The 72,089-nt window shown below is 40.4% G+C and overlaps 3 protein-coding genes across 3 annotated transcripts in view; 1 reads left to right on the top strand and 2 right to left on the bottom strand.

Moving 5' to 3' along the window:
- Window positions 1-3,128, top strand: part of LOC144704402 (putative serine/threonine protein kinase IRE) — a 7,123-nt gene extending 3,995 nt beyond the window's left edge. The window contains exons 7-16 of the mRNA XM_078576820.1: window positions 58-198; window positions 276-368; window positions 473-683; window positions 779-864; window positions 932-1,020; window positions 1,112-1,163; window positions 1,229-1,285; window positions 2,421-2,588; window positions 2,721-2,807; window positions 2,884-3,128. Of these exons, the coding sequence (XP_078432946.1) occupies window positions 58-198; window positions 276-368; window positions 473-683; window positions 779-864; window positions 932-1,020; window positions 1,112-1,163; window positions 1,229-1,285; window positions 2,421-2,588; window positions 2,721-2,807; window positions 2,884-2,973 (1,074 nt within the window). The 3' untranslated portion in view covers window positions 2,974-3,128. The remainder of the gene's footprint in view (window positions 1-57; window positions 199-275; window positions 369-472; window positions 684-778; window positions 865-931; window positions 1,021-1,111; window positions 1,164-1,228; window positions 1,286-2,420; window positions 2,589-2,720; window positions 2,808-2,883) is intronic.
- Window positions 3,129-34,566: 31,438 nt separating this feature from the next.
- On the bottom strand, window positions 34,567-39,352 carry LOC144704442 (glutamate decarboxylase-like). The gene is made up of 7 exons (XM_078576863.1): window positions 39,267-39,352; window positions 38,461-38,665; window positions 37,444-37,644; window positions 36,403-36,617; window positions 35,667-35,920; window positions 35,525-35,577; window positions 34,567-35,019 (listed from the first exon to the last, which is right to left on the bottom strand). The coding sequence occupies exons 1-7, from the start codon at window positions 39,350-39,352 to the stop codon at window positions 34,567-34,569; spliced, it is 1,467 nt and encodes a 488-aa protein (XP_078432989.1).
- A 28,957-nt stretch (window positions 39,353-68,309) lies between these two features.
- On the bottom strand, window positions 68,310-68,865 carry LOC144704531 (uncharacterized). The gene has a single exon (XM_078576977.1). The coding sequence runs from the start codon at window positions 68,821-68,823 to the stop codon at window positions 68,458-68,460; it is 366 nt and encodes a 121-aa protein (XP_078433103.1). The 5' UTR covers window positions 68,824-68,865; the 3' UTR covers window positions 68,310-68,457.
- Between the last annotated feature and the right edge of the window lie 3,224 nt (window positions 68,866-72,089).

Raw genomic sequence — 72,089 nt, 5'->3', positions numbered from 1 at the left:
TTAAATTGTCAATAAACACTTTAACTCACATTCTTTTCTTAATTTATCATCAAACAGGTACGTTTTTTCTACTCCTTTACATGTAGGGAAAACCTCTATCTAGTCATGGAGTACCTGAATGGAGGGGACCTTTACTCTCTGCTGAGAAGTTTAGGGTGCCTGGATGAGGACATGGCCCGAACTTACATTGCTGAAGTTGTACGGACATCTCTCTTTCTCAAACGTAGATATAATTGTCTGTCAAAATCCTATCATTTTTGCCTTTTAATGTCAAGGTTCTTGCACTGGAGTATTTGCACTCTCTAAACGTGATCCACCGAGACTTGAAGCCAGACAATCTACTGATCGCACATAATGGTCACATCAAGGTCGATGCCGCCTCCTTTCTTTTTTTGATTTCTGGATTTATTTTGTAAATCTCAAATTAAAGTAATTTCAAGCATTTATTCATTTTCTACCATACTTGATGCAGCTGACAGATTTTGGCTTGTCAAAGGTTGGCTTAATCAACAGCACTGACGGCTTATCAGGTCCAGATGTGAGCAACTCTTCTATGCTCTTGGAACCTGACTCAGAAACTCATTACCCAGAAAGGAACCCCAAGGGAGAACAGAGGGAGAAGCAATCAGTCGTTGGAACTCCAGATTACTTAGCCCCAGAGATTCTCCTGGGGATGCCACATGGTCCTTAAAAACTTAAAATTAGGAAAATGTTACCATTCCTTACCCAATAATTCCCTTCATTATCCTAATCATTCACCATCTTCCCATAATCTCAGGTCCAACTGCAGATTGGTGGTCTGTTGGGATCATTTTGTATGAGCTGCTTGTTGGAATTCCGCCGTTTAATGCAGACCATCCTCAGGTGATGTATGTTATGATTAAATGTCTTTCAAATCTATCAAACTTAATGACTGATGGTCTTCTTGCAGAAAATATTTGACAATATCATGAACCGGAAAATAGTTTGGCCTTCTATACCGGATGAAATGAGCCATGAGGCTTATGATCTCATTAACAAGTTAGTTATGAAGCCCTACGCAACTAGTAGAAGAAAGTTATGTTTTATTTCTTAAAAGAATTTTCTATTTATCTTTCCACAATGGCATCAGGTTCTTGATCGAGAACCCGCATCAGAGACTTGGGGCAACAGGGTCCCTTGAGGTATTGTCAAGAATCCAGGATAACCTTCACGAAGAACTCCACATGAAAAACTTTTATGCTGGCAGGTGAAACGCCATCCTTTCTTCAAGTCCATTAACTGGGCAATGCTGGCTGAGCAGAAGGTCAATTCATCTTCCTTCTCCTCCTTTTCTCTCTCTCTCTCTCTGTGTCTCTGTGTGCCTCCCTTTGTCTTTCTTCCTCTTATTCTCTCCGTTTGTCTGACTGTCTCTCTTTTCTCTCCGTTTGTCTGTCTGTCTCTATTTTTCTCTCTGTGCCTCCTGTTTGTATCTTTCTCTCTCGGGGTCTGTATCGCTCTCTTTCTCTGTGCCTCTGTCTGTCTGTATCTCTCTGTTTCTCTGTGCTTGTGTCTGTATCACTCTCTTTTTCTGCGTCTTTCACTCTGTATCTCTCTCTTTCTGTGCCTCTGTGTATATATTGCTCTCTTTCTCTGTGTCTGTCACTCAGTATCTATCTTTCTCTCTGTGCATCTGTGTATGTCGCTCTCTTTCTCTGTGTATGTCACTCTGTATCTCTCTTTCTGTGTGCCTCTGTCTGTCTGTATCTTTCTCTCTCTGTACCTCTGTTTGTTTTTCTGTCTTTTGTCAGTCACTCAGTCTCTCTCTCCTGGTTGCACTCTCTCTTCTCTATGTTTCCATATATCCCTACCCTGTCCTCTCTCTTTGGATGCCGCAATGAATTACATGTCTCAGCCACCCAATTCCTTTCTCTCTCTTCTCTTGCCACTCTGCCCCATTTTATTAATCTCTCTCTTTATTCTATTATTTATTTCTTCCACCCACATCATGTATATCTTTGTCTTTCTTTATATCTCCACCCTTCTCTCTCTGACTCGCATCCTTCATCCCTCCGTCTTGTCACTATCATTATTTATCTTCCTATCTATCATAATTATATCCTTCATCCTTCTCTCCTACTTCTATTCTATGAATCTACCATTGTGATGCTGTCCAACTGTATCTTTCCGTCTCTATTAATCAACTCCCTGCTTGTCTCACCTCAATATTCCATATCTCTTGCTCCTTCTATCAGGCTCTTTTTTCTCTTTGTATCCATCAATCTCTCTAGATCACATACACAATCTCTCAACCATCATGTCTTCATCTTACTCATCCCCCTTATAGTCCATTCTGTTATGTGTCTTTCTGTAAATCTCTCTATTTAAAACACACTCTCTCACCTATCATTTATCTTTATCTCAATCTTGCCCTCTTATAGTTCCTTCTCTTCATTGGGCAGGCCGCTTTCATTCCATCCACCGAGGGGGAAGATGATACCAGCTACTTCACCAGTCGTCATGCTTGGAACTCCACCCCTCGCTCTCTGTCAGAAGACTGTGATAATGGCTGTGACTCCTGCAGCATGAGCTGTGACAGCAGCCCTGGCAGCTTAGACCCTGATGAAGAGGTAAGTAGGAATGCATTTATAGGACTTATTAATGATTATAAAATTAAACAATGGAACTATACAAAATTTTCAATGGCTAGGTCACACTTTCTACCCGATATTATACTCCACTAAAATTGGACCTTTTTTCAGGAGGACGAGTGCCGCAGTATGGCAGACTTTGGCAATGGCGGTGCGAAGCTCTCCGTCAAGTACTCATTCAGCAACTTCTCATTCAAAGTAGGGTCTCAAGAAACTGGTTTTGTTTTTTTAACAAACTATTGCAGACTGAAAAGCTTTCATTTTTTTCAAGCAGAATCTGTCTCAGCTGGCTACGATGAACTACGATGTGATCATGAAAAGCAACAACAGCTCTACACCCATATCCAATTCTCCAAATTCATAATGTCATTATCCTATTGGAACCAGATCCGTCCACAAATTACCATGTCTATTTTTTCTGTTACAAATTTATTTAGCAGAATCTGTAAAAAAAAGGCGATTGGAATGTACACAATTTTTTGTGTTCCCTTATGAGTGCAAAAAAAGCTATTTCAGATTTGATTAGGAGTAAATATTATCATACTTTAGCTGAGCGTATTCAGAATTAGGAAGTTTATTAAAAGTTAACTTGTGGATTGATTATGTGATGGGCATGAGGGTAGATGGGTCAATGGGAAGAGAGGGAGACCCCAAGTGAAGAACAGAAGACTAAGAAAAGGTAAGGAGAAGATTCCTTGTGTACTTGCAAAAAACTTGGTTTCTCCTGAGGTCCTCCAGCCTCGATAGGGTGAAGTGCATAAGATTGGGCTTATTACATGGGCCTATTGAGCTATCTTAGCATTAGGATTCTTCCATACTCATATCATTAGTTCACACTTCCAAAATGGAAAGATAACAGTGTCAAATCAAGTTTGATAATAAAGTTATTTTATCATTATGGTTTAATCATATAACTTTTATGGTACTTTTCTGCTCTATGATAAACTCAAACTTAGGTTAAAGTTATGTTGTTGTTGATTTCAGTTTAATTAATAAAATTTATAAACCAATACTCACATAAATGTACTAAATAGCGGATGAGTACAGGCTGTCTCTATAGGGAATGCATCTTAAGGATTCAGATATGATGATAAGGGTTACATATATCGCAAGAGGTAGTGTTGTGATGGAAACTGTACTGTACGGATGGATCAAAGAGAGAAAGACAACGGTATCCTCAAAATTTTAGCTCAATCGACCATCTGGATAGTTGGATAACAAGACCTAAAGTATGATGATTTCTAATCATCGTTTTAATCCAAAGATTTATCTCTCCTTGTCCTCACCAGCACTGTCATGTCCTTTTTTGGGCTTTGTCTTTATTATTTTATAAATGCAATGATTGGGTCAGATTTTTTTTGGGTTTTATCAATGGCTCAAGTCACACCAAGTGTCCGCGCAATGAAAGATAAATGGGAATCACATTATACATTTATAATAATAGTTTTAATATAATAAATTTGAATACACGTCTGACATGGCGGGGCATCAATACATACCGGGTGAATGGTATTTTCAGTAAAGGCCAATAAAAGATGGACAAGTGCGTGCCATGTGTCTCGTGACACGTTAGTCAGCACCATATTTTGGACTATTCAAAACATTAGAAAAATTGATTCTATGAAACTTGCCTGTCTCAGTCCACACACGCATTTATTGCATGAAAAATGCTTCTTTTTTTTTGATTGGACCACATCATCGCTGTGATTAAAATGACAAGAAAGATAGTTCTTAGTCATTTATCCCAATGGTGATGTCATAATGGTATCGCTTTAATGATTGGTTGATGATAATCATTATTGCGAGAAATGTGTTCGTTGCCGTTCGACGAATCAAATGGTAACACATGGTACGACATAAATGAAACCTGAAAATATCTTATAAATCTATAAATTATACATAATATGAATGCAACAATCATATATTTATGAATATAATGTCGAAAAATTCAGGAAAAACCACATTCCGACTCAAAATTTTATTTTCTTTCAGACTATGCTGTCATAAAAATCATTAAAAATAATTTTAAATTCAAAAAATTAAAAACATCATTCGAAAAATAGATATAATAACTTTAGTCTTGATAACATGCATATATAACCAAGTAGAATGTGCAGGACATGTAAACATCATCATATTAACCTACTAGTAATGCGTGTTATCAGTAACTAGGAAGCTGGATTTGGTGAATGTTTAGAAGGGTGAGAGGCTCCTGAAGTTTGATTGACTTGCTTAACTCGCCTCAATAGGTCTAAAATAAAAACCCACTTTTTAGACTTATTGATGCCTTAACAAGTAGATATAAAGGGGTAGTTCTACGATATTAAATGAAGAAGAATATAAGAGAAGATGTCATTTTTTTTTCAAATCTAACAGGGTAATATCTGAATACATGATTTGAAGGTCAAGTCAATTTGGCTTTGGACTATGGCGCAGCTTAGCTGATATGCCTATGACGGCTGACTAGGGGGTATGTTGTTTGGTTCAGCCACTTGATAGCCTATTTAATTTTTTTTATTATAGCTATTTTTAAATTAGATAAAATATACAACATAATGTAAGCCCGAATTAAATTTCAATATATGAAGTTCAAAATAAATGTCCATAAATTATAATAGAATATGATATAGTATAAAATAATTGCGAGTGAATAATGTACCGTATTAGGGCACTTTAAATATTGATTGAATGAGAGAGAGAGAGTTACCTTGTAGCAAATCCACTTGGGGTTGTCATTCACTACAACAAAGGGCTACGGTGCATTGGTCAAAGAGAATTTTTTGGGGATCCTTAAAACCTCAATAATTTATTTTACATCCCATTGGGCTAGACCAAGCTCATCATACCCGCTTGATATGATCCTATTTTAAAGTTGGGTTTGATACAATTTGGGTTAGGTCAACCCAAATGTATGTTTACCGACTCAAAGTTGACACATGACTGAACCTGTAATTTTGGTCAAGTAGGCTTCATTGACCAAAACCTAAGTTGGTCAACCCAACCTTAGGTTGGGCTGACCTAACCAGGCTCCAAGAAGAGCCAACCAATACCTGACCTGACCCCAATGATAAGAAATTCCTTTGAAGAACCATAATGAGTTTCGGGTAGTTTTTTCTTCATCGCATCTGTTTGTCAAATATCCTATTATGAAGTCAGATCATTTTGAGATTCTGATTTTCCTCTATCCTCATGGATCGATGGGTCGGATACCCATTGTTTTCCCCAAATTTTCTATGCTAATGCAAAAAAGTTATACATTAACTACCAATCTGATGTGTGCCCCTTATCCATGAAAAGTGGGTTTTTTGGATCTCTCAATTGTGCTGCTAGTCTTTCATGTGAATTCCATTTTTTTTGAATGAAAAAATTCAATGGATCTCACATGATTGATGCTTTGATCATAACTTTATTATAAATTTAATAGGGATTTTTATCCTGCTGATATGTTTTCTTACTTTCTAGCCACATTACTAGAAATTGTAAGAAGTTGTTTTTGTAGTGACCACATTACAAGAAGTTTTTACTAGCCTTGATTTTTTATTTAATTTTATAAAGTTCCATAAAACTATACTCTACCTTAAAACTTATTTTCTTTAAAAAATATATCTCAGAAATTCCACAAAATGATTAAAAGTTCATAAATTTGGGAACAGTCTAATAACTAGCGCGTTATCATGTTGGTATGATTAAAAGTATGTAATTTTAATAAAATTTTAAGTTTTTTAATAATATTTTTTTATTATTTTACTCAGTTTATGATTTGTATACCTATCTAATACTTAATTAGTGAGTTTGAACTTAAAATGTTTCTTAAATTTCACATAATAGATTAATTTAAATTTCCTCCAAAAAATTTCACTGCTAATTATTATATATCATAACTGAAAATATAGTAAATGCAATTAATATTGGTTACACAGAATAAATTTTATATTAACGGCCATGATGGCTTCATGAAGAGGTGACTTAACATGATTATAAGGTAATAAGTCAAAACTGAGATGTTTTTTAAAATTTTAATTCAGAACGAGTCAATAATCTTTACTCTGTCAGATAATGGCAGGGGTCGATCAATATGGAGGCAAAAATTACTTTCCTAACTTTTAGCGTCATCAAGTCATATAAGTATGTTTTGAGATGAAAAATATATTTGAAGGACTTTTAGAATTTAAATACAAGGATAGAGGAAATAAATAGGACTAAATATATTTTAAATTATTTTCACTTATCTGATTTAAAATATTTAAAAATAAAATCAACCTTGAAATGTATTATTACATATTTTACATATGTGTATTTATATTTTCATTTTATTTTTTATGATTTTTAAGAGTCAATTTCGTGATATGTATAATTTGTTTTTTATTTTAATTAATAAATAAAATTACATGACTGACAGTTAGCTGAGGTAACATGCACAGAGTTAATGCAGTCATGGCTGGCAAGATCTGGGGGCATATATAGTGTCTTAAACTTCATTGACCTACTCTGACAATCTGGAGATATAATACTTTTGTCCATGTCCTAGAAAGATAAGCAAGTTCCCATAATTAAGGTCTCAGGGTTGGGGCTGTGAGCTGTGGCAACCAGGTTGACCCTCTTGGCCAACAGTAGAAATAAGATTTTGAGGGGAAAATCATAAAAAGTTAGGGGAACAGTGTGGGGTTTAGTGAAGTTTTTAGAAATACAAGGACCCAAGTGGTGGAAGAGGCATTGGTGGGACAATACACGATCATTAGCATTTTTAGTTACTTTTTCCCTCCTTTTCCCATCATCTTCATCCATTTCCTCCAATTTTTCTTGTGCTTTCTTTCACTTTATCTTTATCAAACGCTTCCTACAATTTTGTCTCTGAAGAATATGCCATTTTTATCTCTCTTAATGCCTCATATCTATATTTTATCTGTCTAAAACACCAGATAAAAACAAGGACCAAAGTTAATGAAGGGACATTGGGGGCTCGAGGAATGATAATCTGAAATTTTGTAAATTTGCTCCACATTTACTCTTTCATCTCTCTATCTGCCTTTTGCTAAAAATCTACTCAATATGCCAATTTCGCGTTAAAAATTAACCATACTAGAGATAAGTAAGACAATCATAAGGTGTCTTAGTTCTTTTTAGTGGGGTGGACCTTACTTCTCTTTTATCAAATACACTCTCTGATGGGTAATGGCTATCTAGTGTTTAATGCCTCTCACTAACCTTTATCCCACCTAAAATTGAGAGACACTTACCTCCTCCTAGTTAACACATAATATTAAAGTTTGATGAATAAAGGTAGCACAAAACCACTAAAGGCAAACCTGGGAAGAAATTTAATAAAGTCAAAAACTACATCATGCTTTTTATAAGTGTCTAAAAAATAATGCGCGTGATGCAGATAATGAAATAAACTAGTAAATGATCCATACACTAATGCTTTGAATTTGGGTTCACTCAGTTATGGTTTCTTCAACCTGGCTCCGTCCACCATTAGTTGGCCTGATTTTCCAGCCAGCTTGTCATAGATCTTCCAGACATATAAAATCAAATTCATGACCCACATACCTGATCTATGATATGTCAAGACACAATTTGTTCCTGAAGAATGAAGGTCATTGACCTCATGTCAATGTATGGATTTTGATGAATTTACCTTATGTAGCTTATTTTGCATTGGCTCAACCCCTTTAGCCTGGTCAAGAAGTGACCATTCTATTGTCAAATCCAGTTGAAATCATGTCCGGAGAGTTTTTGGACGAACTAGAAATTGAAAGCCATCTCATTTATGAACACATCACCTATGCTCTTGGAATACCTTGCCATAGTAAACTTGTTGGGTAAGGTTAAGGGGACAGATCATTAAACGTTGACACCACATTTGGATGGTCATTTTTTTCCTTCATGTATGACTCTATACCAATATTTTAGATGAATTGGAATTCATTTGGTCAGTCAAAAACATCATCCAAGATATGTCTTCAGTTTACCTGTAAGCTTGAGTGATTTAATTAAATATTTTCCACAAGAAACTGTACATTGAGCCAATGTTTCATTTTGAATAGAAGTTTATCTAATATAGATGAATAATAAAGACAGTTTAATTTACAAAATTATAGGGATCAAGGTGTAGCAGGCTAAGGCAGATCAAAGATCAATTAATTTATAGATATTGTTTTTCAGTCAACCATACATGAATTATTTGTGCTTTCTTATTCTTTAATAAAATAAAAATTTTAAAATGGAACTTGTGACAATTTAAATAGTATTTGTATAATTAGCTTTTTCATAATTTTAAGACAAGTATTTGATAATGTAGGTTGTGCACATGAGATGAAAGTCTACAAGTTGATGGTTAACAGTGCTACCTTGTCATTATTTTATAATATTTATTTTCTTGCTTACTTGGACCATGTGATGTCATTTTATAGACACCATAGGTTCTCTAGAAGTCTCCAAAATTTCCTTCCATGAGGTTGAACCTCGTTAGAGAAAGAAAACAGCACGAAAATTAAGTGATGGCGCGTCACCACCGGACGTCATCGAGCCAGCAGCAGAGGAGCAGCAGGACTTCCCCGACCCAACACCCGAGGAGCCGGCACTACCCAGCTCGCCACCGAGACGAGTCCAGCCACCACGGCGAGCCGCCGCAGCAACACGGGATTCCGCATTCCGTTACTCGGCATGACGCGGACGCCGACCACCGGAGCACACCGACACCTTCGGTTACCTTATTCTATAGCTTTTCGGTTTTATCGTGTTGTCGTGTAGCGGGGAAGGCTCCACATGAGGAACTCTTTCACCCCCCCCTCGTTATGTTGGGCCTGACAAGCCCATTTTCATTATTTCCTTTCCTTACCTTGTTTGTTTTGCTGTTTTTGGACTTAAGGAAGGGCCTATCTTCACCCATATATAAGGGAAGAGGTGGGCACTTCCTTACTTTGACCTAAATTTGAAGATTGGTATTTTGAGAAGAAGGGTCAGGTCGTGGAGAAGAATAGAAGAAAGAAGAAGAAGAGGAGGAGGAAGAAGAAGAGGGAAGGAAGAGGAGAAGGGGAGAGGAAGGAGGAAGGGCAGCCGCCGCCACCGCCGCCGCCGCGCACTCCACGCCGCGCCAAGACGCCTCGCGCCTGGCCGCCACGCGCCGCCGCCGCCGCTGCCGCCGCCGCCAGCCGCGCGCCAGCCGCTGCCGCTGGCCGCGCCCGCGCCGCCGCGCCGCCAGCGCCGCCGCGCTGCCGCCGCCGCGCCGTCGCGCCGCTGCGCTCGCGCGCGCCAAGGCTGCTGCCGCTGCCGCGCCCGCCACAAGCCGCGCGCCAGCGCCGCGCCGCCCGCGCTCGTCGCGCGCCGCCACCGCTGCGCCTACGCGGCGCGCCGCCGCTGCGCGCTACGCCGCCAAGCGCTACTGCCCGCTGCGCCGCCACCGCGCCACCGCGCTGCCAAGGCGCTGGCCGCTGCGCCACGCTGCGCTGCCGCTGCGCGCCCGCCGCGCGCCGCCACCGCCGCGCCGCTTACCGCCGCGCGCGCTGCCGCCGCTGCCAGCGCCGCGCTGCGCGCTACGCTGCCGCGCGCTGCCGCTGCCTCAGCGCTGCCGGCCGCCGGCCAGCAAGGCTGCTGCCGCGCTGGGCACCGCGCGCCCGCTGCGCCATCGCGCGCTGCCCGTTGCGCGCCATCGCCACGCGCTGCCGCCGCGCCACCGCCATGCCGCCGCCAGCGCGCCGCCGCTGCGCCACCGCCGCCCATCGCCGCGCCATCGCCGCGCGCGCCACCGCCAAGGCCGCCGCCACTGCGCGCTTACCGCTGCCGCGCTGCCCGCGCGCCACGCCGCGCCGCTGCCGCGCCGCCGCGCTGGCGCCGCCGCGCGCCGCTGCACCGACTGCGCGCCGCTGCCACGCCGCCTGCGCCCACCACCGTCGACCACATCTCCCGCATCGCTCCGCGCTGACTGCGCACGCCCCTCCGCACCAGTCAACCTCCGCGCACGACTACTCCTCCTCCGGAATCAGTTGGTGCGAAAATCCGCCGCCAGCGCGAAGGTACTCTGCTTTCCCTAGCCTCTTTACGTCATTTATTTCCGTCAGTATTCTTTCGTATTGCCTCCACCGCGCTCGGGTTAGATAGGTGAGTGGGACAGATTGAGAGAACGACGAAACAAAGACGAGCGTCTTACCTGTCCGGTACGAGTCGGGACGCCCCGACGCGTGTGAGCATTCCAGTGGGAGTTGCCCCATTCGACGGCGTGCGCGCCCTCGACCCACCTCGGACGACTTGGAGGGCTGGACCGACCCAGCTTGGCGACCCCGTCCCCGCTCCGGGTTGGCTCTCGTAGCTTGTCGGCGCATTGCACGTACCGTTGTAGAATCATCGTCCTCGTCATCGTCATACATATATTTCTGTTCTCCGCATATCCATCGGTTGACGTCGTGGACGTAATCCGATCAGTTAGCGATACGACACCGAGTTCCTTCCTTCGGTGGCGGTCGGACGCCGTTGAGACGACGTCCGGCATCAAATTGGTATCAGAGCCAGGCTGTGGTCGCCCACAGCACGTCTCCGACTTCGCATCGCATCGCATCGCATCGCATCTAGTGCATCGCATCCATCGATTTTACGTGCATCCATATCGGTACCCAGGGAATGGCCGTAGAGACGCGATCCGCACGGATGGCGCAACGCGGAGGTTCTACCTCCCCGCGACGAGTCGAACCGTCGCGAGACGAGAGAGGCAACGAGATTGACCTCTCGGGACCTCAACCGGCCTCGCCGGTTGCGGAACCTACCTTACCCCATATCGAGGACACGCCGGTCCCACCCGACGTCACGGGTGCTCCAGGCACATCGAAATCACCGGCATCGCCCGGTGGTTCACGCCGATCCCAGCACTCCCCACGCGGCACACCGCGCGTCCTCGACGACTCCCGGTCGAGTGACTACGAAGACCGGGATACTACGAGGCGACGACCACGCGGGAAATCTCCCGTCGTCGAGTACTCCCCTAGAGCGGCCCCTGCACGGGGTAGAGGACGAGGACGACGAAGCGCCACTCGCCAGTACCCGCCAAGAGAAGAACCTCCGGAAGACCAAGGAGCTCAACGTCGCGCATCGGCAGCCAGGACGGAGCGCTTGGAGCGGATGCTCGCCGACACCCGAGTGTCCGAGCACGGAGTTGAGGCGGGACCGGTTGCACGAGGCCCCTCGCCTCCTTACGGGCTGGTAGACCGAATACCGTGGTCACCCCGACCCGGACCTTGCTGATGATTACGAGGCCCCTGATCGCCCGTTTACGGCGCATCACCACCGTACGCCTAGCCAGGAGCCCATACGCCGACCCACAGGATGTCGCGCTTGGGACATGCATCGCCCGCGGATGACTACACCCGTGGCCACGACGGGTCCCTTATGCTCGACCTGATCTCCCTATACGCCAGCACGAGCGCGACCGAGCCGTGACTATCCGGCCCGTCGGTTCGACCCCGTTCCTCCCCGTGGTCCGCGGTTCGACGAGCCACCGGCACGACGCGAGGACTACCCACGGCCGCCACCCCCGCCATATTACGGGGTTGACGGTGCATGCCCACCACCACATCACCCGGTGCCTTGGGACCGAGCACCGCGGGATGGTTTTCCCTTCCACGGGGACGACCGCGGACACGACCCATTCCCGCCCCGTCGCCCCATGGACCCGCGACGAGGAAACTACCCCGTACCCGAGCGGCACTATGATGACGACGAGCGTCGGCGTGAGGAGCATCGTGCACGCATCCAGAGGAGCGTGCGCGCCGACGTACCCGTCTACGAGGGCTCGAGGAAGCCCAAGGAGTTCATTGACTGGGAATCAAAAATGAACTCGTATTTCAGGTGGTACAGGATGGATGACGACCTTTGCGTCGAGTACGCAGAGACACGGCTTGACGGACAAGCCAAGATCTTCTGGGAGAATGAGCAATTCTCGGCCGAACGACGAGGACAGCCCATTATGTCATGGGCAGAAATGGCGCGGAAGCTAAGGAACAAGTACGTTCCTCGTCAGTACCAGATGACACTCTTCCTCTCGTGGCTCGACCTTAAGCAAGGTCGACTCCCGGTGTCGGAGTACATCGAGGCTTTCGAGGAATGCCGGATGCGTTGCCGTTTCGTGGAGGACCCCCGCGTCATCATCGGCCTCTTTGCCCACGGCCTTCGGCCCGCCTTGCGCAGCAAGGTCCTTGACTGCCAACCGGCAGAGGTCGATGAGGCATACCACCTAGTGGAGCACATGGATCCACCTGTCGAAGACACCCGCGCCAACGCGCACACCACGCCACGAGTTCCTACGGTTCGGCTTGCACCCGCTCGTTCCACCCTACCCGCGACCACTCGGGTCGCACCGGTCACCGGGGGCCAAGGAACGACCCCAACCACCTCAATGGGGTCTACCCCGAAAGCCCGGGCCTCGACCGGCGATGCCCCGGCCCGTAGCGCTGCACCAAGTCAAGCACACATCACGTGCTACAAATGCCAAGGACGAGGGCACCGGGCACACCAATGCCCATCTACACTTTTGATTGATGTCGGGGAAACCGAACAGGATTATTGCGATGGAGCCGACGTACCCGGAGGACCACTATCACGGAACGAGGAATGCGCCTTGAGTACGAGGAGCCCGATGGACAGATAGGGTTCATCCAGATCATCGAGGCGCGAGGAGCCCCACCGTGACAGGCCGCGGCGTCCGTCCGGCCGTTAGCCAACATCGCCGTCGACACCCCGCAGCAGTAGAGATAGGATATCACCGCGGGTTGACAACTCCGCTAGACTGCCACGGCCGCTCAACAGCCGACACCGTTCGATGATGCGGCCATCCGTGCGTCGATCTTCTACACGCATATCAAGATCAACGGCAAGGCATGTAAGGTGATCGTGGATAGCGTAGTTGCATCAACGCGATCTCAGATACTATGGTCAGCGGCTTAGGTTGACTTCGATAGAGCACCCCACGCCGCATTTATCGTTTCATGGATCGACGCTTCATCACTATCTGTGAAGCGCCGCCGCGCCCCCTGAAGGTGAACACATACGCCGAGGACGCATTGTGATGTACTACCCATGAAGGTGGGTAGCATCATCCTCGGTCGGCCGTGGTTATATGATCACGACGTCACCTTAGCAGGGCGCGTGAACACCTGCTCCTTTATGCACCAGGGGCGACGAGTTACGTGGCACCAGACACCACGGCCGCCAGCAAGCCGGCCGCGACCCGACCAGTAGGGTTAGTGATAGTCCGAGGACCCTTATTCACTCGCGACCTTGGCCGCGAGGGTGACGATACACCTATGTGTCTGGCCGTCACCCTTGACGTCCCTGCTGACAGTGCAGTGACCCCTCGCACCCCAGAGGTTGAGGCTCTCATATCGGAGTTCGGAGATATCTTCCCGGAAGAGCTACCAAGCGGATTACCCCGATGAGGAACATACAGCATGCCATCGACTTGGTGCCCGCGCCGCCCGAACCTACCGCATTACCGCATGGAGCCGCCGGCACGAGGAGTTGCTACGGCAAGTGAGGAGCTTTTGGGGAAGGGCCTCATCCAGGAGAGCATGAGCCCTGCGCTGCACTCCGCACTCCTAGCGCCGAAGAAGGATGGCACGTGGCGCATGTGTTGCGATAGCCGTGCCATCAACAAGATAACGGTCAAGTACCGTTTTCCCATTCCGCGTGTGCAGGATCTATTCGACATGATGGCGGGATCCACTATCTTCTCCAAGATAGAGTTGAGGAGTGGGTACCATCAGTGCGGATCCGCCCCGGGGCGAATGGAAGACCGCCTTAAGATAAAGGACGGTTTATATGAGTGGAGGGTTATGCCTTTCGGCCTCTCCAATGCGCCCAGTACCTTCCAACGCCTCATGAACGAGGTACTGCGCGCCTTCATAGGAAGTTCGTGGTCGTCTACTTCGACGACATCCTCGTCTATAGCAGATCCAGAGACGAGCATGCAGACCACCTTCGGCAGGTCTGCACCATCCTACGGCAGGAGCAGCTCTACGCCCACCCCAAGAAGTGTAGCTTCCTAGCGTCCGAGGTTGCCTTCTTAGGGTTCATCGTGTCCGCCCAGGGCGTAGCCACCCGGAGAAGGTCCGCCATCACGCCGTGGCCGACCCGCAAACATGCACGACGTTAGGAGTTTCATAGGACTGGCGACTTTCTATAGATTTATCTATACGGAACTTCAGTTCCATAGCCCATCACCGACTGCCTCAAGGAGGAGTCGTTCGCCTGGACACCGGCAGCAGAGAGAGCTTTCCAGCAGATAAAGCTCATGATGACACAGGCGCCGGTACTACGGCTTCCCGACTTTGGGAAAGTGTTCGAGGTTACATGCGATGCCTCAGGTATCGGCATCGGAGGCGTCCTCGGCCAGAGGGCCACCCCGTGGAGTTCTTCAGCGAGAAGCTGAACGATGCCAGGCTTCGATACTCCACGTACGACAAGGAGTTCTACGCGGTCATCCAAGCCTTACGGCATTGGAGACACTACCTCCTATCATCGGAGTTCGTGCTCTTCTCGGATCACGAGGCGCTCAAGTACCTGCACTCGCAGCAGAAACTGAGCGATCGGCACGCCAGGTGGGTCGAGTACCTACAGGACTACACCTTCGTCATCAAGCACAAGAAGGGCAAGGACAACGTCGTAGCCGACGCCCTCAGCCGGAGAACTCACGTGCTCAACGTCATGAAGGTGACAGTCTTGGGGTTCGAGACCATCCGAGATGGGTACGATAACTGCCCTGATTTCGGCCCCATCAACGCGGAAGTCCGACGAGGACCATCCCACGATTACAAGGACTATGTCCTTACTGACGGATACCTGTTCTTTAAGAACAGATTGTGCGTACCTCGCACATCACTACGTGACTTCCTCACTTGGGAATGTCACGCCGGAGGCCTTAGCGGTCATTTTGGCCGCGACAAGACGATCGCCGCCATGGAAGGCCAATTCTACTGGCCTTCCCTAAAGCGCGATGTTGGCAACATAGTTGCCCAGTGCCGTGTATGTGCCTTGGCCAAGCAAGTCAAGAAGAGCGCCGGACTTTATACCCCATTGCCGACGCCGAGGCGTCCCTGGGACGACGTGAGCATGGACTTCGTCTTGGGACTGCCCCGCATCGCGAGGCACTCACGACTCCGTCATGGTAGTCGTGGATAGGTTTTCAAGATGGCCCACTTCGCCCTGCGAAGACGCTCGACGCCGTGAAGGTCGCCAGATCTTCTTCCGAGAGATCGTGCGCCTCCATGGCTGCCATCCTCGATCGTGTCCGATCGTGACGCGGCGCTTCACGAGTTACTTCGAGGACCCTATGGAGCCTCTTGGGCACGGCTCAAGTTCTCGACTGCCTACCATCCGCAGACCGACGGTCGACGGAGGTGGTCAATCGTAGCTTGGGCAACCTACTACGCTCCCTCGTAGGCGAACACCTCGCGTCTTGGGATCTTGTCATACCACGCGCTGAGTTCGCATACAACTCCTCGGTGAACAGAACCACCGGGTTGAGCCCCTTTGAGATCGCCTACGGCCAGGCACCCCGTCGACCCCTAGACCTAGCTCCCATAGATCCTCATGTTAGGGTTTCCGAGGACGCACTTGCATTTGCCCAGCATGTCTCTGCATTACATCATCGCATTCATGATAGGATCACGCAGCAAAATGCATTGTACAAGCAAGCCGCCGACTTGCATCGCCGACCCAGAGCATTTGACGTGGGAGACCTAGTGATGGTCAGACTCAGGCCGGAGAGATACTCTCCCGGGACGGCAACGAAGCTGCATGCTCGCAGCGCCGCCCGCTCCAGATCCTCCGTAGAGTGGGCGACAACGCGCACGCCGTCGTCGAAATTCCTCCTACGTGGGAATAGGCTCTACATTCAATGTGGCGGACCTAGCTCAGCATCGGGCCCCTTCTTCCCCACCCCAACCTCTCTAGACCCCTTCAACGTGAGTGAGTTTGCCGACACCACTCCCCCAATTGTTTCACCCGATAGGCACGAGGCAATCGATTGTGTACTGCAGGAGGTAATTGACCATGCAGGTGGGGAAGCATCGAGGAGATTCCTAGTACGTTGGGCGGGCCACACCTGCGCGGACGACACGTGGGTTACAGAACAGGAGCTCCGACGCCTCCGTCCCGACCTACTTCCACCGTCGCCGATCCTCCACCCTGACTCGCCGGAGTCGAGTCCTTCCCACCCCGGGAGGGTTGATGGCGCGTCACCACCGGACGTCATCGAGCCAGCAGCAGAGGAGCAGCAGGACTTCCCCGACCCAACACCCGAGGAGCCGGCACTACCCAGCTCGCCACCGAGACGAGTCCAGCCACCACGGCGAGCCGCCGCAGCAACACGGGATTCCGCATTCCGTTACTCGGCATGACGCGGACGCCGACCACCGGAGCACACCGACACCTTCGGTTACCTTATTCTATAGCTTTTCGGTTTTATCGTGTTGTCGTGTAGCGGGGAAGGCTCCACATGAGGAACTCTTTCACCCCCCCCTCGTTATGTTGGGCCTGACAAGCCCATTTTCATTATTTCCTTTCCTTACCTTGTTTGTTTTGCTGTTTTTGGACTTAAGGAAGGGCCTATCTTCACCCATATATAAGGGGAAGAGGTGGGCACTTCCCCTTACTTTGACCTAAATTTGAAGATTGGTATTTTGAGAAGAAGGGTCAGGTCGTGGAGAAGAATAGAAGAAAGAAGAAGAAGAGGAGGAGGAAGAAGAAGAGGGGAGGAAGAGGAGAAGGGGGAGAGGAAGGAGGAAGGGCAGCCGCCGCCACCGCCGCCGCCGCGCACCCGCCGCCGCACGCCCCGCCGCCTTGCCGCCGCCAAGGCGCGCCGCCGCCGCGCTGCTGCCAAGCGCCGCCGCGCTGCCGCCGCGCCACTCGCCGCCGCCAAGCGCCGCCGCTGCTGGCCGCTGCCGCGCGCCGCTACGCGCTGCCGCGCGCCACCGCCGCGCCGCCCGCGCGCCCGTCGCGCTGCCGCGCCGCGCCGCCATCGCCATGCGCTGCCGCCAAGCGCCACCGCTGCGCCGCTGCCGCGCCGCCGCCATCAAGCGCCACCGCTGCGCCGCTGCCGCCAAGGCGCCGCTGCGCGCGCCCGCCAAGCGCTGCCGCCGCTGCCGCCGCGCGCCGCGCCGCGCCAAGGCCGCGCTGCCGCGCCGCCGCCACGCCGCCGCGCGCCCACCACCGTCGACCACATCTCTCGCACGCCCGCGCTGACTGCGCACGACCGCCCTCCGCACCAGTCAACCTCCGGCGCACCCGACTACCCTCCTCCGGAATCAGTTGGTGCGAAAATCCCGCCGCCAGCGCCGAAGGTACTCTGCTTTCCTAGCCTCTTTACGCCATTTATTTCCGCCAGTATTCTTTCGTATTGCCTCCACCGCGCTCGGGTTAGATAGGTGAGTGGGACAGATTGAGAGAACTACGAAACAAAGACGAGCGTCGTTCCTGTCCGGTACGAGGCGGGACGCCCCGACGCGGGTGAGCAGTCCAGTGGGAGTTGCCCCATTCGACGGCGGGCGCGCCCTCGACCCACCTCGGACGACTTGGAGGGCTGGACCGACCCAGCTTGGCGACCCCGTCCCCGCTCCGGGTTGGCTCTCGTAGCTTGTCGGCGCATTGCACGTACCGTTGTAGAATCATCGTCCTCGTCATCGTCATACATATATTTCTGTTCTCCGCATATCCATCGGTTGACGTCGTGGACGTAATCCGATCAGTTAGCGATACGACACCGAGTTCCTTCCTTCGGTGGCGGTCGGACGCCGTTGAGACGACGTCCGGCATCATTAAGTCTTCTCACTTTAATTCAAATTTTGTGTGCATTTAATGCCACCACCTGCTATCTCTTAAAGTGAAATAACACCCCATGTTTTGCCCTAATTTTTAAAGTTGAAAGTTCTGTCCTCAAGGATTTATATTTTTCAAGCACTCTGTCTACAAGCAAGATCTCCCAAGAAAGAAACACAAGGTATTTAGGCAGTCGCACACATCATGATCATCTCTCACAAGGCGAACAAGGGAAGAGGAAGAATTGAAGATTCATTCTCCATTCCTGGTAAGTCTAGGTTTATTTTCTCATTTTTTATTTCATGTTGATCAAAGGAAGCTGGACGTGAAAAGAAGAAGAGAAAGAAATAACATTGAAGGAAAAAGGCAGAAGCAAATATCTGATGTTTGAATCATCAACAGATGTAGATTTCCATTCTTATGTGTGGTAAGTCGTAACGGAAAGAGAAATTTCGTGGAGATATATTGAGATATAGGAAGGAGTAAATTCAGAAATGGTAGAAGATATTGATAAACAAAAAGGTGAAAAAAATTTAAAGAAAAAGAAGAGGAACTTGAACGACAAAGGAGAGAATCGTTAGTGAATAAGAGAGAGAGATATAAACATGAAATACAGTGAGATATATTTAATATCCTTTTGAGTAAATATCTTATTGACTGTACAGTTTCCTGAAAATATATTATCTTGCATACGTATTATCTTGAATACAGACTATCAATCAAGTACTTGTGCTTAACACTGTAAATCATGTAAATCTGTTTGTGACTTTGCTTGATTATGACTTGAATTCTAAAGAATATTTAGAGGATTTTGGATATCATCTATTCTAGGAAAGTATGAAAAGGAAAGTGCAACCTGTGTGGTTTGTGAGAAGATGGATGACACACGCATCCAGCAAAGCTAAGGGAGCTAAGGACATCAAACTCTTCACTGAATTTTTTATTTTTGATATCCAATGTATTACTTTTCACCAAGTGTTATTGCTTGGGAGCCTTATGCTTGGTTTAGGGATTTCAAAAACTCCAGGTCTGATATCCTTGGAATAGGATTAAGGGACTAGCCCTAACCTGCATAAAAATATTTTTGTTGATCTATTTCGACCATTCTACACTAGGCATGTTTGAAATAAAATATTTAGAAGTAAATTAAACTAGAAAATATTTTAAAATTTTAATTCACCCTCCCTCTTAGGCGTAACCTTGCCATTATAGCCTAACAGCTCCCATTAACCCATGATGGGACCTGCTAACCCTTAAAGGAATCATATATAATGATCCATTAAGCTCTAGATTCATGGAATAAAATAGAATAATAATTTAAATGCGATAAAAATAAGGAAAATTTTATATAAATATAAAAAACATGTTAGCTCATGCAAAGTTCCATCAGAATTTTGGATTCGTCTTTATCAAAAATAATTTATATTATATTATATAAAAATAATTTGATTATGAAACAAGTTGAAACCTGAATGTGTGTGTGTGTGTGTGTATATATATATATATATATATATATATATATATCAACTAAAAAATATCATGCACTGTTTCACTAAATTCACATTCATAAAAGGATGGCGAATGACATGAAAATGCGTGGTAGCCTTGTTTTGTTCTAGTTTTGAAAATCTGAAACAATTCACACAATATAAATTGAAGCAAATCAAAACATAAATTAAACCTCAATGACATTAAAACCAAAAAAAATTGGATTATCTGATCACCTTGAGTGTGGGGGGCTTGTCATACAAAATTTCATGTCTGAGTCTCATTGAGTTGTTCAAATTTATTGCCTCTAGACATATCCACATGGTACTAAATACGTCAGATATTGTCCTTTGTTTCTTTAAGGGGGTTTTTATAGATATGTAAATATATTTTCATGATAATACCCTCATGATACTAAGAAGAGTACTCTAGAAGATAGGGAATAAGAATGGGCTCCCAAAAACTTCTATCTGAGGTGGATTTTTTTGGGGCTTTCTCATACTTATACTTGGTAATACGTTTTTCCTAAAAATTTCCTAAATTTTAATTATATCTTTTGAAATTCAAATGTTTTTAGGTATCCCTCTTGGCCCCTGTACTAGTAGTCTAGTAAATAAATCTAGAATACCAGTAATATTTTATTGGGCAACCGTAATTACTCAGTTATATCAAACATATAGCTTAATTATTCATGGATCAATTTAATCCAATAGAAAGGTTTAATTACAACCCCATGGGTTTCCAAGATCTACCTAGTGCTCTTGAGGTATAGAATAGTAGCTACTCCTTTGTAGATCTCTAATATCTTTTAGTTATTGTGTATATACAATCCTTTATCTATGCAAGGCCCCTGGAATAAATTATGGTATGGATATGCATCAAACCCTAATATGTCATTATAGTTAGTACATTTCCTTAAGAATTGACCAGATAACACATTCTATGATATCTTAACTACCCTGTTCAGGGCGTAACTGCATTATCTTCCTTGAGTGACTGTAATATTTTACTGTGGGTAGAGGATCACATATTGACCATACAACCAACTATTTGGAATCATGTGATAAGGAACTGATACGTGATCAGTTTATTTTTAGGGGTTTCAGTTCTATGTTTTGGAAAATTAAACTCATGCAATAAATTCAAAAAAATTTGTTCTGTAGCATACAATAACCCTGTATAGAGGGAGAAAGGGATCCAACCATAGAGAGAAATGCTAAGTAAACCTGGATTAGGTTTTTTAATGATTGGAATTGGAGATATGAGAAGATGGAATGAAGGATGTGATCCATCCAATGAACAACTTCATGCTTAATTCACGATGTTGACTGCATGTTACACAATCAGAGGCAGAGAATGAAGGCACATAGTGCACCATAAGCGCTCGATGGCATAGTCCTCCCCCCACACATCAGTTGGCCACTGTTCATGCTTCAGATCCTCATTTTGTCTCAATGACACGTGATCTAAAGTAAAATCTCACGTGGAAAAAATATAAAACAATGCGACTATAAATTAAGTGGTGCTTCTAAGATTTCAAAATTGGGCGATTAATGGTATGCTTAATGATTTTAAATGCTCCTACGATTTCCTTTGGTGATTTTAAATGAAACATCTCATTAACGATTTTAAATGAAACCATTTTTGTGCAACATGACTTCCAGCCATGCGCCATGTGCCATGTGTGTGTGCCCGCTGCCATGACCGCTGGGCTCGTCACCCAATAGTAAGGGACCTTTATGCCAATTTTACTCCTGAAAAATACTTAAAAACACTATTTTAAATCCATACAATTCATAAAATTCAAACATGAGTATATTTCAAAATAGAACTCTTTTTTGCATGAAATTTTCACTAAATTAACCAATATCAAGTCTAATTTCTGCTCAAATATAATTAAGCTCAAAATACTGTTTAACTCTGTACAAACTAAGTGTGCGAGTGAAATCATACAATATTTGAAACAAATCATAAAAACATGATAAAATGTAACAAAATGGTGTAAATTATGCATTGAAAACACTGAATATTAGTAGATTGATAGGTACAGAATTCTTCTTATGAGTAGGTTACAGTAAAAGACATACTTAAAGGGCATCACAAACACATGTTTAAGGAATTCATGTTTTATAGTATCATTTAAATAAGAATATTAAAAACACATGTCTAAAGACTAGTGATCATTATATAATTATCTACTCATAATTCACTTAGTCGTTGCAGATATTCAAATGACCTCTTTATTAACCTGACATGAGAATAATAATGAATAAACTTATTCCAATAAATATAAATGAGAGAGAGGACTGTTATTGGATTTTAGGGGACATTAATTCATCAAGACCCTTAGCGGTGGAAATATATAAAGAAGATATAAGATACACGTGCGACTCTAGGATGTTCATGAATTAACAATCTAATTGTGATTACATGTTTATCCCACAATGTTATCTTTCAGGCTATGTGGTAATCAACCTAACATCACATATTCTAACCTAAGGCAATCCTATAAGCATATACTTTTTTCGTTTTGTTATCCTTATCAGGCATCTCTGTGATTCTTTATGCAGTAAATTTACTAGATAAATGTAATAACAACTCCCCTTAACACACACGGAAATCTAAAACCACCTTCTGCTACAAAGAATGATCCCAATTGGGATGATTACCAAGTTGGGACTGAGTGGGCATGAATCTTGGCTCATTAGGGGCTAACATGTTAAGTAATAACCAAATTTGGGCTAGTCATTTGGTGGTCAAACAATATTATCCTAATTGTGGGCCCTCTAATCACAGCCCGCTATTTAATCCAATTTTACGTATGCATTCATGCACCTTTTGGGTTATTTTTGACATCATTATGTCCATACTATTGTCATTTATTTGGAATTTAACTTTTGTGGATTAATAGGGCCGTTGGGTTGTATTACCCTTTTTATTATGACTTTTCTATGGTTTAGAAGCCCAACAATTTGACGCAAAAAAATGGGATGGTCAACCATCAAACTTCAGTGTTGAGGTCAAGCTTGCTAGGCATATCAGTGTCAATTGATCCACATACCAGTATTTAAGGCCTCCAATGGCCAGTTCGCACTAGCACAAAAGTGTTTGTTATGACTTTTCTATGATTTAGGCAAGGCAGTAGGACAACAAGCCTAGCAATGACCCAAGTACAATGAGCCTAGGTGATCTAACTAGGCCCAAGAGAACCCAATGATGAGTTGTGTAGAGTCCATGCATGCGAGCACTGATTAAGAGATGACTATTGGGATGAATATAAGGAGGATTCTAGAGGGCTGATTGAAGGATTTATTTGGGTTTCAAATCAAATTTTTGTGGACCTCCATCAAAATTATATTGGGCCCCTTTTGGAGAATATTTTAAATTGATCTTAGGAATTATATTCGGTCTATTTGGATGAGAATTTTAAGTATCTTATGGGAATCATTTTTAACTGAACTTTATTGGTCAGAATTCAAAGTTTTGTAGATTCAAGTTGCAGAATCTTAGTATGCATCAAATAATTTCTCATTGGGTCAGTATTTGAATCCCAGTAATTCTTGATGTGTGATTAAATTTGGAAAATTAAGAAGTTATTTAATAGTGGATTGTGATTCAGTGATTCTACAACTGAGTTGCAAATTAAGAGAGTTGACTAGGCAATCAAAGTTAGTCAAAAGTCAAATGTTTCCCATTTAGGAGAAAAAAGTAAATATAAATATCGTATAATCTGATTTTATCATTTTAGCATTGTTCTTTTACTTGAAATAATTAAAGGAGTTTAGAGAATTGTGAGCATTCTTAAGAGTAAGCTAAGGGGGCCAACCAAGTGACGTGTGTAGTAGAATGTAAGGTTGTGGTAACCTCTCACGATGGCTACGGGGGCAAAGTGATGTCTCAATCACCTGTTAGGGCGAAGGGCGATAAGGATATCAAAGTGTCGCCGGCTTTTCTTTTTCTTTGATATCTGTGTTTACTCGATTTTGCGTATTTGATTTGAGTTTGTGAACTAGGTCAGGTATTCATTGAACATCGGGTCAGGATATACGTAGGACTAGAGTACAGTAATATCCCTAACCTGTATAAAAATCATTGTGCCAAATCTCTTAACCCTAAAATCCATAGATAGGCACACCATCACAAAGATAAGTTAAATTGACAGAAGAAAATTTAAAAGCCTACTTTATCATTTGCCCCTCTTTTGGCATAACCTAGCCAGATAATCAATTAAAATTTACCTATTTTCTATGTAGCCGACATCTAGGCAAAATGAGAGAAGAAGATAGGACGATGGCCCACTGCGTTGCTATATTTAAGAATGGAGAGACAAAGGATGACAGGGCTTTGATGAGCCAACTTATCCAAAAGCCCAAATCATAAATGCACCATTTCTAAGTGACTGTCAAATCTAACTGATTTACATCTAACATCTTTTTTTTCCCTCTCTCTTTTGCTGGCTTCTGATTGGTTCGGGTTATTGATGAGGACAGTAAGATCTACACGAGCACTAATATGATTGGTTAAAAGGTATTTGATGAGGATAATGGTTGCTGATGAGGTAGCTCTAACGTGGACTGCAATCCATTGCTCGGTAAAATAGGGTCTACCTCTGCAGCTTAGTCGCAACCGTTCAACTTTGTCTCTCTAATATTGAATGACGGGTAGAGAAGAAAATCACCAACCATTGTCATTCCTATTTTCTGGACGGTGGCAATGGGTAACTACGATCTGATTGCACTGCTCGCAAGAGAGCACTGGAAGGGGAGATACAGCATCGAGAGAGCACAAGCTATCACCTAACCCCTCAAATGTTTATCTTTTATCATACTTTCAGTATCTTTTGACTGAGAATGAGCACAAGTAATAATCGTGCTTTGATTCAAAATTTGTTAACTATCTTCATTGATGAATTTAGTCAAACACCTTAACCACATCTGAATTTCTGTTGATTTCTTCATTTTATCTTTGATTTTATAATATAAAAATACCATAAATACTTCTTAAATATGTTAATAAATCTGCATCTTATTTTACAAGAAACCAAAACTCCCTAATCTCACATTAATAGATATAATTAAACCTTGCTGCTCTTATTATTCTCTATTACCATCTACTTCCCTGTTTTTCTATTTAATGTCTTGAATTCTTCTAAATTTTTTTATATATTTTATCCGTATAAAATGTAGGCCTTAAAAATACTTATACATCATAATCAAAGTCTAAAAATATATTTGCTACTATCTATTTTAATCTCGCTCTTATTACAATACTATAAATAAATATTCTCCCCACATTTATCCACTACCTCTCATCCCATGAAAAGAACAATAAAATAAACATAATATACCTTATGTCATATAAATATTATTCCTATTATTCTCTACTATTTATCCTAGTTTATTATAAAAATAATCTCTGGTTACCCATATTATCATCTTGTACTCCCTAATTCTCACTCCTGTATTATATAAATTTCTAAGTACCAGTCCATGCGGAGATGACTTCACTCAGAACTAGAGATGCCCGAGTGAGTGAAGATAATTATAATTTTATTTAATCAAGAGAAGTTAAATTTACATCAAAAGAAGTGTAAATCAACTTCTGCTATGAAGAATGGTGCCAATTGTAGAACCAATGTAAATCATTTTGCACCAAATTGGATGATTACCAGTAGTGGGCCTCCAAGAGTTGGCACACAATTTGGCACATAATGGGCTAGAATTTTAAGAAAATGGGATTTTGGGCTTGTCATTGAGCAATCAAACTGTAGTATTCTGATTTTGGTCACTCCAAGCATATTCCGCAATAGCCAAGAGTCGGTTGCCTACAAGTGAATCACATGTTTTTTTGGGAAAAATTGGTAACTGGGTTCTAGAGGCCCTGATGTGGATGAACATAATAATTCCATGCAGCAGAAAACTTATAATGGAATCATAATGGCATAAAAAAAAAACATGAAAAAAAGGTCTTTTACATGGATCACATCCGTGATTTTTGGATTCTAAAGCGGGCTAAGTTGAGCTGCTCATGTGTGCAGCCTCTAGGCGTATCCATGTGATCTTTGGCACATCAAATATCCTCCTGCGCCTTGACGAGCTCCGTTCGACCTCCGTTGCTGTCATTATCTCATCTCAATTGCATCGAGAGTTATGTGGAGGTGTGTAGAGAAGAGAGAAGAAGGAGAAGGCCCATGAACAATTTTAGCTTGGTCGAATTTTTTTCAGGGCCTTCCCCTATTTATACTTGGTGGGTATTCTTCATAATATTCCCCAAACTTAAGTACATCTTCTGACTTCCAAAAGACCATTTGCATGTGACCCTGTAGGCCCATGTGTCAGTGTAGTTTTTTTCTAATGACTCTAGTGCCTCAATAACATTTATTTGCCTTCTAGATTAATTAACTATATCATCATATAGATTAATTACTATCAGATTGATTTAACCCAATTAATAGGTTGGGTGTCCAATCTATCGGGTGCCAAGCTACACCTCGTGCTCTAGAAATACAAAGGAGTGTGTATCGACACACTCATGGAACTTGTTCATCATCGGTTACCGTGTACGTATAGTCCCTCATCCACTTGAAGCTCCTAGGATGACTTAGGGTATGGTGAACTATCAAACCCTAATCGGTCATCCAAGTTAGTATTGATGTTATCAGAAATCATCAGAGAACTCTTCTCCGATAGTTCACTACCTTGGCCAAGGACTTCATCGCATCGCCTTCTTTGAGCTGTCACCTCTTATATACCAAGGGTGGACGATCCCATCTTGACCACTCAATCATCTTCGTGAACTTTCAATGCACCGGAACTAAGACTATTTAGAATCTCATGATTAGGGGCATGTAGGTCATAGTCAAAGTACAACCGTCCATCCACAAGATGTCTTTGGTGTCTCAGCTCTAAGGACCAATTACACAAGTGTGACGTGAATCAACCTCATTGACAATTCAGTATAATACCATTCAGGGATTCGTATGGATCAATTCAGTGAACGCTTTCTACTAAAGAGCACCCATTATCTGTCCTTAGTGTCTCCACACTAATGGCTATGGGACTGACCATACTCATAATATGAGTGAGGCTAGATAATGCTATTCTATCCGTATACTTTGACTCTCCTTCTCGCACATCCTTCGAATAGGAATATTTAGAACACATGCTAAAAGACTAGTGATCTCCGTATTACAATCTCATCATAGTTTACTAAGTTTGATCTTGTATTCATGGACTTCATTATAAGCATCACACGTGAACTATAATGAATATGTTCTATCAATGAACATGGAGCGAGATATGGAATGTGCGATTGGCTTGCCCGCCACATATTTCCATCATTGGTTTCATAAATTATAAGCTGACCTTGGGTACCCATCCTCCATTAGCTAATTTCAATCACTTTGGGTGTGACTGGGAAGGCTTTGGGCTAAATGGGCCTTGATGCGTTAGCTTTGGACCATGTTACTTGTTTCTAAATGGGCCTTAATGATGACAAGATGCCTGTTTTATCATCATTATCCTCTTTACATCTGTTGCTTAACCACTGTATTTTTTTTCAGCAGTCCCTCCCAACAGTGGATGTAGAAATTCGGAGTTTTTCTAGAAAATAATCTGGAACATCCCTAAGCAATTGATCCCCTTCAAATTCATTTTTTTTGTATCTATATCTCTAGTGTCACAAGTTTTGGCATGATTTTGCAGGAAGCAAAAAGGATATATCCTTTTCTAAGTCTTAAATCATTCAAAATTAATGTCAGATATGGGTTTGATAGTTTTTCTTCTAAAAATCGAAAGCTTACTATGAAATTAATTCATTCCCCGATAAGAGTCTCATTGCTTGAATAATCTTATTATAATAGGTATGAATAACCAGACAATATTAAAGGTGACTGATTAATTTTTTTTAATATTATTCTGAATGTATTAGGATGTATGACACATTCATTTTTTTAATATGAATTTTATTCATAAAAAAACATTCATTTGTCGTGAGAGCCATGTGGCTAGGGTTCGCCCAACCGATATCCATCCATCATCCTGTATCGGACAACCGATATCTGATATCTGGGAAAAAATGAGACGGTGTTGGATATCGGATATCGGATATCAGTCGATATCTGTCTAGAAGGGGTTAGACGGATATCCCTATCGGATATCGGGGGGTGAGGACGGATATCGGTATCGGATAACGGATATCGGTTTTTCTATATCCGGATTTCGGAGATGGATACCGGATGCCGGATATCGGTTTTTTGATATCCGGATATCGGTTTTCGATATCCGGATATTGGTTCCGATATCTGGAATCGACCGATAAAATAATCGACCTTTACACATTATACTTGTTAATTTAAATTGCATTATTCAACTCTGATATATGTTCAACCCCTGTTATTATATAGTGTACAATTTTTACTTTTTCTTCCATATGGGATAACAGGATTCAAAGTTAACGTAAACTCTGAATCCAGTTATCCCACATGGGAGATTTTAGAAACTTTTGTTAGTATATATTAAATGAGGTCGATATATTATTAAATATCAATTTAATAGCTAGAGAGAGAGAAATGTGGTTTTAATGTGCTTCTCATATTTTTAGAGAGAGAGAGGCATGAACAGCTAGAGCGAGAGGGAGAGAGGGAGGGAGAGGGGGAGAGAAGAGAGAGAGAGAACAAGTGCGAAAGAGAGAGAAAGAACGAGAGTGAGAGAGATAAAGCGAGAGGAAGATAGAGCGAACAGTGTGAATGAATGAGAGAGAGAGAGAGAGTGATAAATAATTCAATGCAGATATCGTAAACCGATATCCGCATCCGATATCCGGTACCGTCATCTGTCCCCCTGAGACGGAGACAGATGCCGGTGTCGGGACAAATACCAGTATTGGATATCGGCACTGTAGCAACCGATATCCGATACCGATATCCGATATCCAATATCCGGATATCAAAAAAATAGGATACCGGAAAATTCATTTCCGGTATCCAGTTCAGCATCCGTCCCGATACCGGCATCGGGACGGGCGAACCCTACATGTGACTAATGCATAAGAACTTGACCTTGGAAGGGAAAAAATAACTTGAAATGGTTACTAATATCTTATAGGATGAGAACAAAAATGAAGGATCAGCCCATTGAGGAGCTTAGATCTTACCAGGACTGTGAACACTAGCTTGTTTGAAATGATGTCAGCCATACTAGTGCAAAGACAAAACCAAAACTTCTTAAACAGGCGTTAGTGGGGAATTCTAAGACAAGTTCAGATACTGATAAAGAGAAGTTCAAAGAAGAAAAAAAAGGAGAATCCAAAAAAAGGCCAGCCACGTGAAATAAATAGAAGCCAAAAAAAGACAGGGCTGAAATAAATAAATGAACTACAAACCTTTTAGATAAGTTAAAAGAAGAGCTTACTGTGAGTTCATCCCCTGATATTTCCAGATCCTAATTTAACTAGTGCCAAATTTTTGTAAATTGAGAAACACAAGCTGAAAAAGATAATATGTGTACTTGCCACACCTTCATAACTCTTAAAACCCATATTTTTTGTAAATCTCTAATATTTGAATAACCATATGGATCAAAATGATTGACAATTAAGTATAAAACCATTCAGTGAATTCTTTCTCAAAAGAGAACCCACCGTCTGTCTTTAGTGTCTCCTCACTAACTGGTTATTCCTTACCAAGTTGAGGATGTATATTAGAGATAACTTTGTCTCCACATTGGATCAAGTGCAGCTAATTCACATGGAGCCATTTAACTGCCCCAAGAAGAAACTAAAGATGTGTGCTAGATATAAACAGAAAACAAACACTTTATTACGGATTAAATGACAACTTATATTTTGAATTCTAGATATTGTAGGATTTTGATCTTGCTTCAAGAGACTCAAGAAGAAGAAGAAGAAGAAGAAGAAGAAGAAGAAGAAGAAGAAGAATAAGAAGAATAAGAAGAAGAATAAGAAGAAGAAGAAGAAGAAGAAGAAGAAGAAGAAGAAGGAAGAAGAAGAAGAAGAAGAAGAAGAAGAAGAAGAAGAAGAAGAAGAAGAGGGAAGAGAACACGAAGACACGATTTTAAGATCGTTGTATTCCCATTGATTGAAAATTTAACAAGGTTGGTATTTCATACTCTAAAGTAGTAACGTAGATAGTCCTTTATAATCGTAGCCATTATAATTGTTTATAATAGCTACTCTGGATTTAATCTTAGCCGTCCACTCCTGCCTGTTATTTAAATGTTCTGTTATAATTGTAGCCGTTATAATTGTTTATAATGGCTACTCTGGACCTAATCCTGACCGTCCATTCCTATGTATGTTTAACTCTCTATGTTTGAACTTATATGAAATCCTAACAATTTAATCTCGAACGAGTATAATTATAAAAACCCATTTATTACTAATCTAATCTTGTTTTGGTCCAAATTTGGCTGCTTCCATATTGCGAGTCTTTGACTCCTCTTTACCCTCCGTCAAGTGCATCAGTCAATCTCGGACGTTGAGCTTGAGCCGCAAAGGTAGAAATCGTCCTCTTGGGAAAGACTTTGTCAGGGCATTAACAAGTTGAGGTTCTCCACTGATGAATTTTACAGAGATGCTCTTGGAGGAGACCTGCTCACGAACAAAGTGAAAATCTATCTCTATATGTTTAGTGCAAGCATGAAAAATTAGATTGGCCGCAAGATAAGTTGCCCCCGATGTTGTCACACCAGAGAATTGGGGCATGATTTTGTTCAATGTTAATTTCTTTAAGAAGAGATTGAATCCAAAGAATTTCTGAGGCACAATTAGCGAGAGCTTTGTACTCAGCTTCTGTGCTTGATCTAGCAACAGTTGGTTGCTTTTTAGAACTCCAGGAGATGAGATTTTTACCTACATAAACAAGAAATGCTCTTGTGGATCGACGATCAGTTTTATCATTGGCCAGTCCACATCACTAAATGCATTTAAAGTAAAAAAGGAATCTTTGTAAATAAACAATCCATGTAAAATTGTGCCTTTTAAGTATCTTAACAGGTGTTTAAGAGATTTCCAATCACTAGAATTTGGAGAACGCATTTTTTGATAAGCAGGATTAACAGCAAAATCAATGTCAGGTTGTGTTAATGTTGTCTACATGACATTAACACATTAGATATTGAAGTGTTCCTGCAGTTTGTCTATAAATTGTGCCTTAAGGAAGTAAATCGTTTGAGTCAAGTGGTTCAGAAGAGAGACAAGGAGTGGATGAAGGTTTACAATTTTCCATATTAGCCTTTTCAAGAAGCGAAACAGTGAAATTTTTCTGAGTTAAAAAATATCCATCACGATGCTTAATAAATTCAATTCCTAAAAAATAATGTGCAGGTCCAAGATCTTTAATGGAAAAATCAGAATGTAAATTTTTGACGACATTAAAGATATTAACTTCATTAGGCCCCATAATAAGAATATCGTCAACATATATTAAAATAAAGAGAGGTTACGGTTTTAGATTAAAAAATAAGGAGGTGTCTGTCTTGGACCCTGCAAAACCAAGTTTCTGCAATTTATAAACCCACTTCCAACCAACTACATGAAGATTAGGATCTCTTGAACTAGATCCCAAGTATTGTTTTGAATAAGAGCATTGTATTCAGATTGCATTGCCTGCATCCAATTCACATTTTTGGATGCAATTGTAAAGGAAGTCGGCTCAGAAATATTGTTTCTGGAAATACTCAAACACTGAGGAATTGGATATCGATTTGAGCAAGAAAATAGTTCTTTAGGAGCAATGAAATCAGGTTGTCAACCATTACTTGTTTCATGCTGATAAATGTCTTGGAGAGATTTAATCTTTAATCGAACATTGGGATCAGGTGTTTGATCAAAGGTGGACATAATTTCAGGAAATTTATTAACAAGAATATCAGGATAATCACAAGAGACATTGTTGACTGGAGATGATGATAGGTTGGTTGATTCAGAACAATCTTGATCATTAATATGATCAATTTTTGATTGTGAATCAGGAGTAACCTTAACATCATATTGAACAGTTTCCAAAATGCAAAATGAGGAGACATCTGATACTGTGTCAGTTTTTGGGTAGGGCACCAAAACGCCTTTTGTGGAATTTTGTTTATCAGCCAAAAAAGGAAAAGAATTTTCATAAAATACAACATGTCGTGAAATTAAAGTTTACTGTTTGGAGAAAAAAACATCTATAGCCAACATGCATTGAGCTGTATCCCACAAAGATGCAAGGTTTTGATCTATCTTCAAGCTTGTTGTGAGCATAAGATCTCAAATATGGATAGCAAAGACATCCAAAAGTTCTCAAAAAATTATAGTCAGGCTTAGTTTTAAAAATAACTTTGTATTGGGATTTATTATGTAGGACTGGCATAATCATTCTGTTAATAAGAAACCCAGATGTAGTTACTGCTTCATCCTAAATATATTTAAGCATGTGAGCATGTTTTAACAATGCAAGAGAAGTTTCTATTATATGATGATGTTTTCTTTCTGCTGTACCATTCTGTTCAGGGGTATAAGGACAAGAAATCTGATGAATAATTCCATGTTGCTTGAGAAACAAATTGAGGGATTGCAATTCACCTCCCCAATCTGACTGTAGATACTTAATTTTATAGTGAAATTGTTTTTCTACTCAAGTGGAAAATTCCACAAACGTGGAGAGTAAATCTCTCTTCTTTTTATGAGGATAAATCTATGTGTACTTACTAAAATTGTCTGTAGAAACAGCATAATAAGAGTAACCAGATTTTGAGAAAACTGGTGAAGGCCCCCATAAGTCAGAATGAATCACTTCTAAGTACTGAGTAGATGTATGTTAAGTGGGACTAAAGGGCAATATATGTGATTTGGCTAAATTGCAAGGCTCACATATAATTTTTTTTTTTAAATTGAGAAACAGGTAGTCCTAATTTATTTATTATAGAAACTAAAATTCAAAGTTGAGGATATCCAAGTCTGGCATGCCAGCTGTCTGATAACGCCTTTTCCCCAAGAAAAACAGCTTTTGAAGTTTTGGGAGAGTCTAGATAGTAAAGACCATCTTTAACTCTCCCTTAAAGCAGTACTTGATGGGTTGATTTGTCCTTCACAAGGCAATATAAATCATAAAATTCAATAAAAACGTTGTAGAATATCTTTGCAGTGACATGATGCATTGCACCACTTTTAGGGTACCATCCTGATGCTCTGAGGTAGTAGCAATGTAAGCTTGATTGTGTCTCTGAGATCAGGATGCGTGGACTTGGAGCTTTTGAAATTCTGGACAGTCTCCGGCCCGGTGCCGGAATTGTGAACGAATTTGACATTTGGGTTGAAATCTCTGTTTTCTTCCTCTTCCTCGTCCTCTGCCTTGAAAGTAATTCTTGTTTTGGTTTTAGTCCTTTTTCAGATAATTGTATCCTTGCTGATTCTTTTTACTTGCAGATTATTTTCCATTGGAGGAAAACAGTTCTTCTCATCCTCTTGTTCAAAGCTTAGGAATGCTTCATGAGCCTTCAGGTTAGTAACAATTTCATCTAATTTCAAATGTTGAAGATTCTCATTGACACTAACAAACTGGGTCTAGGCTGATCCTAATCCTCTTAGAAACGTGTAAGTGGCAGATGACTCAGGACTTTGATGACCCCATTTGTTCAAGAGACTTTGTAACAGTTTAAAAATGCTGAATATATTGTTCATGTGACCATGTACCTTTCTTCATATTGTGTAGTTGACGTTGAAGCTCCATAATCCTCACTTGATTCCAACCAACAAATATATTCTCCAGTTTTTCCCAAGCTTCTCATGAGGACCTTGCTTTATTTATGTAGGGTAACACGAATTCGGAGATAGTTTGATGAAGAAAACCCAAGACCTGCTGGTCTATTCTCCACCACTTCTTGAACTCGGGATTCTCAATTATGTTCCCATGTGCATCTGCAATGGAAATCGGAGGCAAAACTCCTTCAATAAACTTCATTAAATCATACCCGTGTAGAATTGTGATAATGGATCCCTTCCGCATCTGATAGTTGTCGCTGCTCAATCTCGGATGAGTTGTAATTCCTGGTGGAATTGCAACTGGGACTTGTCCTGCAGTTGTGGCAGTGATTCCGACGGTGGATCCTGCGGGCGTGACGGTAGAACTCTCCCCGGCCATCTTGATCCCCAATTCATGCTCTGATACCATGTAAGACTTTGATCTTGCTTCAAAAGACTCAAGATTTTAAGATTGTTGTATTCCCATTGATTGAAAATTTAACAAGGTTGGTATTTTATACTGTAAAGTAGTAACGCAGATAGTCCTTTATAATCGTAGCCATTATAATTGTTTATAATAGCTACTCTGGATTTAATCTCCGTTATAATCGTAGCCGTTATAATTGATTATAAACTCTACTCTGGATCTAATCCTGACCGTCCATTCCTATCTATGTTTAACTCTATCTATGCTGAATCCTCCCTATGTTTGAACTTAAACGAAATCCTAACAATCTAATCTCGATCGAGTATAATTATAAAAGCCCATTTATTACTAATCTAATCTTGTTTAGGTCCCTATTCGGCCGCTTCCATATTGCGAGTCTTCGACTCCTCTTTAGATTCTATTGTCCAGCTAAGAAACGACAACTCGATCTACACCTACGTTACAGCCGAAGTACGAAGACTATGAACAAGGAGGCTACCCATTTTAGCAGACCCCGCTAGTCTTCCTGCGATGGGCCAGCCTGCGCCAGAAGGTGGCGATCTCCTCCGCCGCAGCTTCGCCGCCCTCCTCGCCGGCGGCGAGATGCGCTGCCGTCGCCGTGCGCCCCGGCGCCGCGCCGAGCTCCGCCACCACTGCACTCAAGTGAGAAACGAGACGCTCGGCGAGTCCACGGCTGAAGTCTTCTCTAATGACGACGCGGAGAAGGGCCACGTCGCTAGCATCCGCCGGCATGGTGTAGGCCGGGACGATCCACCCGTATCTGCGCAGGCCCTCGGAAATGTCGAACACTGTGTACTTGCTGGAATCGATGAGAGAGAAAGCCACCACAGGAGCTCCTCTTTCTTTGGAGAGAATCTTGAACTTCCCTGTATCTGCTATGCCCTCTCTCAGCGCGCGAGCGTTCGCCATACAGTTCTCTAAGATATTCTTGTAACCCTGGAAATGAATAAACCACACAAGAAACGTTTAGAATCGGAGTATCAGATGGCGTAACGTTGATGGGTGGAAGGTATCTTTGTGAACAGTAAGATTATGCAACTGGAAAACCTAGGGTAAATAGAATAGATGATGAAATATACTGATCATTTCGGGAGAGTCAGTATTTATAGCTAGCATAGATAGATAACTTAATTGATAAATGATAGCCACGGTAAGTGGGTGGCACAGATCGATAGACGAAATAATGAATAGAAAAAATAGCGTAAAAGGTCACAAATTTGGATAGATATCATCGGGAGAAAGGTGCAGAAGACCATATGGTCGTTGGATAGGAAGGGTGTATGAGAAAAATAAACGCCTTTTTCATGCTGAAAAAATATAGAATTACGTGGGAATAATAGGAAAAAACAGAGAAATGAAGGCGGAGACACAGTGTCTAGAAGACAACCACCATCTTGTTTAACTGGTGGATAGAGAAAGAAAGAGGACAAAAAAAGGTCACCTCAAAACCAAGCCTTATGAACTGATAGTACTGGGCAATAATCTGGCTCGAACCTGCATACAAATCATAGCTGGATGATCGATAGTCCTGACCCAGATAAAACCGTTTTGAATTTTTGCGTGTCTGCGTTAGAAACCATTACCTCGGGAGAAATTAAGAGTGAAAGAGGGCTGGTCTGAGCCGAGATAATTGATATGGAAGATGAGTTCTTCGGGAAGGTCCTCCTTGCATCGCCATAGAGCCCAACCGACGCCGGGGTAGACAAGGCCGTACTTGTGGCCGCTGACGTTGATGCTCTTCACCAATGGCAGACGAAAGTCCCACTCCAGCTCGGGATAAATGAACGGGGCGATGAAGCCCCCGCTGGCAGCGTCAACGTGAATCGGAATATCCCAACTGCACGATGCATCAGCAGAAAGTAAATAGAGAGTCGAGCAAAGTTTATATATATATATATATCTTAGACAGGTAGGTAGATAGATAGATGGATATATAGATTGATTGATATAGAGATAGATAGATTGATAGAAAGATAAATAGAACGATAGAGAGAGACTGGGGAGAATGAGACGGATGGCGAATGAGAGAGTCAAGTCTCTCGATCTCTCTCTCTCCCTCTCCCCCTTTTCTCTTCTTCCCTCTCTCTTTCTCCTCTTTCTGTATGTCCCTCTTCTCTTTAGCTCCGATCTTCTTTATCGCTCTCTCCTTTCTCTTTATATCTTCCTCCCTCTCTCCTGTTTCTCTCTCTTCCGACTAATAACCAACAACCCAAACTCTCTTCCCACACACATCCTCTCCTGTGCACACAACCCTTTGCATGTCTTCTCGCTATTTTCCATATCCATATATTTATTGATATATATCGGTCAGGTGATTACCCCGTTTGCGCATTCTTCTCAGAAAGCAATTGATTGAGCAGCTGGACGTCCTCAAACTCTCCCGTTAGCGTTGACCCGAGTATTGAAACCACGCAAATAGTGTCATCGTCTACCATCTCCACCGCCTTTGCTGGGTCCATCACATAACATCCCTCAACCAGCTTCACCTCCTTCAGCTCCACTTCGAAGTACCGAGCGAACTTCTCCCAGCAGACCTGTAAAACTCCAATCCATGGACGCATAACTTCGTTTTCTGTAATAAGAAGCATATATTTTTCAGCTTCCTCCCTCTAATTCTAACTAGATCCCGACGGTTCTCTCTCTACCGTATCCACCATCCCCCTCTCCCACGATGTAATACTGTATCTCTCTCTCTCTCTCCTTTGCACTCCCAACTTAATTATCATCTGCTCTCTCTCTCTCTCTTCAAACATTCTTCTTCTCCCCTTCATGTAAGCTACAACTATATCTCTCTTCATTAATCTGCTTCTTTCTTCTCGCACTCTCCCATTCGACTCATTTATGTATCTTCTATTCCCTGTCTTCATCCGGTCTCTCTTCCAACCGCTTTCTTGCATCTAAGTTCTATCTAAAATGTATCTCTCTCACTCTTCCTTCATCCATCTCTTCCTTCTCGCACTTCCCCTCTCAACTTAATAATCTTTTATTCACTCTCTCCATCCCGTCTCTCTCTCATCCGCCCTAGTGCAGTTAAGTTCTACTGAAAGCTTACCTCTCTCTTTCTTCATCTACCTCTTCATTTTTGGACTCCCTTGCTCAGCTTAATTACATGTCTCTAATTCTATTTCGCCGTCTCTCTTCCAATAGTTCTCCTTTATCTAACTTCTATTTAAGATATATGTCTTCCTTCTCGCTTCACAACCATCGAGGTTTTTTCCTATCTGCGTCTCCCTTCACATCTTACTCTCTTTGCTCTAATGCGTGCACAAAACTCTATCCACCTCTCTTAGCCATACTATTCCTCTATGAATAAAAATGAGAGAAACTCATTCCATGTTGGAGATCAGTTTTGGAGGTTACCTGTAGATTTGCGCCGATGACAATATTGGGACTAAGAATGGACCTCCCTTGGGCCCTCCTCTTCTTCTGCCAGCGGGTCTTGAAAGCAAGCCCAGCCAGCATGATGGCCTCTGACGAGCCCACAGTCCCCATTCCCACCGCCGCCTCCTCGTCCCCAATTGGCGCGTGTAGTAAGTGCGCTATCATGTTCACACATCGATTCTGATAACCACATCCAGTCTATCAGTCTATCTTATTTACTGTCAATTCATGTATCTATCTATTTAGAGAATGTATCTGGCCCTCTACCTTACTATATTAGACATCTGTCTGTAAATTCACTCATTTATCTATCAGAGATTCGGATATCTTTCCCTCTCTAGAAAGTTCCCTGAATACTTGACCATATGTCTATTTATCTATTCACCAACAGAAATTGTCATTATAGCTGTCCATGTGTCTATTTGTCTATCCGCCTATCTCTCCCTACGTTTCATTCTTTATATATTTGTATACTATTCTCTCCCAGGATCTATCTACTATTCTCTAACTTCCTCTCCATCCTTCCACCAATCTAAGTGCATATACTCACATATTCACGAATCTATGTACATAGTTATCTTCAAAGCTGCCCATATGCCTATTTATCTATTCACCAATCTCTCCCTCCGTATCATTCTTTTATGTTTACTTTTCTCTTTCTCTTCATCCATCCACCCATCAAAACGCATCTCCTCCCGTACTCACGAATCTATGTAGATAGTTGTCTTCAGACCTGTCCCTTTGTATATTTACCTATCCATTTATCTCTCCCTATACATCAGTCGTCTATGTATCTATCTACTTTTCTCTATCTTTTGCTCCGTCCATCCATCCATAAATATTAGGAGAATGGTATACAAGGAGAGATAAGTGGATAGATAAATAGTTGTCCATATGGGTTTTTATCTATCCAACGATCTCTCTATCTATATCACTCTTTTATATATCTATCCACGCCAGTCTATTTTTCCCAAGATCTGGGTTGTAACTGCTCACCTGGAGCTCGGTGGTAACGGGATACTCATCCATGTCAACATAGTTCTTGTTGAGTGACGCCATGATGAGGCGGTCGCATTCGGGCTCCATCCATGTCGTCACGAAGGAAGCCAAGTTCAGACGAGGATTGCCGTCCAGCATCAACTCGTCGCTGATGATTTGATAAGCCGCTTCTCGTGGAATCTCCGCTTCCGGCATCTTGAATCTAATTGAAAATAAATATTAGATACTTTAATATATAGGCAGATAAAAGAAGTGATAACAGAAGATTTTGTACGAGTTGTATAGAGAGGGAGGGAGCGCGAGAGAGAAAGAGAGAAGGATGGGCCGGAAGAAGAGGGAGAAAGAGAGATATCGCTAGGGAAACTCCCTGTGAAATGGATAGAAAAACAGGTATTGCTTAAAAGTCCATGCTAAACAGAGGTTCGGATACAGGGAAAGAATAATGGTTGACGGAGAGATAAAGAGAAAGACTGAGAGTACCTCTTAGAGAGATGGAATGAGAGTTTTAAGCGAGACAGATACAGAAAACAAATATGATTTGTGGGGACGTAAAGATATGATATGTGGAGAGCAGCGAGAGAGATGAAATGACAGAAGCTGAGAGAGAGAGTGAGAGAGATTAACAGAGACAGAGAGTAAAGACAAGAGCATAAGAAGAGAGAGAGAGAGTAGTGATCTGAGAGAGAGGATAGAGATGAAGAGAGGAAACCCATTTGAGAGATAAACAGAGAAAGGTATAGTAGGAGAAGTAAAGATCAAGAGAAATATACAGCGATCTAAGCGAAAGGGTCAGAGAGAGATACCTTGGGAGGGGTTTCTGTACATATCTGGAGGCGAAGGTCGAGTGAAGAGACTCGCCGGAGTCAGCAGCCGTCGTGATCAAAACCATCTTCCTCCCGCCTGCAGCAGAGAAACGAAGCCGGAGAAATAATATATTCCTGAGCTCCGTAACGTGTCTCTCTATTACATTGCTCATGCCCATGCAAGTTGACGCGTATAAGAAGACGTAAATCAAAGAAACCTAACAGTAAGATTAACCGAAATAAACTTGGAGGGGATAATTATGATAAAACATTCACAATAATATGGTTCCAATCGACAACAAAAAATAGGTATTTCCACTTTGAAAGTCAGCTGTCTTCTTGAATAAGAATTGTAGAAGCACTGCCGGTCAAGTGACGTTCGTCAACAACAGAAACTTGAAGACATAGACGAGGCTGCAGACCCACTTATCCCGGTAATATTAAACATTTGGCTCAATCATGGTGACGTAAATTAACGAGGATGAATCAATAAAGTGATGATGCAAAGGTAGTGGTGGATTGGAACCGTTGGCTTCTATTCTGTACAACTCCGGCATTAAGAGGTGGTATTCTTCTACTAATACGTGCCAGACCAAGTGAGGTAAACCAGCGGGTTAATGATGGTCAGCCCTCCAGGAGCCAGGAGAATTGAATATTGAATCTACTGCATAAGAAATGCTCAACGATCTTAGACCACCAGGACCAACATCAGCTGTCGAATGAAACATTTTTTTATGAGGAGATTCCTTGTTTTAAATTGGATTAACCATTAGAATAATGCATTATTGACATGAGGTTACTGCCTCATGCCAATTTTTTTGAGGCATTTTGATGCAGGACGACTTCTGATATACTATAGTTGTATCAATGGACACTCGAGACCGAGAACCGGATTTGCAATGTATATCCAATATCAATCCGCGCTCAAATGAACAATAAGAGTTAGTGACAATAGTGGAAACCCAATTCCAGGTTGAATCCCTCCCCGTTGAAGCTCCTTCCCGAGTGGATCTGGACGACTCGACTTATGGTGAGTTTCCCGCGGCTTGGCACTCCGTCGACCGACAGTTGCCTCCGCCTCCTGGACCCCTCCTACGAACAACCGTCGGTTTGCACTGCAGGAAACACTCTCTGCGTTCTTACCCCGACACCTTCCCTTTATTTGTAGCGTCTGCTCGTCTCGACCACTTGGTAAGCTATGCGGTCAATGGTCTTTGACCGTCCTCTGCTTCCTCTTCCTTATGTACTTTTTAGAAGAACTTATCAACTTCAAGTCAGTGGTCCGAAACGTTAAGTGCGTGAAACGATGGAAAGATGAGCAGGCTGCGGATGTTCCACACTTTTGTAATTTCACAACGTCGAGGAAGGACAAGAAGACTCGATGGAGTCAGAAATGCATAGACGAAGAGGGGAAAAGAAGACAACTCAAAAGTACCGACAATATTATTCAGAGAGAATGGGATACAACGATTGCCGAAAGGGGGATATTTTATAGCATTGTAAGCAACGGAAAGATGACTCTTGGTATCTCGTCGACTGTTCTCTCAGCCTCAAAACGTTCCCGCCGATCACACTCCTGGCAACGGTCAGATTTAACATATCTCCCCCTTGACCGAAATCGTGGAGTGCCAAAAGATTAATGATGAGAGAGCCTAATAAGCCGCTGACAGAGATCAAATTTGTTCTGAGGCAAGGGCTTGGTCAACATAACAGCTGGGTTCCCCTGAGTACTTATCTTCTTGTTACATAAATCTCCTTTCAAGAAAATTTCATGCACAAAGTGATAGCGCACATCAATATGCTTCGCATGTTCACGTAACATTTATTCCTTTGAGAGATGTATAGCACTCTGGCTATCTGAAAATAAACGATTACCGTCTCAGTATTGCGTAGCTCACTCAAGAAACCTTTGAGCCAAATGCCTTCTTTGACAGCCTCTGTAATAGCCATGTACTCGGCTTTCCTCTGTAATGCCTTCTTTGACAGCCGCATAGCTTACAGTCTCTCCAAAAGTAAACAGATAACTTGTGAGAGATCTCCATTTGTCGAGATCTCCGATAAAATCAGAGTCCACATAGCCCTTGATATTTCCACATTTTTCCAAAATGAAGACGTGTATCTGTGGATCCCCGTAGGAATTTAAATATCCATTTGACGGCTTTCCAATGATATTTTCCTGGGTTTGCCATATAGCAACTTACAAGACTTATTGCTTGAGCAATATCAGGTCGAGTGCAGATCATTGCATACATGAGGGAGCCGACAGCAGATGTATATAGAACTTTGGACATATTTTCTTTCCTCTTCTGTTCTAGGAGGGAGTGAATTTGAAAGCTTGAAGTGGCCGGGAAGGGGAGTTCTTACCGGTTTTACTTTCTCAATGTTAAAACGACAGAGGATATTCTCTATACTTTCTCTATGTTCCTACAGCTCGATCCTTTTTTATTTCTATTCCCAAGATTCTTGTTGCTGCTCCCAAGTCTTTCATTTCAAACTCTTTACTGAGTTGATGCTTGATATTTTGAATGTCATGTTTGTCCTTGGCAGCCAATAAGATGTCATCAACATATAAAAGGAGATAAATGAACACAACAGTAGGATTACTTGATATTAACACAACAGTCATATTAACTTCGTCTAAAACCCAGTGAAGAAATAATACTGTTAAACCCTTTATACCACTGTCTTGGTGATTGTTTCAGACCGTAGAGGAGCTTGTTAAGCTGGCACACCATCTTCTCTTTCTTGGTGTCAACAAAGCCTTCTAGCTGGAGCATGTAGATTTCCTCTTTAAGTTCCCCATGGAGAAATGCTGTTTTGACATCCATCTGTTCTAACTCATAATCATTATGAGAAGTCAAAGCGAGAATGGCACGAATAGAGGAATGTTTGACCATCGTAGAAAACTTGTCATTTCAGTCAATCCCAGAATTTTGACTGAAACATTTTGCTACTATTCTAGCTTTGTACATGGGTTCTTCAACACTGGGAATGCCTTCTTTGTGCTTGTAGATCCATTTTCAGCATATAACTTTCTTGTTGCTTGGAAGTTAGACTAGATCCCATGTGCAGTTTCTTTGTAGTGATTCCATTTCCTTCTCCTTAGGCAGAAATCCATTTAGCTGAGACTTTTGACTTAATTGCTTCCTCAAAAAAAGAAGGCTCAGATGAGTTGTCGATTTCTTCAGCAACGGCCAATGCATATGCTACACAATCTGCATGTGCATATCTCAATGGAGGGTGTATCTCCCTTCGAGGTCAATCCCTGGTAATAGAGTAGCTCGAATTGACTGCTACATCTTGAGCAGGAGAAAAAGAGATGATATTGTTAGGGGCAGTTTATCCAACTTCGTGAGAGAGCTTTAATGGAGGATTTGGAATCTTTATTTCAGCACTTTTTTCTATAGAGGTCAATTGTGAATTGCAGATTTCTGGATTCCATGATGATGACTTCATAAGTGTAGCTTCATCAAGTAAAACATCTCTGATGTAAATGATTTTGCGATCCTCAGGCTGATATAATTGTATCCTTATACTCCTGGTTTAAATCCAAGAAAAATGCACTTGATAGATCGAGGTTCAAGCTTACCATTGTTGACTTTAGCATATGTGGGGCAGCCAAAGATCCTGAGGAAGGAGTAGTCGCCAGGAGATCCAGACCATACTTCTTAGGCTGTTTGTTTCCCAATAGGTAAATATGGAGATCAATTGATGAGGTACTCTGCCATGTTTGCGGCTTCAGCCCAGAATTGTTTTGGTAGAGAGGCATTTGACAGCAAACAACGTACCTTGTATAGGATTGTGTGATTCATTCTCTCTGCTACACCATTCTGTTGTAATGTATGAGTGACTGTGAGATGCCTTCAGATTTACATAATTCCGGAAATTGATTTGAACAATACTCCATCCCATTATCAGTTTGGAGTTACTCCAGAATCCCAGTATATTTGTGATGACCTGCTGGGAAGCAGAAGGGAACATGTTTGCCATATAAAAAATGTTCACAAAAATCCAGGGTAGTTGTCTTCCTCCTGTCAGGTAGGCCACGTCTGCATAACTCAGCCATTCTTTGCTTGCCCATGTTTCCTAACCGCATATGCCATAATTTGGTAGCGTCTTGTAAAGAGTGCGTTGAGCCAACCAACGCCACATCACCCATAACAATATGTCCATCAAGAACATATAAGTTTACAACCTTTCGATGACCTTTAAGTATAACCAAAGACTTTTTACGGACTTTAAGAATACCTCCTTTTTTGATGAACTTCTATCCATGAGAGTCCAACGTGCTGAGCGATATGAGGTTTCTCTTCAGCTCAGGGACATATCAGACATTACTCATGGTACAAATTTTGCCGTCAAACATCATGTTGGAAACATTTCCAATGCCTTGAATTTTGCAAGAGGAGTTGTTTCCCATGAGTACGACACCGACAGTCTATAACCCATTCTCCAGATGAAGATGCCTCGCATTCAGCTGTAGCAAGAATCTCACCACAATCCTGATGTTGGGTTATATTTGTTGCTGGTTGATCAGAAGAGGAAGAATGATGTGAACTGGACGCTTCCATCTTCATCTTGTTTTATATCTTGTAGCATTATGATTTAATATGACCTTTCTTTTTGCAGTAATTACAGGTTTTATCAGGATGGCGAGACTTGGATCTTCCTTTTGACGTCGGCTTCTTTCTTTCCGAGTCACATCCTCTAACAATGAGGCCTTCAGCTTGAGATGTAGTGGATGTTTCTGAGAATTTTCTCATGCTATCTTTGGATAAGAGGTATTCATAAATGGTCTCGAGGGATAATCTTTTTGACCCATAAAATAGGATGTCTCGAAAACCAGAAAAGGATGGCGGTAGTGACATTATAAGCAGTGAACATAAGTCTTCTTCGATTAATGTGTTCACATCAATAGCTTCAAGTTCAGCCATGATATCTTTAAAAGCAGCTTGATGGGATTCCAAAAAACTACCTTCCATCATGCGTAGACCAAAGAGTCTATGTTTGGCGAGATCTTGTCGAGTAACAGTTTTAGCCATGCATATTTCTTCAAGCCTTGACCAGAACCTGTGGGATTCTATCTATTTTGGAACATACTAGAGAATGTCATTGGAGAGATGGTGTTGAATTTGAGTCACAGCCTTCTGATTGATCCTTCTCTTCTGATTGTCTGGCCATGATTCATGCATCGTTAGTCTAGAGCATCCTCCAGATCGAGCTGAGTGAGCACAACCTTCAATTTGACTTGCCACAATGTTAAGTTTGTCTTGTTATTGCGCTGATGAAGTTGCACCTTCGTTGACACCATAAAACCTTCCATAGAGCTGATTCGATCAGCGTGGATTGAGTAGAGCAAGAGAACCAAGATTTACCGATTACTCCTTGATTCTCCGCGTAGGGCTCTGATACCACTTGTAATTTCACATTGTTGAGGAAGGACAAGAAGACTCTATGGAGTTAGAAATGTGTAGACAAAGAGGGGAAAAGAAGACAACTCAAAACTACTGACAATATTATTCAGAGAGAATGGGATACAATGATTGCCAAAAGGGGGATATTTTATAGCATTGTCAGTAACAGAAAAATGTATCTTGATATTCCATCGACTGTTCTCTCAACCTCAAAACATTCCCGTCGATTGCACTCCCGGTAACATTAGATTTAACACACATCATGATCCGAACAGAGAGTTTTATTGATTCAGGGAAGGTGACTGGCCCAACTTTGTTCGAGGGCGGGAGCATTGTCTATCAGAGTTGCAATAATCAAATAAAACTGAGAAGCTCCATGGTCAATATCCCAGAAAGGTACTCATTCTACGTTGTCAAACCTATGTCTACAAGAAGCACTCTAACCCCAATGTGATGGCATATGTAAAGATATTAAATGAAGTATTATGTGTCACTAAGAGATGACACAAGGGGGGGGAAGTAGAGGCAGAAACACAGCAGCAACATAGTATGACGGTGAACGAGAGAGGCGACGATTGGGTGCAATAACACAAAGATGAGGCAGCTGCGGAGCACGACAAAGACAAAACATGACTTCATGGCAGCGGTGGCAGAGTGCAGCGGGAGGCGGTGGGCTACGGTGGCACAACAATACGGGGTTCAGGTGGGGGTGTGCAGTTGTGGGGTAGGGTGGCGAGTCAATAGTGTGTGTGGCACAATGGCGAGAGGTGGTGGCATGATAGCGTAGTGTGGCTGTGAGAGGCATCCGTGTGATGGCAGTATAAAAACCTGAGATCATGTGCAGAAACGAGAAGAGGGTAGAAGAGAAGGAGAAGAGAGGAAACACGAAGCAGTTGACAGCCTTGGCCAAATATCGTATTAATTCATCAAGTAATGCTTCAACAGTTGGTTTGTATTTATCCTATTAACTAATAGCCGTTCCATAGATAGTTACTTTGTTTTAATCATAGCCATTGTAACAAAGTACAACGGCTATATTAGAACAAACTATGACCGTTGGATTTAACATCTATCTATCTTTAATCCTAACGCTCTATTGAATCCTATCTATATTTAATAGCCATTTATATTTGAACTTATATTTAATCCTAACCACTAATTCTCCATGATGGATATAGGGTACGTGACTTATTTTTACTAGTCTAGTCTTTATGTTAAGTCCTATTCATCCACATGATGTCAATCTGGAGGTTGATGTGTCAAGAGTTGTGAAATCCGTTATCACCCCCCTTCAGGCTTAGAGACGTAGACTCGAAGACGTTGAGCTTGCTTCTTAACTACAAAAACCTGCTCTTGGGTAGAGGCTCCGTGGGAGCATTTGCACCATCGCTTTTAACAAGCCTGATTTGTAAATTTCTGTTGGCGACTTGCTCTCGCACGAAATGAAAATTGGTCTCTACATGTTTTATCCGTGCGTGAAGAACTGGATTGGCAGAAAAATTCTGAGGCGCAATTAGCCAAGGCTTTGTATTCAGCTTCTGTACTGGAACGAGTGACCATTGGTTGTTTCTTGGAACTCCAGGTTACAAGATGTTTACCAATGTAGAGTAGGGAAGCTCGGTAGAGCGCCAGTTACTGCTGTCGCCTGCCCAATCTGCGTCAATAAAATCATTGATCATAAAATTTGAATTATGATGAATCAATAATCCACACATAATAATTCCTTTAAGATATCTTAGGATATGTTTTAGAGCTTGCGAATCACTGCTTGATGGTTAATGCATCTTTTGACATGCCTTATTTACCGCAAATGCGATGTCAGGTCTAGTCAGGGTCAAATATTGGAGTGAACAACCTATTTGTTGATATAGTACAACAACATTAGATGATCGATCATTGTTTAAGACGGAAGAAGACTTACAATGTTCCATGTTTGATCGATGTAAAATAGATGCTATGTACTTTGATTGAGATAAAACATATTCTTGTTCATGTTTAATTAATTCAACTGTGAGGAAGAAATATTCCAGAACTAAGTCCTTAGTAGCAAAATGGGAGTTCAAGTGATGCTCAAGTTTAGATATTTCAGGGATGTCAGGACAAACAATCAACATATTGTCAACATATATTAAGATAAAAATGGGATTTGTGTGTAATTTGAAAAATAAAGAAGTTCTGGTCTTGGAAGCAAGAAATCTGAGTTCTGAAAGACATTCAGCCAGTTTGGTAAACAATGCTTTGGGGAGATTTTTTGAGTCCATATAATGATTTTCATAAATGACATACATCATTTGGATGTATTTTACTTTCAAATCCTGGGGTCTGCTCCATATATATGGTTTCATGCAGATCACCATGTAAGAATGTGTTAAAACATCCAATTGATGGATATTCCACCCATTGATTATAGCTAATGAAATTAGTAATTGGATAGTTGTGTGCTTAATAACTGGGCTAAAAGTTTCATGAAAATCAAGTCCCTCTTGTTGGTTGTATCCCTTTGCAACCAATCTGGCTTTATACTTATCTACTTTGCATGTAGGTTTATATTTTGATTTATATACCCATTTTAATTTATATACCCATTTTGAAAAATAGTATTTAGAGATACTAATGTCCATCTGTTATTGGATAGCAATGCATGGTATTCCACATTCATAGCTCACATCCAATGTACGTGCTTAGATGCATTTGTAAATGAAGTAGGTTCAATTGTTTCAACAAGATGAGAAGTAAAGCACTTTGGAAGAGGATGTCTTTTTGAGAAAACGTGTAAAGATTGGGGATTTTGGAGAGTAGAATCATCTGTCTGATATATATTATGAAATGTTTTAGTCTTCATAATTACTCCAGATTCAGGTGTTTGGTCTAGGGTGGTAAAATGATATCAGGAAATCTATCTAACAGAACATGTGACATAAGTCTCATAGTATCTGGAGTGTCAAGCGATGTGTTACTTTTGGAATCATCTAAGATGTCTGATAATTCTGGAGCTTCAGATTCTGTAGATGATTTTTCAGAAAGTATATCCTGGGTTTGGAGTTCGACTCCATGGTTTGGATGATGATGCGTAATTGGGTATGCACCAACTACACCTTGCTTATTAGTTTGTATGCTACACTAGAATGGAAAATTGTTTTCATAAAATATCACGTCTAGAAATAAAAAACTTACCTAATTCTAGAGAGAAACATTGGGATCCCGCGTGTAAGTAGTTGTAGCCCATAAAAATGCATTTTTTCTTATCTGGAGTCAAGCTTATTCACGGAATATGGTCGTAAGTAAGGACAACACAGACATCCAAAAGTCCTTAAGAATTTATATTCAGGCGGTAATTTAAATAAAACTTCATGAGGAGATTTGTTCTTGAGCGTTGGTGTGATCATTCGGTTGAAAAGAAAGGCTGTGGTAGAAACAGTCTCATCCCAAAATTTGGAGGGCATACGAGATTCTTAAGTAAATATAGGGCTGTTTCTATTAAATGTCTATGTTTCTTCTCTATGGTTCCGTTTTGTTCTGGGGTATGAGGACAGGAAACTCTACGAACAATCCACTTAGTTTTTTCTGTAGGAATGGAGAGCTTGGTATGCCCTACCCTAGTCTGATTGTAGGTAACAGATATTTGAGTTAAATTTATTTTCAACTCTTGTTTGAAAATCTATGAATGTTTGAAAGAGATCACTTTTCTTCTTGAAAGGATATAGCCATGTATATTTATTAAAATCATCTATAAACACCACATAGTAAGCATATCCTGAATGTGAAATTATCGGAGCTGGAACCCATAGGTCTGAATGTATAACTTCTTATAGGATTGAAGAAACATGATTTGATGGAATGAAAGGAAGTTTATGTGACTTTTTAACATTACAAGAGTCGCATACAAATTTTTTGTTCGCGTGAATAGTAGGTAAACCATATTTTCTAATAATAGAATGTAAAATACGTAGTTGGGGATGTCCAGGTCTATTATGTCATGTTTTTGTTGACGCTTTTTCACCGACTAATGCTGCCTTTTTTCAAGAGTGAGGCTTAAGGTAGTAGAGACCATCTCTAACTGCTCCCTTGAGATGGATATGGTGTGTAGCTTTGTCCTCCACAAGAGAAAAACAATTATGAAATTCAACATAAACATTGTTATCCATAGTTAACTTGTGTATGGATAACAAATTCTTTGTGATATCAGGAACATGCACTATATCTTTCAAATATAAAGTGCAGTTTGAAGTAGAAATTTTGGATGATCCAATAAATAGAATTTTTGTCTTGATGTTATATTTTTTTGGCTTGACGTAATGTGGTGTGTTACACCACTATCAAGAAACCAGTCTTGTTGTTTTGATTCTCTTGTACTTGATGCTTGTGCTGTATGGGCTTCTTTATTGTTCTTTTAAGATTTCCAACTTTGAACTTCTTTGAAGCTCTCGACATTCTCGTGTTCTATGCCTAAAATGTGAGCATAATTGACATTTGGTTGGAATCTTTGATTCCTTCCGCTTCCTTATCCACGATGCTGGAAGGATCTACGGTTCTGATTGTATTCCTTCCTTTGGAAAGAATTTGACGATTGTGATCTTTGTGTTTAAGCATTGTTTGCGATTGGGGGAAATTGCATCTGCTATAGCGATTGGGGGAAATTGCATCTGCTAAGCAATGCTTAAACGCAGCTGGTAAACCTCCGTATCCATCTGCTATAGCGAGCACTTTCCTTAGAGGACTAGGTGGAGCATATGCACATTTTGTGGTAGTGAGCAAGTGGACGGAGGAGGAAGACAATGAGTATTTCATGGAGGTATATATAAGAAATAAAGAATTCTAGGGTCTTCTAGGCTTTGTCTTCACCAATGGAGAGATCGTGTCCCAATGAGCCAGTGGTGCAGTATAGTAGTGATCCCCACCAAGTCTCATGTGCTCGGAAGAACTCGACTCCATTAAGAGTAAGGGGAGGGAGGGTGTGGTGCTTGTCTATAGATATGGGTGAATGATTTCCAGATCATCCTCAGAAATCGATGTATCCTTTGAAGATGATCATCTCTGCCAATTGAGAAGATAATTTCCAATCGTCCCCTCCTCGGTGGGCATAATTACTTCATCCAATAAACTATCAATTTGCTCATGCCATTTAAGCATGGATAACATAGTGGTAATGGCAAACTCACTATCAAGTCAGGATGAAGGTGGAGGAGGCTCATTGAATTCATGGGGTGGGGCTTTATAGGGAACCAAATCAGAAACATTGAATGTGGAGCATATTACCTAATTTGATGGTACACCAAAACCTTGACAATTTCCCCTACTTGCTTGAAAATCGGGAACGTCCACTGCTATGAGCATGAAATTTTTGCGGAGCTTCCAAGAGATAACCTCTCCTGTTTCACCCTCACCATCACTAACTCACATTCTTCAAAAATTTTGCAGCGTCATTGGGAACATGTAGCCGGCTTGTTAGATTTATTACTATACATTATGCATTCATGAATGTCATGATCTAGACTTTTGTGCAAATGACTCCACATGATCTGAGGCTTTAAAATACCTTGACATGGGGATTGGGTTAATGGATTTATGAGGGGGATAAACATAGACAACCTTGAATGGACTCATAATGATGGTGTCATTAAAAGAGGAATTGTAGGCAAATACAGCACGAGGAATGACCATGAACCAAGACTTGGGGTGTCCGCCAACCAACCAATGACCAAAGAAGGTCGCCTAGAATCCTATTTACGACTCCGATTTGACCATCGTTCTATGGATGGAAGGACATGAAAATTTTCAACTTCGCTCCTAGACAATGCTAAAGGGTCTTCCATAAGTAACTGGTTAAACTTGACATCCCTATTAGAGAAAATTGATCAGGAAGCCCATGAAGAGGAATGACTTCATCAAAGTATAGGATTGTGAATCAAGAAGCATTGGAGGTAATGCAAAAAGGGAGTCATGTCAAAGTATATCAATAACAACCTTAATGGACTCATGTCATTTTAGCATCTATGGTAGACCGAGAAGGAAGTTGATGCTCACATCTACCCAAGGAATGTGGGGAAATGAGAGGGGCATGTAGAGACCCATGAGTTTGCTTCACTTGCTTGGCTGACATACACACTCAGCACTTGGATACTAGTCTAGCCATATCCCATTCAAGGTAGGCCAATAGAACTGATGTTCTACAACTAACATTGTCTTGTCTCGGTAAAGTGTCTACTGAAACCATCAGCGTGAAACTCCCATACTATGAAATCTCACAGAGATGTTTGAAGGATTCATAGCTGCGGACTAAAGAAGGGGTAGCCATTGTTCAACAGGTAATCTTTGTATTTTATGCTAGGACCGTTGGTTAGAGCTTGTACGATAGGAGAGATATCAGGGCACTGAGAATAGATTTCCTTCACTTGCTTGAAACCAATCACCTTCACGCTCATAGTGGCCAATAGATGACTTCTATGACTCAATGCTTCGGCTACCATATTCTCAATTCCTTTCTTGTGCTTCAGGTTGAATGTGGACGTCTGAATATACTCGACCGAAGGTGCATGCCTCAGGTTCAGTTTTTATTGTGAATGAATATACTTTAGAGCTACATGATTAGAGTAGATTACAAACTCCTTGGACAGCAGATATTGCCACCATTGGTGTAGGGATTGGACAAGGGCGTACAACTCACATCTAATTGATGCCCCTCATTCTGTCAATATGGCACCATGACGGTGTTGAAATGAGATATGAAGCAGCAGTAGAATGTGGCTAAAACCTGAAAAATGCGTACTTCTTGCACATTCTTGGGAGTCTTGGTTGTTTTTGATAACTTCCACATTTTTAGGGTCAACGGAGACACCTTGAGAGGAACGGATGAAATGCAAAAACACAATGTGATCATTTAGAAAGCAGCATTGTTTCAACTAGGCATATAACTTTTCAACCCTAAGAGTCTCGCAAATGCTCCAGAGATGGACGAGGAATCGATCTTCGATTTGTTGTAGACTAGGTTATCATCAAAGTATACGATGAAAGATTTTTAAATGTACGACTAAAACATATGGTTCATCAATCTTTGGAATGTGCTAGGGGCATTGGTCAAACTGAAAAGGCATTACTCTCTATTCCTAAAATCCATCCTAAACATACGGATGTAGCATTGATCCAAAAGATCTGATAAGGTTTTAGATGCTCCATCATGGGAAGAATGAGGCAAGAAACCATTGTGTTGGAGGCAGCATTCACACATCTTATCTCCAATCTACATGTAAATATGAAAGATCGAGGTTTTTAACCTATTGTTGATTGGAATAAGTCAAGCCAAGGTGCAACATATGACACAACGGCGGAGGTGACGAAGTGCTTCAAATTGGTCTGAGTAGATTCCTAAATGCCGATGAAGCCTGTTAGCTCTTCATGTTCTACGAAATCATCCACGACTGGTTTATCTAGTATATACTCATCTTCTTCAAGTTCAGTCTCATTGTTTGGCAGCTCAATTTTATGTCAAGTTTCCCATGGTGAAGAGTGCAAGATAGATATTGGGTAGCCCAATGACCGCACCCTTGACACTTGAAGCACACAACCCTAGTTTGGGGCTCTTGAGACACAATGGCCGACAGGGGGCACCAGATCATTGTGTTGGGGGTTTCTTAGCACATTAATAGTGGACACGGGGCTGGCGTAGTCGTGGGTTAGAGAGTGGAGCTCTCTTTCCAGAACCAAGTTGAGAGTGATGTGTAGATGGAGGTGGAGGCAATTTTTTGACATATGAGGCTTTGGTGTTGGGTAGAGTTCATGATGAGGAATATCATTGGCAAAACTCAAGATCCTTGACAACCTGATAACATGCCTAGCTTTCCAAACATGAAGCTCAGTTTGTAGATAAGAACTCAATCTTGTCTGAAAGTGAGAGACCATTACTTGAGGGTTCTCTACAATCTTACACTACATAAATAATTCTTTGAACATTTCTATATAATCAACTATAGGCCTATTGCCTTGAGAGAGCCCGTGCCACTGGTCAAGCATGTTATCTAAGTATGCTAGCGGAATATATTTTTACCCGAGTTTATCCTTCATGACCATCAATGTCTCAATGGGAGCATCCTCCCATTTCGGTATCGATAATTCCACATTCTGCCAAAATATTTTAGATCGGCCGCCTAACCTTATTTCAGCATATTGGTCTTTTTTTGCATCCGACATATTGAAATACTTGAAGTAGTAGTTCATCTTGGATTCCCAATCTAGGTACTCTTGTAGGTATTGAGTGCCTTCAAAATAAGGGGTGCCTAGACAATTCTAGGTGTGTGGTCCCAAGGGATACTAGGATCAGAAAGGGTCCTATCGCGGTCTCTAGGTGTAGCGTCATGGAGGGAAAATACTACCCCAGGTGGATCTCACGTATGACTATTACTCTGTGAGACAATTCTAGGCCTAATTGGACGATATATTCTGAGATCTAGTGAGACAACTATCCATTCAATGAGAAATTACATGAAGTACGTCAAATGCTCAATGGAGAAGGAAGTCTACATGGGGAGAGTATCATCATTGACGCGTCCTGCTTGGTCAACCATAGTTGCATCAGAATAGTGATAATCTCAATTTTAGGGATTTTAATTCTTCGTTGATGATTGAGATTATTCAATAAAAATATATTTAACCATACTTACTTAGGAGTATTTAGTTAGTGGTGAGTACGGATTGTATCCACAGGGAATGATGATTAAAGATTTCATTTTTTACTATAGTGATTATCAATACGCGAAGAGATAGATACGAGAATAGAATGGGCGAGCTAGTGATATCGAGGAAATATAAGTAGAATTATGTGAAGTGTTACGAGAATAAAGTAGAGGGCCTGATGATAGTGATCGGATGCGTGCACGGTATAATGATAAAGATAGAGATGAGATAATGCCGATGTAAATAAGTGAAATGATAAATGAAAAGATGACAACAAAATATAATTATGATAACAATGATGACGAGACAGAAACAGTGTAAAGTGAGGAAACTTACCTTAGATCCTTATGTTCCACAAGGATCACAGTGATCTACGAGTGCCAGTAAGCTCCCTCTCTTCTCTTATGCTTCTCCCCACACACCCAAGATACCAAGAACACACTTGATGGACCCCAAAACTCACTATCTTTCAATCAGCCCACACAAGTAGGAAGCAAGCTCAAGATAAATTTCATAGTGATCCAGGACTCTATTTATAGATCATAAATGAATGGAAAGAGGAGGGAAAGACAAAGCAGTGCTGAAAATTTCAGCTCAATCGAAGTTATAGATCAAAAGTTATGGCCATTTGAAGTTGGAGCAATCCTAGCCCTTATTTTTTCTCTCTCCTCGTCATCATCTCTGACACTTCGTCATTTCCTTTTTTTGGTTAAACTGTCACATCACTTTAGATTCTAAATCTCCTCGCCTTCCACGTGCGTGCTTTTTGTACTCACCACATCTACCAGCAAAAGGGCAAAAAGGCAAAAAAAATAACAAAGAAAAAAAGAGTGGTCTTTCTCGATGCTGACATGGTGGCGCGTCAACGCCCCCACGTCCCTTTTTCTGTTTTTTATTTCATTTCATTAACGGTGGATACAATCACCCACGTGTACACATGCGGGCCACATGTACATGTGGCGCCCTTCATTAGTATCAAAAGAGAAAAGGCAAAAAAAAAAATTGTCATTTTGTGCATCTGTCAATGTATGCATTTATTGCTAAAACATAACATCTTTTTTTATTTGTCCACGTCGCCTGCATAACAAAAAAAAGCTTAAAACATTTATAGCCTTGAATGCCAATTATGGCATCACTTTTTGTGATGCCATAATGCTAGCCACGTGATTGGCTGATGCCAATCATTAACAAAGCTAATGATTGGCTATCGCCAATCATAATACTCAGCTCTAAATTGTTGTCATTTGACAAATCGAACAACGACACGTGGAGGCACGAAATAAAGGGCCAATAAGTATGTTAAAAATTCATATTAATTAAAATAAAAGGCAAAAATACAAATAAATATATATTTCAACTTAGAAAAGTTATATCTTTCCAAATTTAATGTCAAAAAATTGCGGAAAAATTACACTCTCTCTGAAAAATTATAGTCTTTTAGAATCTATTGTTAGAATAATCTCCAAAAATGCATAAAATTCAGAAATTATTATAAAAAATATATTTAATCATTTTAAGCTTGATAACATGCAAATATGAGTGATTTAGTGCAAATAGACGTGTAAATATGATCATATTAAAGTAATAAATATGTATGTTATCAAATAGCTTGATCGAGTGCGCATGGAAAATGATATGATGCAAAATGAAGACCTAAGTGAACAACAATGTTTGTAGTGGAAAGACAGAGGTTAGGCTCTAATAACAAAGTGATGCAGAACAACTTCAATTCAATGGTTTGAAATTTTGCGTGCGTGAAAGGATGGGAAAACGAGTAGGCAGTGGATATTCCACACCACGATCCAAAAAAGAAATTTATACTAATTTAGAGAAGGCCATGGTGTCAACCTCATTCAAGGGTGGGTCCATTGTCTATTAGGGTCACGATAATCAAATAAAATTGAGTAAATTCACGGTTAATATCCCATAATGGTGCTCAAGCTATACTGTCCAACCTGCGTCAACAAGCAGCACTCTAAACCCGAGGTGATGGTAAATGTGAGGATATTAAATGAAGTAATATATGCCATTAAGAGATGATAGGAGGAGACAGACATGGGATGTCTGGCAGCACCAATGGGGGGAAAGTAGAAGCAGAAACGCAGTAGCAAAATAGTATGATGGCGAAGGAAAGAGGCGACGATTGGTGTAATAACACAAAGATGAGGCAGTAGTGGGACATGATCAAGGTTAAATGTGATGGCATGATGGCAGCGATGGAGCACGCTGACCCACAACAAAGGCAAAATGTGGTGGCATAGTGGCGTTGCCAGAGCTTGGCGTGAGGCGACAAGCTGCAGTAGTGTGGCAACATTGATGTAATATACGTCCCATCATTGGGCAGAGTCAAGAATCCAATAGCAGTCTTACCAATAGGTGAAGGCCCATGGCTAGTTAATGTTACAAACTATATTTTATCTTTAAAAGGCAAGGTCGTAGAGGGAAGAAGGACAACTGATATTTTGGGAAAATTTGATCTTCATTCTCCTTTCTTTCCTCTTGCTTCTTTCTCATGTGCCTTATCATTTTCTTCTCATACTCTCCGAGCTACTGCCACCGCCGCACTCCGCCAGAGCATCCAGGTATCTGTTCTCTCTCTTGTCGTGTGAATAGTCCTAATGCCCGATTCGAGTGTGGAGTATTTTTTGGTCCTCTCTTGCTCTTGTCAATATTGCATTTGGAACACTACATGCGCACCCAGAATCTTTCTCCCGACCTTCCACTCCCACTTTCCTTCTGTCTTGCCATCTGATTTCTGACAGGGATTGACTGTAGCTTAAGGTCTGATTTGGCAGACCACATCAGCACCATTGTGAGGTATTCTCTAGACCGATGACCAAGCATACTTGGGAGGCGATTATTTTATCGTTTACATCAAACATGGCGGCAAGGTGCGGCTATGTGGTGGTAAAGGGACCGGTACGACAATAGGGTGGGTGGCGCAACGGAGAGAGGTAGCGGCACGGTGGTAGAGTATGATGGCAAGACGTGATGGCACGATGGAAGGAGTGTGACGGTGCAGTGGCAGACCATATTGGCATGGTAATACTGTGGTGAGGCCTGGCAATGTTGTAGTAGAGCATAGGCGGGGTCGCGATGGTGGAGCAGATTGACACATCGATAGGATCTGGTGACACGGTGGTAAGATGCAGTGATAAAGATACAGAGTGTGGTGGCAAGGGTGATACATAGATATGATGATAAAACACAAGTGAATGTTGGCTACATGTCGGCGGCAGCTGGGTGGCACCTCCATTCGCTAAAGGTGATGGCAGACATCAAAGACTTTTCATGGTGACAGTGGCTACAGTTGACGGTGTCAATCGTTAACTCCCAAGGGGACACAAGTTACAGAATGAAAATGAGTATTTACTCTACCAAAAACAATTAAAGTACCGAGGATTCATATGGAAGCAGCAAGTGATCAAGCGGAGGAGAAAGATGATTTTTTTTTTGGGGATATATCTAAAAAATAAAGAAACCCAAGGTCTTTTTGCACGGGTCAACATTGGCCAACGCCCACCTTTGTCTCCACCAATGGAGAGATCATGTCCCATTGAGCTAGTGGTGCACTACAGTCATGGTCCCCACCACATTTAGGTATGTTGTAAAAGGGATAAACATCTTTGTATGATGTCTTTACTTCAGTTCTGATTTTATACCATATCCAAGAATAACGCGGATAGGATATCTTTCATGCATGCCATTTTTGTGACCAAATATCCCTCTATTTCAGTATCCTTTTTATTGTCTTCAATGTATATTTGGATGTATTTAATGTACAATTGAATCATTTGGAATCTTGAGTCATTTCTGTAAAAGAAGCCATTTCTTCATGTAAATTGATCTTAATAATAACATGGCCGAAGGTGAAAATAGTGTATCAAGGTCCTATCCTTCTAAATCAAATATGAAATTGGCTTCTTCAATTTATTCATCATAATCATCTAGCTGTACACTTCACATGAGAGTCAGATTATTTAACTCGATTAGAGATAATCGAGAGTTGATATTCTCCCATGAATTTTTTTATTTCATCCAATGAGTGGGAAAAATTCATGACTCATAAGGTAAACATGGAAAATGGTTGTGATTCAATTACAGTGATGTCATCCTAAAATAATTTTGGATTACTATTTGAAAAACATATGTCACCGTCTGTGTTTCAAAATTTTATGAAACTAACTAAATAATGAGCAGTCTGCATCAAAATTAAAAGTATCAGTCTATGTCTTTTCGGGGATAAGGATATATAAGTCTCTCTAATGTCCAACTGAAAGTGAAAGTAAGTTTCTTTATTTTTTCAGCATTTAGGAAAGGTTGAAAAACTCATATGAATGCACATTATTTTCATTAATGGATTTGATCAAATGAATTCATTTTCACAGAAAAAATAATCCTTTATTCGATGGCATATTAGCTACTCATGAAATTTGGATGCCCTAATTGTAATGATTTTTGGAATGATCTTATGTTCAAAGGTTAACTATCTTCATATAATTCAACTTTCTAATTTATTTGACATGTTTAAGTTTTAATCATAAATTGAATAAAATAAAACTAAGGATAATTTTTAAGTCATTAACAAAGCGTAAAATGTGGTGTTATTTTGTCATTGTGTTATTTTTGCTTCAATCAAATAAAATTTTTAATTTGTAAACTTACTCAAAATTGTATAGTGTTGAGCAAGGTAGTCTCCACAGGGATTGGCTCTTAGGGTCGAATTCAACTAATGAGTAGGAGAGTAAACAAACACCACTAAGTGTTTGTCGTAATGTCTAAGAGAGAGAAAAAAATAATTTAATAGTGATTTATAAAGGAAGTCCTCCCTAAAGATTTTATTTAGCCCAAATTTAATCTGTGTGTAGCGGAGGTATATTAGTGATTTTAGCATTTTTTTGAAATTTTTTGGAAGTCTATTTATTGGAGAAAAATGCAGGTTCAAATATTGAAAGCAAAGTTTTCGACGAAATGCCTAATTGAACAAAATGGGTTTATATGTATTTTCATAAGGAACGAAATAGATTTTTAATGTATTTTTATTTAAGTATGTATAAAGGATAGGAAGTATATGTAACTATATTTAATATATTTTTTATAATTTTTTAATTGGTTTTAAAATATTTAAAGTGGTTTTTAAAGATCGTTTAGAAAACAGGCACAATAAGTGTTTGAAGAAATGCCTAAACAAGAAATTGAATTTTTCTATCTTTTGCTCGAAATTGAGTTAATTTGATTTCCAGGAGATTGATTAAGGAAATGATTCCTCAATCATTATCCTATATAATATGTATGAAAAAATTTAAAGTATACTTACCGGATTTCTGCGACAGGTGGACGTTGCCGATGGCTCCTGACCCCGCTCCAGCTGCGTCGTCCTTGAGGTAAGCGTTCCTTGAATTTTCTCTCTCTTCCTCTCTTCTCTCTAGCTAATCTCCCTTCAGGCCACGGCTCTGTCACTGCCATTGACCAAGAAACCGAGGAACAAGAGACGAAGATGGGGGATCTTCTCCCCCGGTGATTTTATTTCAAAAGATTCATTCAAAATTTTAGTGGCCAAAGATCATTTTTATGGCGATTTACATCGCTTTTTTAGGTCAGGAACAGTCCACTGACCTTCCTGACCGATATGGGACAACTCCAGCGCTGTCTTCAGCGACGAAGCGGCGGAAATCCACCTTCTCAACTGTCTAATCCTCTATGAGAGGGTTCGACTGCTACGATTAAGCCGTGGACCCTCCTTAGATCCATCAGCGATGCCACATCAGCCCCGATTCCATGCACCCGTGTCTGATTCATCCACATCGATGCCTCTTGATGAGCTGTCACCTGAAAATAAAAGGAAAGTATTAAATGAAATCGAATGTGATCTTGACCGTTCGATCTTCTTTATGAAGATTAAAACCTGGATTATAAGAAAAGCCAATCTTGTATCGGGCTTGGGCTTAGGCCGTGCAAGGCCCACGAGGTTGTCCCGATCAGAATTATCTGTGTATGGTAGCCTGCGGGCTCATTACTTTTTTTAATTTTCGGGTTTGGCCCAGAGTTTAATAGAGTGTATATTGCTACCAATCCCATATTGATGGTTCTAGAAAACAAAAGTAGTATATAAATTTTGACAACCTAAACATATGAAATGAACCATTCTTACGTTGGGCGCAGGTAACTCCTACCTACGGGCTGCTTAGAGAAGTCAGCCTTGGCTGCCCCTGCGCTGCTAGTGCCGCTTGCGGCTGCGGCCTTGGCTGTGGCTGCGGGGGCGCCTGCGATGTGACGGCCATGGCTGCGCCTGGGCGGCTCCCTTGGGAGTCCCTTTTTAATTTATTATATCAAATGTAAGAGAGCCGCCTATTTCATTTCTATTATTAATTTTCTTTTGTTAATTTGTTTTATTAATTTTTGTTTATTAATATTCTTTTATTAATTTTTTTATTTTCTTTCTACTTAATCAACGACTTTGATACTATTTTTTAGAGATGCAAAAACTCATTAAAATAGGACATTTTGCATAATGGATGAAAAATTGTGTAAAAATGGAATTTAACATAAAAATGCATCTTCATGTCATTAAATGATTTCATAACCCCTTAATAAATGTTGACTTGCATGCCTGATTTGTGGTACGTCAGTCATGATAGACAATCATACATCTTTAAGTGGGTTTGTTACACAAATTTAAGCATTATTAAGAAAGGCATTGATATTAATATTTAGTTTAAGTTGAAGACACTTATTTATAATTTTTGTATTGAAGGTTAGCATAGTAATGTTATATTATCTTTTTATTTCGACTTAGTGATGATTTTGATACTGGAATGTTAACTATGAATGTTAAGTCTTACCATTTTGATAACATATGTGTTAGATTTGAAAAGAATAATTTGAGGGTTTTAATGACCATGAATAAGGTGAGGATGCAAAAGTCCAGGCCTTAGGCCTTATTTTGGTTGATAAAAAACAAGAAGGTTTATTAAAAATTATATTACTTGGTTGATGGGGAAGCAGAACCATTTTCATAAAAAATATCTCTCTATTTGGTCCATAGTGTCCGACAGGTCTCTGAAATGGGATGAAACACGAGGATTTATCATCTACATGCTAAAAGTGATGAAGTATATATTAAAGAAGACCCCATACCAGGATGAGGGCAGTTAGGCACAACTACCACCTCCATTCCCAGGTGATGAAAATTCAAAGAGAATGTGGACTTTGGATCACAATCAGGTACATAACAAAGAAGATGGTGATTTTCTAACATCAACCCTGATTGGCAGAAAGGAGAATATCACCAATGAGGGAAGAGATTCCTCATGTGCTGGCCCTTGTAGATGCCTCATAGACACTACTCTTGTCCAGGTTCTTTTTCAGGTACATTACCAATTTTGAGATATAAATTACCGTTTCAAGTAAGTTATAATAAAATAGGCCATGTTTATTTTTATTGTAAGATCGGACCAACTACCATTAAGTGACTCTATCCTATTTGTATTCAATCATCAATAAACTGATTTAATTACAAAAGATAAAATTTTTAATTTAATTTGAATTTGGCATTCCGAGTAAACCTTACTTCCAAAAATTTGAAATTTAAATTACAATTTCTTGACATATGATTTTTAATCAATATACTGGGAAGGCACTCTAAATGAGAAAATTATTAATTATTACTATTTTATAAAATTAATTAATATGGAATCCTAAAACATAATCATATCTTCATTTTGGTAAACCTCATTGAAACTACAGTTGTTCAAATAATTTATTTAAATTTTAATTCATTAAATTTTATACATAAATGAATTATATCACTCATTTTTATCAATAAATTATATCACTTATTGTAACTACATTTTTTCAAATAATTTATCTAATTTAAATTCATTAACTTGTATGCATAAGTAAAGTATATCACTTGTTTGTATCAATATATTAAATTATTATTACAGATTAAAAATTAATTAATAATTTTTTCAATTTGAAATTTTTTATTGTTTCTTTGAATATATCAAACATCATAATTTATAAATTATTGTTTTTCCAACATGGTACTTTAATGTGAAGTAACTTTCATCATTTACATAAATACTATGTTTAATATAGTTGCATTTAAAATGAACATTTTGATTTTAATAAAAAAAAATATTTTAAGGTTAATTTAATTTTATACTTTTAAAATAAAAATACCATATTAATGGTATTTATTTTTAAACAAATCATATTAATAGACATTACATAATTCATATAAACATGGAGAAAGTTTTAAAGGAATTGTCTTAACTTGTATATAAGGGGTATAATATATCTATTATTTTAACTCTAGGGTGAATTAATTGCTGAAAATATTTGTTTTCAGCAAGCCAGTCAGATATTCTAAATTTCTTCCACTATTAGTTGACATAAAATATTCATATAATGATCATATTATGCTGCTAATGAAGTCCATGAATATTTGATATGACTAACCGGATTATGCGAAGATGATAGTATGAATATCAGTAGTTTTTGAGATGTATTAAATATGAATGAATTCAAATGATATTATAGATTGACATCAAAATATCTCGATAAATTAACACTATCTAGTCCCAGTCATATGAGTATGTCCAATGACATACATGTTAGCATGGAGACATAAAGCACAAATGAGATTGCTCTTTGGGGAAGAGTTCACTTAATTGATTTGTATGACTTTTGATTTTATTCAACCTAACTGTGAACCAGGTTCACTAATGTTATGATTGTTGGGATCTGTTGGCATGATTGGCATCCAAAATGATGCATAAAGTTGTACAAATTAAATCATGATGTGGAACATATTTCAGTGCAACTCGACTCCTTAGAGAAGTCCCTTCAAGTCATTCTTGTGTCAGATATCTAGATGTATCCTCGCTATCTTTTGAATGCTATTCTCCTCTTGATTCTCTTCAACGCATGTTGTAAATTTTAGAAAATCTTATGACTCGCTGGGCGCCATAGGTGCCATAAAACTCTTCAAATGGCATCCAAAATAAAAAATTTTGATGTTTTTTTTTAGGTTTTATGTTTTGAAATAAAACGAAAACCTTGGAATATGGATAGATATCATAATATTTTTGGTTTATGAAATGTTATTTTTCATCAGCGGAAGCATTAGATCATTTCATAAATCTTATATAAAAAATGTAATGCAATTAGTACATTTTGGGGAACTTTTTCAACCTTGAGTTGCTTCTAAAGAGAGTTTCTTCAAGCATATCAATTGGTCGGCCTCTAGTGGTATACACACAAGTAGAAGGTTGTTGGATCTCCTTTCCCTTTTCACCACTCCTTGAAGATCTTGTGATTCTTCTCACCATCAAAGAGATTTGTGTAAGGAGTGAAGAAGCTAAAGAAAAAAGAAACAAGGAGTGCCCAGATCTGGCTCGCGTCATCACCTAAAATGGGTGCCCCCTTTATTTATACTTAATTAAGATTTTTTACAAAAACCCTTAAAATAGAGTACATCTTCCAACATCCTTTTAGTCTTATATGTGTGACCCTCTAGGCCCATATAGCATTCTAGTTAATGAATTTAAGGTCTGATAACATTTATTGAACAAACTTTTAATTAATTATAATACCATATAGATTAATTAATAGAGGATCAATTTCACGCAATCGATTTGTTAAGTTTCCAGCCTGTGGGGTGACAAGATACACCTCGTGCTTTAGAAAATACAGAGTATTTTTTAAACTCCCTTAGGGAACCTTGGCGGCCATCAATTATCATACATGCATAATCCTTCGTCCATGCGAGACTTTCTTATGACTTAGGGTATGGTTAGTCATCAAAACCTAATCCATTATTTGCTTATTACTCATGTGTAAAAGGGATCATTGCAGAATGTGTTCTCCAATATTCTCACTACCCAGGTCAGGGATTTAGATGCATCATCCTCTTTGAGTCAATCTCCTCTTATATTGAGGTTGGATAATCCTGACTTGACCACATAATCATCTCCGTGGACTTCTTTCAATATCCGAAGTAAAACTTGTTTGAATCCCATGATTAGAGACTCATAATCTGTAGTCGAAATATAATCGTCCATCCACGAGATGTCCTTGGTGCCTCAAGTCAATGGATCACTTATACAACCGTGACATGAATTAATCTGATTGATGTTTAGGTATATTACCATTCAGTGATTCATGCAGATTATTTAAGTGAACTCTTTCTCCAAAGATCACCCATCATTTGTCCTTAGTGTCTCCACATTAGTGGCCGCAGTCCATAGTGCTATTCTATCAGGATAATTAGATGCCCATCTCGATAATCCATGAAATATGAATGCTTAGAATACATGCTTAAAGACTATTGATCATCGTATTATGATCTCACCATAATTCACTAAGTCATTGCATTTATTCATGGAATTTATTACAAACTTCACACGTAAATAATAATGAACTAATTTTTTATTAAATGAACTTAGGTAAAACATGGTGGTGTGCTTTGGCTTGACGACCACATATTATCCATCAGTTTCAAGATTAGGGATCATTACAATTACCATGACATTAATATTTTGCATCACTATAGCTCACTAAGTCATCACATATATTCAAGGACTTCATTATAAAAATAACAAATAATAATTAATAAATGCTTACTTTTATAAACCCAAATGAGATACAAAGTAGGCCAGTAAGGATCCTCGATTAATTTAGTGACACTCTTCCTAGCGCACAAATGTCATCAATCCACCCAAATAAGATGGAGAATCATCACAAACATCTCGGAATACTCCATACGTCAAAAAATGAGGTGATTAATGAGCTTTAAACTTGATTTAAGGCTCACTTTTTTGGGGGGTTTCAAGTTGAAACGATGTAAAACTTGTTTCTTTTGATTTAAAATGAACTAAAATTCCAATCAGATTAGAAAAAAATAGAGATTTTGGTTCAATCCTCACCATTTTTGCTCACGTTTGTTGCAAATGTGTAGTAGTAACTTCGGACACATTTTTTCTGACTTTTTAGTGAACCAAATATCATGATTTTGGTCGCATAGTTGAGAATGATGCATCCTTCAATATATAGCAATGCAACTATTTTGAGATTCGACCACCTAAAGCACGCTTTCACCCCCTCATCCTCATGCTAGTCGTGATTTTTGGGCATGAAATTGTGAGATTCATATCCAAGCACTCAAATCTCCAAATTTCACTATTTGCATATATTTTCAATAATCTATCCATCAGCTCTCCATCCATAGCTCATTCATCCAATTCTGACATTAATTGCATCATGTGTTTATTCACTTTGATTGGATATCATTAATTGGGTCAATATCAAAGCCTTGGCTTTGAAATTTAAGTATTAATTTTATACTATCTCTAATAAATTACCAAATATATTTGATAATTATCCTATAGCCTTCTAGTTTTGGAAAATAGTGTTTAAATATTATATGGCTTTGTTATATATTTAGAATGAGATTCTGATTTTTCCCAATTTTATTGTATTTTCATGGAATTTCCTGGCTTCAAATTCATAAAAAATTATAAGAGTGAATATATAATTTTGAATTTATTTAATATTTTAAGGAGTTTTTAAATTTTTCATATCTTCTTAAAATTCTGTTTTTCTAACAATCTAATGGAAGGATAAAGGAGGAAAGATAAAATTGGATGATGCAGAATGATTCAACTTTGAATCATGATATATAATCATCTAGAAGGATTTTCAGGTCGAAAATTTTTGGGTAGCATTGTATTTCACCCCTCTACCCATCCATCATCTCACATCTACAAAAACACCCTTATCCTTCAAAAAGAGACGCCCTTGGAATTTTTTATTAATTAGAATTGGCATAGTGATTTACTCATCCAAATTCTTGTTTGGGCCCATTCTCACATTCCAAGAGCGTCAGATTGAAGGAGCGATGATCAGATCAAGACTTGTGAAGATGATGTTAGTGTGATCTTTTTATTTTTGAAACTCAAGTTTATACTATTTTTTTCATCGATGGCCATGTTTTGACTATGATGCATATCACCATTTACTCCCCTTCTCATCAGAGGATATCCGTTTCCATCTCCATTTTTGCCAGTGGCGGTAGAATATACATCACATGCCCCGTCTGCCGCTTGCCTATGTGCATCCACAGTCATATCGCCCACAATCTGTGATGGTAAAACTCATCCAGTGGCCCATTCATACCATCATTATCAATTGTCATCAGGCACTGTCAAAGTGTTGGCTAAGGTATTTAATTAGAAATGGTTATGATCTGAGAAGAAAATTCTAGAAATTTCTCAAATTCTATTTATAAAATTTGGATAAATCAGGTAAATAAGGGTAAATATTTTCCCTGCTTTCTCAAGTAATTTTAGTTTGATTTTCACTCATTCTATTTCATTATATTTCATTAATTAAATTTACGATAAGTTAGGTTAATTATATTTTATTTTATTGCTGAAATAAATGTAACATATTTAAAACAGAAATTAAAGTTATAAGTCACTTATTCAATACTTGCTCCATGTGGATTCGACCATTACTCTCTTTATGCTCATAATAAAAGTTATAAATATTGTTGTATTAATCAAAAGCCTTATACAAATAATTTAACCCCAATTTATAGTTTATCAGAATCCAGAGATCCATTTATGTATTCCCAGCTCTATCTAACTCTTGTTGTATATATGTTGATCTCTCATCCTTATCTCCATTTCTATACTTGTGTTCATCCCTCTATATTGATATTACATTTCTATATTCTCTATCTCTATCCATATTTTGTATTTATTTTTTCTTTATATATTTCAAGGTCCCATTATCTCTCTCTGTGCATTTATATGTATCTACTTAGAAGACCTCGATTCAAAATATTCAAAATTTATTGTAACGCATCTGAGTTTGGATTCAATATTCATCAGTAAAACACATTATAATGTTTGATCAATTTGCATGGTTTGTTAAATTCTTTTTTTTGTAAATTCACATTTAATTTCATACACATTTACATTGAATTAATAGCCCTAATTATTAGATGAATAGTAAGTGTCAAAAAAATCGTTTGGAAAACAAATTATTCCTAATAATGTGTAAAATACATTATTTTGACTTATTCTTTTTCTCTTCCTATTAAATAACTCTAGACTAAATGATTGTTTACGTGGTGTCCTAGTCTGTCAAACTTTGGCTTATGGCCAACGCCAGAATTCATGCAGTTATGACTTTATAGTTGTATCATTCAAGATTAGTTATATTCTGTGAGCCATCATTCAGATTTTTGTATGATTTTAAAATGTTGTGAGAAATATTTGAAGTGAAAATTATTGCATGAAATTTAACAAATATGAAAGAATGTTAACATGCAACTCCTTTCCGCACATTATATCACAGACAACTTCATGAAAAATTGATATTCTGGGATTTTCCTGAGATGTCAATTAACATCAAAGCAATTTTATGAAAATTTGGCAACTAACGAGCTAAAAGACTTGTAATCATTTTTATGTTGATCCATTTTTTCCAGATGAAGGGGTAAAAACTTTATTATTCTCTGAACATACCAAGGGAAACAGAACAATAACCCCCAGGGACAAAACTAATCACTGTCTCAGATCTGCGTAAGTAATTTGGTCCAATCCATATTTTCCCGACTACTTCTGGGATCAAATTTATACCCATATCTTATCTTCTTGATCACACAAATCATGGGATAAATTTTCTTCCTGTTATATAGTATGGGTTGTTTTAGACGACTTAAAATGTTTTAAATATTTTTATGAAGCTTTTTTTGCAGACTACTACTGTCCTTTCACTGCTAAAATGTCATCTAGTTTGAATCAGGACGCCAAACTCACTAAAAGGAGAAAAGCGAATCAATCATGTTGGCTTGTGCGGATAGAAAGACTATTTAGAACTATTAGGACATTTTTTCAAGAACACTGAAGTGAGATTAGGAAAACCCACAAGGATAAGAGCGAGTAACCTGAACCTTCTAATGTTTACTTCTACAACTTATCACGTAGGAGGGAGCTCCGTAGGTATATAGTACATAATTACTTGTCACTCGGCGGATATTACTAAGTAGAAACCCAATCAACCACAAAGTAGAAGGCTCATCTAGATCATTTAGCTGTGTGCGTCGATCTCCCCAGTGGCAAGTAATTCAGACAATGGCTTAGTAACTTTACAAAGTGAGCGACAAATTAAGCGAGAAAAAAAGAAGACATTCTCCAAGACTTTGACAAATTCAAACTCCCATCTTAGGCTTATTGCTCCTTAAAATTTTCATATGGAAGAGAATTCCCCTTGGTTTCATCCCTACTAACACAAAATCCTCCACTACGGAACCTAGAAGGGTACTTTATGAAAGTCAATGCGGGGAAATCTAAGTCTGATTAATTATCTAATTTATGCATATTTGGAAAAATTTCAGGATCTGAATGAAGCTTCTACTGAATATCTACCAAGTAGCTAAATATACGACTGTTTCCTCTTCACTGTGTAACACCTTATCTACAGGGTAAAAGTAGACACTAACTGAATGATTAATGGAAGGATGGAATGAGAGAAGAAAGAAGAGTGTAGATACACTATTTTTCCCATAAATTTGTATTGGGTATTGCACAGCCAGATGGATAGTCCCTCAGGTAAACACGAACATTAAGTAGCATCCTCCGTTGAGGGAGAAAAATTAAGAGAACACATTAAACACCTTCTACAATAGATAATTCTCAAAAAAAAAAAAACCTTCTACACCAGATTTCATGAGTCAGTAGATTCCAACGAAAAATGACTCACAGGAGCAATATCCTCAAAACAGGAACCTAATCCATTCACAGAGAACACTAATTGGTCAATTCTACGGATTAACCTAACAATTCATCACCAGAAAAGCACAAATTTCACACGCAAGGATGTTTGATCGGGTGGCATGCAAAAAATTTAAAGACCAAAACCTTCCGAAACAAGAAAAAGAAGAAAAATCTCATGCCCGGCACGTACGCCAAGGAAATTAATCAGCGGATTATAAGAGAAAGGAAGGAAACAAATCGGCAGACAGAGATAGTAAAGAAGATACAGAGGTAAAGAAGGGGGATCCGTACTCGCTGCTCTCAAAGGGCGTGATCTGGGCTTCAATTTCGCTTGACGGGGTCGAAATTGGAGACGGCGATGACGGCGCCGAGGATGACGCCAAGGACGAGTCCGCCGGACGCGATGCTGAGGAGGAAGTTCTTCAGCGATGACGAAACGCCCGGCTGCGCCGCTTCCGCTATCTCCGGCACTATAAACGCCGCCGCCACCGCCGCCACCGCCGCCGCCGTCAGCCCCGCCGCCGCCTTTTCTCCCATCGCCGCCTTCGCCGCCGCCGCCGGCCGCGCTCGCCTGGCGGCGCCGCCCGAGATCCTCACCGGACGGAGCGCCGCCAGCCCCGGCGGCGCCGCCGCCCTCGGTGCCACGTGGCGGCTGCAGAGCATGGACACGCCCGCTGCTGACGCCATGGAGAAATTTGCGGTGGTGCTCGGATGAGGAGAGAGAAAGTTCCGACCGAAATTTATAGGAGCCTTGAGAGAGGACGCGCCACGTGGCGACGTCTGGTTCCCTGGCTGTCGGATAGGCTTATCGGAAGTTCTGACAACCCCCCCTTGTCCTGATTAAATATCTTCTTAACGGAGACGGAATAGGACGGGACGGATGACGGTAGGAGACTGAGTAGACGAAGAGCCTTGACGGTTGACGTCTCCAGACGGACATAGTCACAACAATGGTGTTGTCGTCAACAGGTATCAACATTGATGCCGTCGTTCACTTCGACCGTCCACAAACAGTCTTGCTCGGAGTCTCTCTCTGTCATTCGCCTGCACGGAGGAGGGGAGGATTTTGCCACTCACTCGCCCACTGCTTGATGCCAATTAGGGAGCGGCACAGTGGTGCGGTGTGATGCGAATTTTTGTGGAAATTGCGTGGCACAGTCCACAAATTCGTATAAATTATTGCGAATTGGATTTTGAATGTATTATTTTACATTAATATTATACAAAAACATTTAACCAATTAAAAAATTAAATAATATTGAATCCTCATTGGATATCCTCTAGACATTTATTTTTAATAAAATATTTATTAGTTCGAGATTAAGTTTGAAATTAATATCCACCCGCCACTTTGTGGATAATGATTATTAGATTATGCGCAGTTAATAATGCACTGATTAATGATTTATAACCATGACTTGTTATGTAGCCATGGAGTATTATATAAAATATGTATTAGTTTGTAATTAACCTAAAAATTGTTTACCTCCACCACAATGTAGATAATAGTTGTTATATTAATAGTAATAGTGTACTGATTAATATTTTACAACCATAATTTTTTACTCAGCCATCTAGTATTTTATAAAATATTATATGTTTTAAATTACGTATACAATGGAAATAAATGTCTAAATATAGCTTTATGAAAAGTAATATGAGTTGTTTGCCACATCTCCCATCAATAAAGTATAAAGAGTGTGTAAATGGTTTATTAGTTTGAAGCAAAAGGAAAAAAGGTTCAACCTTACCAATCCTTGAGTCATCCTTCTGCTTAGTATTATATTTGATGTCATCCTCCACTTGCCACCAACACTTCAATGCCATGCGTAACTCGATGTTCTCTATTGTCAACCTGGACTGCTTATAGTTGATGATGGAATGACTGGTTGAGAAGCATCTCTCAAAGGACACACTTAGAAGAATTCCTTCACAATCATTGTTAAGCTTGGATATGAGTGTTCTCATGTTATCTTATACCAGTGCATGGGATCAATGATAGGCTTCTGCTCGTTGTCAGGCAGCAACCCATCTAGTGTTTCACTAAAAATATTTGTAGCTGTCCAAGCATGATGAAACATCCAGTAGAATCTGTATGAACCATGCTTTGATGAATGGTGATCCGGGGTGCATCTATAAATGAGGCACATATGATATGATTTTGTGTCAGTAGTAATGGCCAACTAACCAAAGCTTCATGGAGGGATCAATGATGACATCAATAGTGAAGGCATGGTAGTGAGCGAGGACTAATGCATATTTGGTCATCATCGTTTGACAAGCATTGTAGATGAGTGTCTACTTTCGGTTGATAAGATAATGTTGACTTGAAACATGGTCGTGTCTATGATACCACATATGGCACTATCCACATGTCTCATTTCTTTTCTGATAATAAAAATGGCTTTACTTTTTTTGGCACCTTCAATCGGCAAGTGAGAGCATTAGCCACCTCGAGGGGGTTGTAAATATATCTGCAAAATTCTTAATCATTTCCCACTTTAAATCAACCAACATTGGTTTCTTAAACATGTTCAATGTTGTAATGTCAAGAACATCCCTCTTCTTGACACTGGTTACCAGCATGGCGTACATAGAATTCCACTTTTCTGTTGTCTAAATGAACCTTTATCTGGTCTGACAGGAAAACATCTTTGCTTAATGTTATATAACACTCTTCTCATCGTGTTGAACCATGTGTTGCCCTGAATATCTGACATACGGCATTGCCCAAGGTAGATGAACCAAATTCATGAAATGCATTATGTTTCTCTCTGTCATTCACCCCAAGAATATCATCATCATCTTGAATGACTTGCTTTGCTGACACCTCTGTCACATGTAGTGCGCTTAAACTGGTCTATACTATGAAGATGATGACTTACATAATACAGCGCATGGATCTATTCACGCTAAATTAAGAGTTCATCGACTTTAATTCTTCCTCTAGAATATTCATTATTTTAATATTATTGGATGCATTTTTGGCGTTTCTCCATCACACCTACGTAATTTTACATCATAATGGTAATAAGGAATTGATAAAAGACCAATGATTCAGAATGAAGTCATGCATACTTCTGATTTCAACTCAAAGTCCTAAAATTTTGAAAGACTCACATGCTCATGTTGTCCCTAGCATGGGGTGCCTTTCAAGTGCCATATGTTGAGCACACTCTTACATAGGTTCCAATGAATAGTCACCAATAAGGAGGCAATGTTGTTCTCTAAAATACATCGATCAAGTGTTAGTGATACTCAAGCAACGTCAGCCAATTTTCTTTGAATGCTCTTCTTCACATCCTTCTAAAGTGACTGCACTTTTGCCTTCATAGCCCAAAATGACATGAAAATAACATAAATGTCTTTTACACTTTTGTAGTCTCTATCATATTTTCATCAGAGTTTGATTTAATCTGATACCTTTTTTACTAGAATCAATGTTTGACAATGGTTTTTAAAGCAATATCTTATGTTGATCATACTTTGATCCCAATTTGATTCTCAATAAGTTTTTTGAAATGATGTAACACATAAACGCCGGGATCAGACAGCACACGTTACAACACAGGAATAGGGGAAAATGCACAGGAAGATATGGACGCGAGTTTAGAAATTACTCTTCATGAGAAGTAGAGGCTGATTGCTGAATTAGAATGGCGATTCAGTAGACTTCTGGGAAGGGGATCGTCACAATCAAACTCCCAATGACTTGTGAAGATAACTAAAACACCTATGATGCGAGGGTTTGATCACCCAAAGGCATCCACAACTCTCTCTGTCAAGTAATTCAGACCGTAACCACAAAGATCGTCCTAACTCTCGACAAAGGTGGCTATCATATATTTTGTATTTTGAAACCAGCAAAGGAGCAGATAGCGGTAGAAGGCACTGGAGACAGTAATAATGCTGATAAAGAAGGGAAGGCGATAGAGCCTGAATTTCAGGCGATC

Source organism: Wolffia australiana, chromosome 6 (genome assembly GCF_029677425.1).
Source record: "Wolffia australiana isolate 7733 chromosome 6, ASM2967742v1".
NCBI lineage: Eukaryota > Viridiplantae > Streptophyta > Magnoliopsida > Alismatales > Araceae > Wolffia > Wolffia australiana.
This window is presented reverse-complemented; position numbering and strand designations above follow the sequence as displayed.

What these genes read in the sequence shown, in the direction of transcription:
- LOC144704442 (XM_078576863.1), bottom strand. Translation starts at nt 39,352, where the DNA reads ATGGTTTTGATCACGACGGCTGCTGACTCCGGCGAGTCTCTTCACTCG. An exon ending in GAGAAGAATGCGCAAACGGG is followed by an intron (nt 35,921 to 36,402) that starts GTAATCACCTGA and finishes TGCATCGTGCAG; the next exon opens with TTGGGATATTCCGATTCACG. An exon ending in TCATAAGGCTTGGTTTTGAG is followed by an intron (nt 35,020 to 35,524) that starts GTGACCTTTTTT and finishes ATTCATTTCCAG; the next exon opens with GGTTACAAGAATATCTTAGA.
- LOC144704531 (XM_078576977.1), bottom strand. Translation starts at nt 68,823, where the DNA reads ATGGCGTCAGCAGCGGGCGTGTCCATGCTCTGCAGCCGCCACGTGGCA.